Genomic DNA, 72,089 nt, shown 5'->3' with positions numbered 1-72,089 from the left:
TTGGTAGTAGTTGGAGCCAAATAATAAAAAAAAGAAATGTGTGTAAAAAAAAGCAAAAAAAGGCTAAGAACATGTGGCACCAAATAGCTTAAGAATGTTTGGTATTAGCTAAGTTAAAAAAGAAAAGAAACGTGTGTGAAAATTAAGCAAAAAACAAGCTAAAAACACATGGCACCAAATAGCTTAAGAGTGTTTGGCAGTAGTTAAATTAAAAAAGAAAAGAAACATGTGTGAAAAATAAGCAAAAAACAAACTAAAAACATATGGCACCAAATAGCCTAAGGACGTCTGGCTTTTGTTTGAAGGTGTAGCTATCTTGGGGAATCAGCCAACTGCTAATCATTAAGTTTTTATGGACACACAGTACTGTCAAATTTAACAAACTTGATTAGCAGATTCATTTTCATATTCTAATGTGGCAAAGCCGACAAAAATAAATGAATGAATTTTATTTCCTGTTTTAAATAACACTAAAACGGAGTAATGATATGTAAAGAAGAAAAGTAAAAACAAATATAATAAAGAACAAAGCAAAATTCTACACAGAAAATATAAATTACACTTTATAACACGTCAAAACCATGGTTCGGATCAAGCGAATTTTAAACTTAATTTGTCTTACAATAGCGGCGGTAAGAGGATCTGTAGGTCTATAATTTGTGATTACTTTGGAATTTTACTCCAAGCTTGAGGATTAGACAATGCTTTTAATGGTGAGAACGGAGAGCTACGAAAGGGTTGGCCATGGGTGATAATGAGATAATATACGAGATGACAAAAACACTACGAAGACGTGGAAGTAAAAACACGGAGTTCCGTGTACGCACTGGGGGCCTTTTCAGCAAAATGCTGAACCAGACGAGCCAGACGAGTTCATTTAAGGCTTGACGCAATCAGAACTATCTATGGTACTGCCTATAAATTTAAAAAAATTGAAAGAACTAGAGGAAAAACCTTCGAAATTGTGGTTTTCAGGCGTCAATTGACCTAAGAGGATTCTAGGATACTAAAATGTTCTTGATATGTAACGGTACTTTAAGCCAACTTTAGACCAAGCAAAATCTTTTCTAAATTATATTCAATTTTTGTACATTTCGTCTTTCTTCTTTGACCTAAGACATTAAAACCAGTTTCTCTAGAATAATTTAGGCGTAAGCTAGGTAATTTCAAAAATGGAGATAAGGTATAAGAAATTTTAACGGAATTGCCAATTTTTAACAGAATGGCAGGTATTGCCAATGCGTGTTTTCACCTTATTACTGTTTATCTGACTTTTTCGTTGATTAAATATTTTTGTCTTGAGTTTCATTTTTTTTTTATTTAAACTTTATACTTATTTTATGTGTGAGTTACAAATGGATAAATAAGTTTTACGATTTTTGTCAATTAATGTACACTTTTTATGTATAATTATTATTATTATTAATTGTTATTAATGTATTATGATAAAGTTTTATCTTACAATTATTTACCACACCTCAAAAAACAAGGACGATGTACTATCAAAAATCGCGCTTTTCGAAAGGATTTAAAGAAAATGGGAACTTCATGGGGAGTAAAGAGCAAAACGAAATAGAGTAGGACAGAGGACGAGCGTGTACAGCTGATTTGTCCTTAGACAGCTCCATACTGCAATAACACGACAGCGAACGTGGCACAGTACTTTTACTTCCCAATTCCTATGTTTAGCTATTTCTATATTATATTTTCGATTTTATTATCATATTTGTTTTATATAATATGTTAATATTATATATTTTTCCTTTAAAAAAATGAAAAAAATGTATATAAAATCAATAAACATTTTTCATTATTATTTAAATTTCATATAATACACATTTTCTTATATTTTATATAATAAATGATTATTATATAATGCGTCTTTAAAAATATTATATGTTTTTCTTTAATTTAGTAAATTTTTTACTTTATATATCTGATTTAGCCATCGCCAATGCACATAGTCGCTTTTTGCAGTATAGGAAAACAACTTTACATCCTGATAAAGGCGTGAGACTGTAAATTAAATTCGATTTATATATTTTTTAAATAATTATATAAAAAAATCAATTAGAAGCTACTATTACTACAACTTCTCATAGCAGCACCAAACCGCCTGAGGCAAACACTATATATGCACACTCCTTCTCAGGAACAACAATCGTACGTCTTCTTTTTGGTTTCGCGGTGTCTGCATAATAATCATCACTTTCTGGCTCTGGTTCTTCGAAGTCCAAAATATCTTCATTTTCATCAAAAAACCAAGATTCCTGAAAACAAAGTAAACACAATTCAATGGAGAAAATGTACCCTTTTTTAAAATTGAAACCATATAATATTTCTAGATGATCGTCAGCAAAAATTTATAAAGAGGTAATCATAATCCATTCAAGGGCTTTGCTGTTTTCGGAGATGGACAGGGCAAAGATGCTCAAAGTCATCAAAATAGCAAGAAAAACTGACGTATTGTGTGAATTTGCTGGAGCTGTGAAAATATATTTGCAAAATTAAGAGATTTAGGGAGAATACGGCCTCCAGAAGAATCTGGGTGTATCCCAAAACGTTCATGTTTTTTAACGCATAGTCTAATTAGAAACTGGCCCCACCTATTTTTTATTTAGCTCATAAAGTACTTGCACATTTCCCAAACATCAACCAGATAAGATGAACACATTGAAAAAGCCCCCCCCCCCCCGTTGCATCACTACCATGAATTTTTACGTGATAGGGTATGGATTCCAACTTGGTTGCTTAATAGAGCTTATGAGAACGTGAAACAGTCTGCTAAATTTACGCAAAGCTTTCCAAAGCTCCTACGACTGTTATCAGAGGTCAACACCTTGAACTCCAGTATCCACTTCTAGAAGTCACGTGACTAGCTACAAAGTTACTCACATGACTAAAGTGAAACTACTTTGAAACTACTTTAAAGTGAAACTACTTATAAAGTGATAACTTCGTTATCCTGCAGTTTCCAACCCAGGCGTAAAGGGTCTACTGGGTTCCCGAGCCAGATTTGAACTTGGCAGTAGACACGTAGCGAGTGGTACTTCGCTGCTGCCTGAGTCGGTGGCAGTTCTTGTGGATGCACGAAAGTGGTGGCAGTGCTCACTTTTCTGTGAAAGATTAGCTTTCTGGCAGTGTCCAGGTTCGAAACATCAGGGCAACCGTACAGTATCAACAATGCTCGCTCTCCTGCTGCCACAATATCGTCAAGCGATGCGAGATTGTCGCCAAATATAGCAGCGCTGTCCCTGAAACTTGTTGGAAAGTAGCAGCTGAACGGCTTTGCCCTTTCCTATTCCGTAAAGGTGAGAGGTTGTGTCACAACCCAGCACGGCATGACAGAACGGTATCAGATTGCTGACATCTGTTCCTAGCTTCTGCTTCGTCTCACTAATATCCCAAGCTGAACTTACCGCTAAACTTAGCTTCAGGTGAGAAATATAAACGCCCGGAACGTGAATCTGATCGACTGATCAGAAGAAGCAAGATGTCAGCATCATCAACAACCACGATTGTGTCTGTAAGACTAGCAGGTTCTACGGCTTTTTCTACAATCAGAACGTCGGCGTCTCCTTCCGAGTGGAAAATTCGGAAACCAACGGCTTCAATATGGTTGCCGAGCAGCTTCAGGAAACGTCCTTTGTGTGTCTTACATGAAAGAAACTCTTCTTTCTTCATGCAGAGGGTCATCTCTTCGGTGAAAAAGACTTGGCGGCTAACCATCCTTGCTCGACGTAAATGGGTAGCATCTTTGATTGCTGGACCACCTTCATATCCGTCAAACACAACGATCGCACTAGGGTACCTTGCTTGTACGTAATGGACGTATGAAGCAAAGATGACCTTGAAGGTTGACCCTACCTTACATGGAACTCGATGTAGAGGAGAACCACCATCCAAGACGATGTTACACGGAGAAGCAGGTCTTGAGGGTGACTGAGTCTCAATCCTGCAAGCCAGAAAGATCGCTTTTGCAAGCTCTGGCTTATTTGCTTTTCTCATAAGGCCATCGCTTTCGAAAGGATAAGGAGGAATCGTACAAAGTTCGTACTTGAAGTATTCTTCTCGGAGGTCAGTTCGTTGGGCTACTATTATAAACCGCTGGAAAAGGAGCGCCGGATCTATATGCGCTACTACAGAGGACCCCGCCTTTTTGGCATTCATTAGGTTCACTTGGTCTTTTTTATTGAAGACTTGCTCCTTCAAGGTTTTTCCCGTCATCTTACTTAGAATCAACTTTCCAGCCACATCGGCCTCGTCTCCATTAACATCTTGGGAAGAAGTTATGCCGTTGGCAATGTTTCTAAGCTGATTGTCACCTCTGAACGGAGAAGATTCTGCGAAGTATCCAACGAGCTTCTGGGTATCGTCGAAGTCACGCTCCTTTCTACTGGAACTCATGTCGCGGTGCTGCTCACTTGTCGAGTAACCAATTTTTGTCAAATTTTGCATCAAGAGGTTGATCTCCAGGCATGCTGGTCTTGACAGAACCCAAATGGCTCTCTGCTGTTCTGTCATCCCACCTCCAGTTGTAAGACCGCCCGATGTTTTCAGACTTCTCATATACTCCTGCTCGATGACAAGATCTGCCGAGAGCCCAGCCCAGCGTCGCTCTGATCTTCTAATGGTGTGACCTCCCTGTTCAAATGCTTCGAAGATTGGTGGGTGACTAGTTTGAAGCTTAGCCATCTCTTGCTGGTACATCCAGACCGACTTGACATAGAGGTTATGTCCAGATGCTGCTAGAAACGGAAGCATCTCTACTGCAGATTGTAGGTGCAAATCCCACAGGCCTAGTCTCTCGGCATGTATGAACTTAAGCAGTATCCCAACCATGTCAAGATACTGAAACCAGAGCTTCGCAGTTCTCTGAGTCAGCAGGTCTTGGCGTCTCTGCTTGAGAAAGTTTTCAAGTTGCTTGAGCTGGGGATCATGACTGAGATCTTTGGGTGGGAGGTATCCATCCAGTACGTCAGCGAAGACAGTAGACACGTCTAGAGACGTCAACGTCGCTTGCTCTTCTTCGAGGAGATGAGCATATATGGCCGAGCTCACGAGAATGTGAGCTCGAACAGCTCTAGAAATCCCTTTTCCAGAAAGAATGTGCGGCACTGCACCAGTCGCGTATACCAATTCCAGAACCCCTTTCAGACCAGAACCTTCCATGAGGTGTCCTATGCATCCGACGAAACTCATCATCAAATGAAAACCGCCTAACTTGAGAACAATACTACTCAGCACATTCGTTGTGTCAGACTTGAGGATCTTCATAAACTTCCACCAGAGCGGCTGGTCAAATGTGAGAACAGGTGTGAATCCGTAGGTTCTGCCTTGCGAAGCTACAAAGCGCAAGGTTGAGTAAAGGCAGGATTCGTTGCTAGACGGGATTCGCTTGCCTTGCTGCGAAGGTTTCCCGTTTCATGATGTATTTGGTTAGAGAAAACTGACTGCATGAATCCATTCCAGCTCGGCCTTGGGACATTCAGGAACCCGGTAGCTAACCAGAGCTGATCGAGTGAAGCATACGGGTCGTTGACATTCTTGCCAGGGATCTTCTCATATTGCACCTTTGAAAGCACTGTCTCACTTAAGTGGTAAGGGTAGATGGGAATTTTTCCTTTTTGGGCTACTTCATCTAATGGAACATCAACTCTCGGAATGGGCGATCGGCTCTTAATGAGAGGAGGTGTGACTGTTGCTAGCAGAGCCATCCCATGGAAAGTGTTTCTTCCGTCCATCGTGCAAACATTGTGATCTGCATTATCAGCTACATGCTGCACAGCAAGTGCGGAGGTAACTCCTCCAAGGCTAGATTCATCATGGACTGATGCAAAGCGTTTAAATTTCTGGACTTCAGCATAGGAGGAGCAGAATCCATGGTTGTGTAAAGTGTCAATAAGAAATCTGGACTTGAAATGGTGATCCAGTTGCACTGCTAAGCCTAGTTGCAGTGGACAAATGAGGGCACGCGGGCGAGCTGCTTGAACGATGGAATTGCCAATGGCAAGCAGTTTGAAGGAAATATCGGTTCCAACGAATATTTCATCTAAGAACACCATTAGGCAATCAGGTAGAGAGCCTTCCAGCTGTTCTCCAGAAGAAATCTGCTTTGCGGTCATATATGATTCCTTCTGTGCTGGCAGTCCTTTGATATCACTTTTGATAATCTTTGCTGCTGCTCTAATAAGCTTGATTTTCTCACTCTCTTCGTTATCGGTTTTGTCCAAGTAATAAAAATTCTGGAGTATCGCTGATGCTTTTTCTTTGAATGTCACCACGTCAGCCTTACCGTCAATAGTTGCAAATACTAGCTGGTCACTGAAATATTCCAGAAGCTTGCTCTTCAAGTACTTGTTACAGTACAGTTCAAGGTCTGTCCCATTCAAAAGCTCTCCCATTTTAACAACAAGTTCACTGACTGTATACTGTTCTTCGTCATTTTCTTCGAAAAAAGTAGCCAGCTTCAAAAACGCCTGATATCTTTCATCGTGACCTGGCCTCCCCTTTTTTGGACGTTTTTATCTGGCTCAGTATCTTCGAGTAATCCAAAAAGTTCTTGAGTCGCAAATCTGGCTGGAAGGCTCTTATTTAATCGAAACATAGAAGAACAGGCTGCGTGATAAATGGCGTCAACTGCGTGCAGGTCTGACACTGCACATATTCGGCGGAAAACGTTATTTGACCAATCATCATCACGCCTTTTGCACACTGCCTTTATACTCTCTTCAAAGTCTTTAGTCCGAACCTTGTACCACTCATGTCCTTTTCTGTGGGTAGTGTGGAGATTTATTCTTGTAGTGCAGAAAAAGCAACACTCTTGGAAGTTGAAACTTGGAGTCCGTGATCGGAGTACCACTTTTTCTGCTTCCGTCATTTCTTGCAAGGTTCGTCGTCTCTCATTCTCAATTTTCGACAGGTATATTTTGTTTGTGAAACTGTTTCTGCAAGCAACATGGACTTGGTTCCCTGCCTCGACAGAGATGCTGGTACCTCTCGTTTTGCTAGCTTCATTGATCGCCGTAGCTCCTTTTTCTGCCAGTACCGACGATTCTGAGGTGTCTATAGAACGTTCAAAAAGGGGACATAAAACTGCGGTCTCAGCCATCTAAAAAAGAGAACTGGGAATAAGTGAGCTGTCGGTGAATGTTACAACGAAAACCCTCATTCTGAACCGAAAAATTTGTGCTCCTCTTCGAAAAATACCCCGTGATCGTGTGTCGCTTGATTTTTTTTTTTTTTTTTTTTTTACTTCATACAAAAACAAAAACAAAACATAAAAAAGAATTAAATGATTAAACGTGATGTTTCTGTCTAATAAAAAAGCACAAAAATAATCGTTTCTTAAAAGGGAAACCATCAATAAACTACTTTTCTTTTCACGGTTCCTCTTTCTCGGATTCTGGAAATATCTAAAAAATAGGCGCAAAAAACGTGAAAAAATAAAGGAATTTCGCAACGGGATGGAGATTTAGATTTTTGATATGTTGTAGAGCTCTCTTTTCTGAACACAGTGGTGTAAAAATAATTTCTGTACCAATTTTTTCCTGGTGCGACCATTTTTTTCCGTATCTTTCCCCTACTATATCTTTTCTTTATAATAGTGATGAGTTTTGTAAAAATTAAAGAATAGTACTAAATCATAATAGTAGTCTCTGTACCTTTTTTTGTGAAGATAAATTAGAAATAAGGACGGTAGTTTGTGCCGCAAGAAAATGTCGAAGACTCACTTTCAACTGTTTCTATGATTTTGAAACTGTGGAGATTTAAGTGATACATTGTTTTTGTGATTTTTGTTGACACATTTGTCTTCTTCATTGTCCTTAATCTATAAATTTGGGGTTAAGTTCGTGTGAAGTACCCTTCTATAGCCTTGCTCAAGGATTTGGCTTTATATCTTTTTGGAAACCAACCTGAACTACTCTTAAGTATTCTCTTAATTGCTAAGTTGTTCCCTATAACCTATCTATCAGCCTGGTTTTAAAGATTTAGTTGGAAATCCTGCAGTAACTAACTCAGGTTAATACACTGATGGAAAGATTTTTAATGGTCGGAATAATTAGCGACAATACCAGTAGTCTAGTGGCTATTTTGAACAGAGACCTATCTATGTCTAGCTAATCTGATAGAATAATGGATCAAAAATAAGTTTAAGAGGCGACAATCTCCATGAAATTATTGTTTTTGTATTTGTCTTTTTTTTTTTTACTTCGCTTTATAACATCAAACTCCATAAAGAAACTAACAATGTTTCACAAAGAAACTAATAAATCAATTCTAATTAATGATTTTGTGTAGACTTTTCACGCTATCACGTTGATTCCGATTATCCAATAACAGCTAATGATATGGTCATGGGAGCTCTCGGAGAGGAAGGCCTAGTATCATGTTTAAGAGTTAGAAGCGATAATTATCCCTTCTAACCCTCTGTCTAATTATGATTAGTCAAGATTTGTCTTCAAAAGTTGAATACTTTATTTCCGAATGTGCTAAAACCTATCTGTTGTTTTTTGCACCCCCTCCCCTCTCCAAAAATACAAAATTTAAGATTAAAAATAAAAGTTCAGGGTAATCATGACACTAAAACACATTTGCAACTAGGTAATAATAATTTTTATTTTGTTAGTGTTTACGAATTGTAATTTTTCTGGGCTACAAAAAAAGGAAAACAAAAAAAAACGTTAAGGTGCAAGGTTTAAAAATTAAACGGCATATTTATATATATATATATATATATATATATATATATATATATATATATATATATATATATATATATATATATATATGTATATATATATATATATATATATATATATATATATATATATATATATATATATATTTAAACAGAATTATCACTTATGTTAATATCTAGAAAATAAGGTGAAACTTTATTTTAAAAACCTGCTTGTTGTTTCAATGAGCAAAATTTTTATCTTTAAAATTTTTTCTCTCCTTTGTATAATCTTTTTCGATTTTGATTCTAGGGTGATACTGTTGTGCTACAAATTAAATATATGTGCAAAGAGTATAGATAACTTATAAAAGTGGAAATTGGCATTAGTGTCGCAAAAAACACTAACGCTATCCAGTGTTTGGCGCCTCTTGGCATTTTTAAAGCATCGTAACCTTGTTTCTCTCAGAAACTGAGATTAGACACTTATTGCCAAACTAGTTCTAGAGATTACATTAATTGAATTAATTTTTCTTATTATTTTGCGAAAAAAAAATTCAAAGAAATGCGAAATGCTAGATAGCGTTGATGTTTTTGTCGAAACTAGCGCCAGTTTCCAATCTGATACAAGTTACCTATACTCTTTGTACATGTCTTACAACAAAAAATCAACATAATGAAAAAAAAGGATGTAACAGGTGCGAATCCCGAAGTTCGTCTATTTAGGGCTTTAGGGTTTGTGCACATTTGGATCTTCCCTTGACTCTGAAATAAGCTATTTGCGCATGTTTGTGTATGTTTATATGTGCTGTCATTTTCCGCACGTCGGGCTTGTTAATGTGGTATAGAGGTCCTTATATTGTTAATTTTTTTATTTCATTTTAGGCGTGCTTTTGAATCTTTATGTCAATCTACTCATTTATACGGTCGAAGGTTGGTTCTTGAATGGGCAGAAGGTGAATCTACTGTCGAAGAATTAAGACAAAAAACAGCTGCAAAGTTTCTACCTGAAGGTATATTATTGAAGTTACTGTTTTATTTCCAAGCTTAGTATATTTTCTACTGCTAACAATACGTCGCAGGACAAAACCTCCTAAGGCTGAAATAGTATCAAATTTTTGACTATGTGGTACAGGTTTGACAAACAGAATTTGAACAAACTAGATCTTCAATAGACTTAGTGCTTCTCAACCTCATTAATATGATTCTTTTGTATTTTCTTAATCTTCTACAAAAAAAAACAAAGTAACCAAAAAACCAAATATATTATATATATATATATATATATATATATATATATATATATATATATATATATATATATATATATATATATATGTGTGTGTTTTTAACTACGTAAAACTTGCGAATATACACCATTCTTTGCTGTCCCATTGTCCCATCCTGTCTACAAAAACGTGGATTTTTTTTTTTTTTTGCCACAAGACAAATCACGGATGCGTGATCATTTGTTTGTTTGTTTTTTTTTCAACAGGGGTGATTGTATCGACCCAGTGGTCCCGGAATGTCGCGAGAGGGCTCATTCTGACGGAAATTGAAAGTTCTAGTGCCCTTTTTAAGTGACCAAAAAAATTGGAGGGCACCTAGGCCCTCTCAAGCTAATTTTTTCCCAAAGTTAACGGATCAAAATTCTGAGATGGTAATTTTACTCAACATAGTCGAAAAACCTAATCACTATGTCTTTGGGGACGACTTACTCCCCCACAGTCCCCGTGGGAGTGGCTGCAAGTTACAAACTTTGACCACTGTTTACGTATATTAATGGTTATCGGGAAGTGAACAGACGTTTTCGGGGAGATTTTTTTGGTTGGGGGGAGGGCTTGAGGGGAGGGGGCTATATGGGGGAACTTTTCATGGTGAAATCTGTCATGGGGGAAGAAAATTTACATGAAGGGGCCGCAGGATTTTCAAGCATTTAAGAAAAAATAAATATGGAAAAGTTTTTCAACTGAAAGTAAGGAGCAGCATTAAAACTTAAAACGAATGGAAATTATTTTGCATATGAGGGGTTCACTTCCTCCAAATACCCCCCTCTTTACATCAAAATACTTTTAGTAATTTCAACTATTTATTTTACGGCCTTTGTGATTCAAGGGTCGTTTTTAAGGAACTGGGACAAAATTTAAGCTTTAGTGTAAAGAGCGAGGTTGTGTGGGACAAGGGGTCGAACCCCCTCATATACACAGTAAAAACATACGAATATAGAAGTTCGTTACGTAAGTTAATTTGCAAGTTACGTATGTTTTTATTATTAAAAACGTCCGTTAAAAATAAAAGTTCTAGTTGCCTTTTTCAGTAACCAAAGAATTGTAGGGTTACTAGGCCTCTTCCCTGCTCCTTTTTTTCTCAAAATTGTCCGATCAAAATTATGAGAAAGCCAATTAGCAAAAAAAATTAATATGCAAATTTTGCTTTAATTAATCATGTGTGGAGAGCCAAAATCAAAAAATGCGATAATTCAAAACCGTTCAGAAATTGAATAAATTTTTTTTATTTGAAAGTAAAAGTACCTATATATATATATATATATATATATATATATATATATATATATATATATATATATATATATATATATATATATATATATATATATATATATATATATATATATATATATATATATGTATATATATATATATATATATATATATATATATATATATATATATATATATATATATGTATATATATATATATATATATATATATATATATATATTGTCTAATAATATCTACTGATAGATATCTACGGATATAAAAAGAGATATCTACTGATATATACTGATGAATGTCAGAGAGATATCTACTGACATAAAAAAAGCTATCTGCTGATAGATATAAAAGTATATATCTACTTATAGATATCTAGTGATATAAAAAGAGATATCTACTGATTTCACGGGTTTCATCTGTAAGTACACAATAAGGATTATATTGGTTCCATAGAATGTGTTTTGATTGTGGACGGCATGCTATTGGTGTGGGTTGGCATTCTAATCTTTATTGATTGAAGAATACATGGGCGTATACTCTCAAGGGGCATGGTAGGCGTGTAAACAGAAACCTTCAGCCACTTTTATCAACTAATAAAACCAAAAAAGACAATATTCCGAGGCCTTGAATAAATTGTAACGCCTGAATAAAAAAAACTCTTTGACGCTAAGATGATATAATAGCAAACTTGCTATATCTGTAAGAAAAATAAATAAAATACTGGAAAATAATTATGCTTTCCTTTTTGTAAGCACTAGGTGACTGAGCTTCGGTCGGTAAAAAGAAAGAAAGTTATTTTTCTGTAATATCTTTCACAAAAATCAACTTTAATTTCATTTTTTTTCTCATAGAAAATGAAAGCATTAGGGCATTGGATGTCTGGGTATTTGTAAGGTCATTCGTGTAAGACTGCACGAAAACTGTTTCAATCCCACTTGCTAGGGCTATAACGTGTGAAAGGTTGAGATGGCTATTGCACGTTCTGCGGATGAAGGATGACAGATTCTCAAATGTTATTCTTTTTAGTCAACCGAAAAGTGAATGGGAAAATAAGGGAATGGGAACTTCCTGGGAAGGTGTAAAGAGGAAGGCCTTGAATAGATTGGGATGAATTAGGAGCGGACATAGCTGTGTTCGCCTCAGGTGGTGTGCTGCTCCAGTGAGCTATTAGTAGTAGTTGTAGCATTAGTATAAAAAGTGTTTTTCCAAAATTAATTCACGCCCTTAACAAATTTTTCCTAGGTTGTAACCTATTTAGATGGTTTTTCCCCGCTGGATGACAAACAATTGTATTATTACATTGAACGTTATCAAACAAAAATAACATCCAATTGAAGCTTGGTTCCCTCGCATACAGATTCATTATTGTAATTTTCTGCCATAATGCGTAGTATTTAATGCGAAACAATAAAGTGTCCGACACTCACTTTACAGCTATCAAACAGCAATGTCTATCTTTAAAATCTCAGAGCCAACTGATTTTTTAAGAAATTAATTGTGTTTTGGAACTCTTCCTGCTTATGCTCAAGGCTTTCTACCTTCAGGGGTCTCTAATCTCAGTCAGCAGGCGATTAGTGAAAATATTAAGGTCAATGGGAAGGGAAAACGAATTTTCCCAAAGTTTGGTAATTCCGAATACTACCCAACGGTATTATGACGCGTTTCAGGGAAAAATATAGAACCATTTTGCAAGAAAAATGAGAGGTAAATAAACAATATTACAATTATTTCTCTTTTAATATGAATACCAAAATATCCAGAAAAGTAAGAGATGAAATTAGATTTTAAGCAATACTAACATCCTTATCATAAGTGTGCAAGCAAATTTTCAAAGATGAAGACGGGAGAAGACCAGATCGACGTTTCAGTTTCTGGATATATTTGCAGGGACAGAATGCAGGCTTATCGCTCAACTTTGCAGTAGCAGAAACTAAGCCCCAAAGTCCGTATTCCTAAGAAAAGCAACAATCCGCTATGCCGCTATAGGAGAAAATTATGCTTTAATAAGAATTTGAACCGGGATCTCTACCCTCTCGTAGGGTCCTAGAACTAGACTATAAGTCTCTTTTTACGAGCTGGAGATCAAACTGAGCTTAGCTTTCATGTGTTTGTTTAGGTTATTCAAGACCAGCGGAAAGCTGTTAGACTGTATTATCCGCGAGAAAATGAGAATTGGCTAGATATGAAAACGATTCTTGAATGCTAATACAATGTTTCTGGCTAGTAGATTTCGACGCTAAATTGAAATTATAATGAACATACAAAAACTTTTAATATTGACTCTTTTTTCTTGATCTTAGTCGCATTATTGGTTACCTCAAAATAAAAAAAAAAAATTTGAAAATGTTTAAGGATAATGACTAAGATCAATTATTAACGATGTTTTATACCTAACCATGGACTGTAACAATGAAAATGTGGTCAGTTTTTAAATAACTTAGTTTTTCTCTCGTTATTCACAACTGGCCGGTGTGATTTGCACCCCCTTTTAACGCGCTGAATTCAGTTTTTACAAAAATTTGATTTTTGAAAACAACTGAATTTAAGCTTGGGAAAGAATTATAGTTATTTGGAGTCTCGGTTGATTTTGTTGTTTGTCCTATACAGTTGAATGAATTGCTAAGTGAACAGCTTGTAAGAGGTAAATAAATATTTCTATGGCCTAAGTGCAATTTCAATTTTTTTTTTTCTTGAATATCGTACGTTTATTTGACAGTTTTTATTGCTTAACTTGCAGAATAAATAATTATCGTTTCAGGTCCTAAGAAGAAGAAAACGAAATGGAAAAACGAATTTGATGGTGTTTTGGGAGATGAATGATTTATGTTATTTCGATTTTGACAAATAAAAATTTCTATTGACAAGTTACAGAAGTTTAGTTGACGACCCCTGGCCAATTTTGTTGGACATTTCGGCTACAGTCATACAGATGACTCTATGTGACTCTTTTGCACAATAATTACAATAGATCTTTTTACCGAATCCAACTTCCAGCTGAGATTAGCAGTGGCCTTTAAAGTACGCCTACCACGGCCAAGCGACTGGATCAAGTGATTCTGTCAATCGATTGACGTTTGTTCCAATCATAATTCAATCAACCCTTCCATCGGATGAAAACGTATTTTCCATTTAGTTTTCGATTCGGGTTGTGAAGTCCCTGATGCGAAATTCTAACACAGGCCTGGCCTTTCTTGCCTTGACTTTGGCTGTCCCTAAGCCGATAAGAAAGTTGATAGCGTTATATTATAAATTATATTGTGTTATATATATATATATGTATATATATATAAGAGAGAGATACTTTTATTTTTAAAACGGAATCTTTCAGAACCTAAGGAGAGTCTTCTATCCACTGTAATGTGGCCAATTGTAATATGAATAAGCCATTGAGTTTATGGTATCTATGTGTAAAAATTAACCCGTACAACAGTAGAGAAGTTACTAATGGTTGCAGTGACACCTACAACTTAGAAAAAGCCAAATACGTCCCGTAGTAACAAAACAGTAGCCCAAAGCTTGGAAAAATCGTATTAGATCGAGACACAAAGTACACCATCAGAACTGTCTGGTCAGAAACTCTATAAAGGACACACAGTTACTTACGAAAAAAAAAAAAAAAAAAAAAAAAAAAAAACGATGATTCAGTATAATTGTCATATACTGATATTTATTCCTTAAAATTGTCAAAGTTTTTATTTATGAAAGTAAAAAAAAAGTTAAAACATTTGAAACATATTTTGTTTTCAGTAAAGCAAAAATTATGTTCTGGTCTTCAGAAGGCATGAGGTTATCAGCCCTACTTGTTCTCCTTGTTTTGATTTCGACTTGGCTATTTATTCTAGTTTCTGTTAGTTTTGAGTTACATTTACTCTTTGATAGTGATTTGTGGTAGTTTTACAGTTGGAAGATTATTTGACTTTATTTCTGCACATTTTTGGCTTAATGGAGCTTTTTTTTGAAAAACTTGTTTTGTGGGAATAGTTTTTCAAAATTAATTTTTGTTTGTTTTTATAGACATAGATTTTCCTTAATATCATTCCCTAGAGATTATATCTAGGCTCTTTGACAATCTGGGTACATTTACACTCTTTTTATTTATCCAGATTGTAAGAGCAGAAGTAGTAATAATAATAATAATCCCCAAAGTTTCAACTCGAGATACCCCCATTCGTTTTCGATATATCGCTGAGATGTCTTATTCGCAACCATACACACAATGCCTTTATATCCCTAAGAATATAGTTGCTGGACCATTCCAGAGGCGCATTTGGGGGGAGGGGGGTCAAGGGTGGGCAAATGCCCACCCCAGATTTTCCAGGGGGGCAAACTTCCACCACAAAGGGCCCTTCGCCGGCCATAATAATCCATTATGTCCAACATAATCCATTCTCTCCAATTGATATGAAATTACTGCACGCCTATTAACCAAAGAGTGTAATTACTTGACAATCCTTGGGGTAATTACGCTATTTGCTATCAATTATTGTAAACTTTGAAAGTAGGTAAGATACATGATAAAATCCTCGAGTTCTTTCAAATGCCCATTTCCTAGATGATAAGGCGAACCGAAGTGAGTCGGGGGGGGGGCAACATGAAGTTTATGCCCACCCTAAGATTTGGTCCAAATGGCGCCTCTGGACTGTTCTACAAGACTGAATAAAATGACCGTCAAAATTCTGACTGGATGCGTTTGAAAAATGAGTGGACTTGAGAGACCTATACTGATGGGAATAATGTACAACTTAATTTGAGTCTGGAATTTGATAGACTTGTAGCTTGGTTTACGGCGAATAGGCTAGCATTTAATACTTACTAACAGTATATTCACGTACATCACCAAGCAAGAAGGTGAAACCGCCAGACCTTCAAGACCTGCACCTTATAACAGTGAAGCTGCTAGACTTTCTAAGCTCCCAATGCAAGGCCACGATGTGCCCCCGTAGGCCCTCATCATGCAAGTTTAATCTTAATGTAAGTGTAAATTTATTGAGAAGCTTATATTCTCTTTGAATGATTCGATAAGCTTAATGTTTCAGTGGTAGCAACGTAATATTTTCAGCCTAATGTATATTCTAGTTTAGATTAACAAAGAGAAAAACAACTGGAAAGTTTGGGTAGCCATATTTGGTGCAGGTGGAAGGGGGGATTTCATTCCGCATCCTGATCAGTGCAAAAGTAGCACATTCAATTCTCCTTAATAAGGGGAAAATAACCAGGATCTTGGTGGTTCTAGATATTCTTTGAAGAGTTTTTCACTAAAAACACCAAATTCCTGGAAACTATTAAGAATATTGATGCTAACCCCCCTCCTATCTTTCAAGAGTAATGCATTCCTTTTAGTTTACTATAGGGCCCCTCGGTTCTTAAGGTAATGGAGTTTTCACAATGCTTTTAGTTATTAACTAAAAGCAAGGGAGTTTTCACAATGGAGTTTGAGGAGGAAAAGGAGTTTTCCCGATGTATTGAAAATGAGGTGTTTTTTAAAATCATGCATTCTACTGTAAAAAAGCTCTAAAATGGTGATTTGAGTGGTGTTGCCCAATAGGTTTCTTTTTTTAGATTAATAATGAGGAAGAATATCAAGGTCACTCAGCATAGTTTTGAGTGGGGCCCCAGGGATATACACTAAAACTGTGTCATTCCTTTCAGGAAGTAACTAAGATGCTCATGCTACAAAAAATAATGCATTCTTGTGTTGAAAATTCTGAAAAGGAGATTTGGGGAAATTACCCATTAGATTTTTCATAACAATGAAAATACAACATTCTTTTCGGGGTTAAAAATGCCCCCGGCTCGTTAGTTTTGAGGGGGATGAGGAGCCTTAGATTAAAATTTTCTTCACTGCTTAATATCGTAAATATTTCAAGAGGGTAATTTTTTCATTCTTTTTTCAGACTACACCCACATTTAACCATAATAGATGATTTGTTCATGACTTCCCTGGGACCAGAGTGGGGCAAACCCCAAAACCCCTCGGTAGGTTTTTAAGACTCTTTAAAACATTATAAAACCTATAACGTAAAGGGAGACGTCTTATGAGGTAATTTCTGTCATTAGATCTATAGTTCGTAGTACAATGGGCTATGGACCCGAAGGGTCCATGTATTGTATTATTCTGTTCATTAAATTCTTAACTGGCATTGTGGTCTCAATACATCCGAAGGATCCCTTTAGTGGTCCTTGTATGCTCTTTAAATTCTTAACTGGCATTAAATTCCTAATATGGTATTATGGCCTCAATATATCCGAAGGGTCACTCTTAATTATTCTATTCGCTTTCAGCCTAATATAGATTTCTTCAAAAGATGGAATCAAAAGCGTTTCAATGAGCTAATAAGCTCTTATTATTTTCTAGGTTCACACCTACAAAATTTTGCGACAATCTTTGTGCACCCCCTGAGAATGGTAAACATGAAGATTATAGTGCAGGATGAGCCATTTTAGTGTGCTTTCCCCCAACTTTGATTTAGGCACCTTCGCGAGGGATCTTGGCCTCAACGCTGTTTTTTTTTGGACAACTTGTTTTTGCGAGTGGCGCAAAGCGAGGTCGGAAGGGTACTGGAAGAACAAAGGCCCATCTCTCACACTGATATGGGAGAACAGAACAAACTGCATGCAGCTCTTCCCACGTATTGCCTGATTTTAATTCAGCCAATACCGCTTTGTGCAATATTTATGTTTTTACAGCTGAGTGTGGAGATCCCTTCAACACTCTTACAAGTGGTAGTATCCAAACAGACCCATTGGACGTAGTACACTTCTGTGTCAGCGAGAATTGGGCCTTCTTGAAAAACACATTTGGGATACGGGAGGTAGAGACAGTGTGAAAACTTCCATCGCTTAATTTTTTTTCGGTGAAAAGACAGATGATTTGTTCTTGGATTACTAACAAACTAAAATGTGGACACTTCACCCGGACTTCCATAATTTTGAGGGTGTTTTTTCATAGTCAGTAGAAAGTATTTTAAGAGGGTAGAATATCATAATGAAAATTGGAGCGGGTCCATAGTTTTATTTATAGAAAATTAAGACTAAAATATGACAAAATTTAAAAAAGTATCTGGTTTCAAAAGACTGGAGGGGAAAGGCCAATTTTAGAAAACATGACGCATATTTAAAGGGCTCTAAAGATGTAAAGCGTTTCAGTTTCGATACAAAGAGGCGGATCCAGGGGGCCTTAGGCGCCCCAAGATTTTTTTGGTGCCTTAATTCGCATTCTGTTCTTTTTTCTTTTTTTATTTCTTTTTTAAAGTAAACTTGTAAGTTTGATCAATTATACGTAGCTGTTTTACCCAATTGACAACAAACAGCAAAACTTTCCTATGAATGTAAAGAGCAAAGTTGAAATTTAAAACGAACAAAAATTATTTATCTTCAGCCGGTTCAGTATATATCTGCAAAATTGGCTTGAAAATCCTTGAGTGGCGCTATCCTTCCCCTATTTTACGAACACGGGAACTCATGTTGTAGATGAATCAGTCTTTCTTTGTTTTAAAGGTTCGGTAACGCCGGAAGTTATAGCTATTTGTCTATTCACAATGATAGATTTAAAAATAGGTTTGTAGCTAAAAGCTCAAAATGTATCCAAATAAAAATCTGGACACGAGCATAGAATGGATAAGAGACGAAGACTGATGGCTGAATGTGCCAGGGGACCGAAGGATATTTCCGGATATTTTGGTAAAATATCCGGAAATACCCGGGAATCGAAAGGTAAGTTTTTACTAATAATTAACCCCCTACACCCTCAAAAAATCCTTAATTTTAGTTTTGTGATTAGTTAACTAGCGAATGGCCCAATAGGGCTTTCATGTGAAAAAAAACTATCTATTTATTTTAGCGATATAGCTAATTTGGTTGAAATTGATGAATAAAAGAATTAAAAGCAATTTAGGTCAGGAAGAGAACCATGGGGTCAGACGGATGACCCTCCCCCCAAGACCCTTCTGGCAGCCGTGTTCCGTTCTTTTATCTTTTTTAGAAATAAACTTGTCAATTTAGCGCCTATCTCGAGTCACATTGGCGCCCTTGGTCTAGTGACTTCCACGCCCGAGATTTTACTCTTGATCTGTTAGAAATTTAGACATGAAACTGCTCGTACGATCAGTTTACGAATCATTTTGCCATAAAATTACAAGATAAAATTCGTTTTCAGGAAAAATTGATCATATAATTAAACTTGCTTGCTAGATCTTCATCTTCAGAGACATTTTTTTCAAGGAGACACATTTTGAAGGGGGGTTAGGGAAATACTTTGTATATTTGATTTTGCCGTCTGAGATTTGGGAGATCTAATTCACATTTCTTCATTGACTATCCCATATTTTTTATTATTACCCCGAAATTACGGGGGATGAATATATAATGAACATATCAGTGTCTATCTCATCGTATATTATTTTGTTTACCATAGCTACAGTTTCTTTGATAGAAACACATTTCTTGATACCCATTTGAAAAACAGGAGTGATCGCCTGCTACAAAGGATGTGGGAAATTTTAGGTCTGCGAAACGCCCGAATTTCCCGGTCGGGAACACTTTTGGTAGGGAGAAGGGGGAGGGAATGAGACAGATTATAGGAGTGACATGAAGTAAAAATAAACATTAGTGAAAGATTACACCCACATACACACATGAACACTCACAGAAGCACACTCACAAACCCACACACACAAAAAAAATTATACATACATAAAAATATACTCATACCTACACTCTTTTCTACTCTACTACTGCTACTACTACTTCAGAAAAAAAATTGTTTTCCTAATTTAGTAAATAAGACAGCTAAGCACTTGAATGAGACCTTAAACTTACTCATCCGTCCAAATACTTAGGACAAACAGTTTTTTGAAATTTATATCTCTGAATATCACAGCTTCATGTTACCATAGATAATAGCTAGGTGTTCGGGGGTTTGTTGTGTTGTTAGGAGTGTGGGATGGCGGAGGTCACTCTGGAGAACCATCACGTTGATGCCCTTGTTACTAATAATCTAACTTCATCATTCAAATTCTTAGGTTACAAATTTAACAATCTAATGCTATTAAGGGCTATTACCCTTTACTCTCAATCCCCCAACCCCATGACACACTGATTTTTTTTGTAGTTTACAATTGAAACAAGGAGTAGAAAATACTTTCAGGGATGGGCAAATTGATCTTTATTCTAGTTTAAATTTCAGATTAAAGAAGGGGGATGTACAAGTTCAAGATATTACATTAACGCTATTTCATCAGAATTCTCCTGCTAAAAAGAAAACTGCAAATGGCTACTACATTGCCAGCTGTAAGATGGATAGAACATGAAATCAAATGAATTGACGATCATTCTACTGGTGCATGATTGTAAGAGAAAGGTATGTCTAGAATGGCAATAGTAGAAAATAGAACTATTTTACAGTATAGTATTACTACTTTTTGATGTTATATGACATTATTTACACTAATATACTATATGTTTCTCTATCATTATTAGACTTGTTTGGTTTTCGAAGAAATTAGGAACTTTCAACATATTCGGGTATTAAACTCTGCTGTGGTAGGGGTCGGGTTTATAATAAAAATCATAATATAAAACATATCCTTTTTGAAAAAAAATCAGCTTGTGGGACATCACTCATTCCATGCTTTGGTTCTGGTTCCGATTAAAGAATCATCGAAAAAGAAGCTCTTGACAAAAGTAAAAACCAAATATTCCTTTGGTTGTCTTGGAACGTCTTCAAAACATTTTCTATTTGCCAAAGCAGCAAGACAGGACCCCCACATTTCAAGTGCTCCTCAGATATTCCACAGCAATCAGGCGTGTGTATGGTTTTCAGTCTCTTTATAGAAAATACAGGAAACTTGTAGCGGATCAAGGGGCTGCTTTACACTTCTCTACCTCTTATAAAAACAGTTGTATTTCCACTCTTAGAAATTAGAGGCTTCCCGATCAATTAATTTTGTATCAAGCTCTAAAGAAAAATACAATAAAAATTAGTCTGGCCTGCTCATTCAAAAAGTCTCAATAGAGCCTTAGTAATTTATTCATAAAAAAATCTGCTGGCGTCTGTTGGTAATACACATTTTATTACTGTAGGAAAATTGTATTCGCTTTCAAACAGGTTTCTTTGTCATTTTACATCAGCAAAAACCAGATTCACACAAACGAACTGGTCTAAAGAAAGCAATTTTTAGACACCCACCTATCATTACGCTTGAATCATGTTGGCATCTTTGGTCCAGTGGCCCACCCAAAATTTTTTTCTAGATCCGCCCCTGTAGATACAGGCTTTTATTTCTTCAAGTATTCAGCCCTCGTTGTAAGGCATAAAATCCGGAAGGCATAGAGTATTAGTAAGGCATATTTGGAAATTCGGCTGTTAATGGTGGTGTTTAAAGAGGCAATATGCTGTAAGGGGAGATACATTTTTGAGAGGGCTAATGAGTATTTAAAGAGTGGGATTTTAGTGTTACAGTACGATACAAAGCATGAAGAGGGTGAACTGAAAGATAAAAAAAGGGCAAAACATTCAGTGAGGGTTCCATCCTGTGAATCAGTAAAACGCTCGGGATGGGTTCCTTACGAGTCTGCAAGAGACCCCGATTCAATTGGACATATCTTTCCAATTACAAATATTAGCCAGGTTTTAAGCAAAGGTTTAAAAAATAATAACGGGAGACTTGCTACTTTTAGTACTGAGGGTGTTCTACAATAAAATTTAAAAAGAGGAGAAAATACTGAAAAACAGACAAATTCTGATTCAAACCCAACTGTGACCTATGCTGTCAATAAACAACTATCGGTGAAATATACAGTATTTTAGATTTTATCAAGTTATTTTGGAAAGGGAGTCAAAGTTTTGAAGATTATCAAATAGCACAGAATCAAACTCTTCAGGGTAAAGAATGTTAAGAGTGCGTTGAACTCGAATCCTTCAGAGCCGAAGGAGTCCTGTTCCACTGTACTGTGGCAACTTGTAGCATGAATATATCATTCGGTGTTCGGGGGTTTGTTGTGTCGTTAGGAGTGTGGGGTGGCGGAGGTCACTCTGGAGAACCATCACGTTGGTGCCCTTGTTACTAATAATCTAACTTCATCATTCAAATTCTTAGGTTACAAATTTAACAATCTAAAGCTATTAATGCTATCTAATGCTATTATTTTTTTTGTAGTTTACAATTGAAACAAGGAGTAGAAAATACTTTCAGGGATGGGCAAATTGATCTTTATTCTAGTTTAAATTTCAGATTAAAGAAGGGGGATGTACAAGTTCAAGATATTACATTAACGCTATTTCATCAGAATTCTCCTGCTAAAAAAAAACTGCAAATGGCTACTACAGTGCCAGCTGTAAGATGGATAGAACATGAAATCAAATGAATTGACGAGCATTCTACTGGTGCATGATTGTAAGAGAAAGGTATGTCTAGAATGCCAATAGTAGAAGATCAATAATTACACTAATATACTATATTTTTCTCTATCATTATTAGACTTGTGTGGTTTTCGAAGAAATTAGGAACTTTCAACATATTCAGGTATTAAACTCTGCTGCGGTAGGGGTAGGGTTTATAATAAACATCATAATATAAAACATTTCCTTTTTGAAAAAAAAATCAGCGTGTGGGACATTACGCATTCCATGTTTTGGTTCTGGCTCTGATTAAAGAATCATCGAAAAAGAAGCTCTTGACAAAAGTAAAAACCAAATATTTCTCTGGTTGTCGAGGAACGTCTTCAAAACATTTTCTAGCTGGCAAAGCAGCAAGACAGGACCCCCACATTTCAAGTGCTCCTCAGATATTCCACAGCAATCAGGCGTGTGTTTGGTTTTCAGTCTCTTTATAGAAAATACTGGAAACTTGTAGCGGATCAAGGGGCTGCTTTACACTTCTCTCCCTTTTATAAAAACAGTTCAATTCCCAATCTTAAAAATTAGAGGTTTCTCGATCAATCAATTTTGTATCAAGCTGTAAAGAAAAATACAATAAAAATTAGTCTGTCCTGCTCATTCAAAAACTCTCAATGGAGCCATAGTAATTTATTCACCAAAAAATCTGCTGGCGTCTGTTGTTAATACACATTTTATTACTGTAGGAAAATAGTATTCGTTTTCAAAGAGTTTTTTTTGTCATTTTACATCAGCAAAAACCAGATTCACACAAACGAACTGGTCTAAAGAAAGCAATTTTTAGACCCCCACCTGTCATTACGCTTGAATCATGTTGGCATCTTCTGTCCAGTGGCCCACCCAAACATTTTTTCTAGATCCGCCCCTGTAGATACAGGCTTTTATTTCTTCAAGTATTCAGCCCTTGTTGCAAGGCATAAACTCCGGAAGGAAAAGAGTATTAGTGAGGCATGTTTGGAAATTTGGCTGTTAATGGTGGTGGGTAGGGGGTAAAGTTTCCTAAAGTCAATTTTATTTATTTAAAGGGGCAATATCCTGTAAGGGGAGGTACATTTTTGAATGGGCAAAGACTGGGATTTTAGTGTTACAGTACGATACAAAGCATGAAGAGGGTGAACTGAAAGATACAAAGAGGGCAAAATATACAGTGAGGGTTCCATCCTGTGAATCAGTGAAACGCTCGGCATGGGTTCCTTACAAGTCTGCAAGAGACCCCAATTCAATTGGACATATCTTTCCAATTACTAATATTAGCCGGGTTTTAAGCAAAGATTTAAAAAATAATAACGGGAGACTTGCTACTTTTGTTCAATGTCCTTGTCTAGATTCAATACAGAATTGAAATTGGAAAATCGTTTGAGACACTATAAACATCATGTATGCCAGTCCGTGGAAACGGTTTCGGGTGAAAATACCATCGTGCGGTTTAAGAATTCCCAAATGTCACTCTTACAGAGCGATAAGGTGGGATTAGACATCAAGGCTAAACTCATGGACGTGTGCGAGCCATCAAACTCGAATTGTGTTAAAGAACATGAAACCATTGCGGTCTCTTTTTTCCACGGGTAAAGATACTCGAGGTAGAGATTTCAAAACACCGTTTGTAGAGCTTTAGAACGGCTTAAAGCCCTATGAATCCATTGGATTTCAAGTCATCTGGGAATAATCAATCATGAAATAATGGATTTAGGTGTTGTCTATGGCTATAAATCTAGACATTTTCAGTGAAATTATAGAAGAAAGTATAAGTGAACAATCTTGCAACTTAACTGCAGTAAAATCACAGGATTGATGATTTCAAGTCTACATGAGACTAGAAGATCAGTACTGAGGGTGCTCTACAATAAAATTTGCAAAGAAGAGAAAACACTGAAAAACAGACAAATCCTGATTCAAACCCATCTGTGACCTATGTTGTCAATAAAAAAACTATCGGTGAAATATACAGTATTTTAGATTTTATCAAATTATTTTGGAAAGGGAGCCACAATTTGATGATTATCAAATAGCACAGAATCAAACTCTTTAGGGTAAAGAATGTTAAGAGTGCGTTGAACTCGAATCCTTCAGAGCCGAAGGAGTCCTGTCCCACTGTACTGTGGCAACTTGTAGTATGAACATATCATTCTGTTTACGGTATCTATGGTGTGACAATATGCATAAAAATTAACCTGTATAACTGCGGAGCAATTAATCGTGGTTGCAGTGATAGTTATAACCTGATAAGAAGCAAAAACATCCCATGGTTGCAAAACACTAGCCCAAAACTCACAAAAATGTTGTTAGATCGAGACACGTAGTACATAATCAGAACCTCATGGTCCGAAAACTATATAAAAGAAAATTAAAGTCCAATTGCTTCAAAAAAAAAAAAAAAAAAAAACAATAAAACACAGGCTTGAAAACAAAGAAAGTGGCTGAAACCCAGATATTCAGAATCAAAAAGTATTTATTTTCCTTTTTTCTCCACAACCAGCGGGGGAGTGGAACATATTAGTAAGCTGAATAACCGGTCATTTTAAAAGGAAACTGCTACATCTACCAGCAATCTAGTAAAAGATGAACACGGCTAATGGTAACGCAACAAAATGGCCCAAAACTTGTAAAAACGGTATCAAACCGAAATACATAGTGCATCATATAAAATTCAGAAATATTATTAGTTTCAACAATAATTCTACCTTTTCCATTGAAATAAAAAAAAAAAATACGTGGAAATTTTAAAGGTTATTTTAATTTAGTTCGCAGTTTAATAGGAAAGGGCGTTAGTCTAAGGAGTGATTTGGAAACTTCAGTACCATATATCAAACTCCAGGATGTCATCTATCGAAGCTTTAGACTTCTTTTAATTCTCAATTACCTTGTGATCATGGTTGAAATTTGTTCGCAACACATGTATTTTCTTTTTTAATTAGGAAACGGTATATTCTGGCTTCAATACCTTTAAAGCCAGTACAATCCAGTCAAATTCTACATTATTTTTATTACAGTTTGAGTAGTATTTACTTTTCACCTTCCACCATACAGTGCGATCCCAGCATAGCTTTTTCAATAGACAGATAAACTCACATTCGGACTTTTGACTTTCCAAGTTTTGAGGAAAGGATGTATCCTCCATGGTTGCTGGTAAGTGACTGGCACAATCTTTAATCAAGATGGACAAAGACGGTCAAGTACACTCGTATACTGCATGAGTCATCCAGACTTTTTAGAAGAAACGGAAAGTCACGAAATAATTCCGAATTTAATATGAGGAGACACAAATACGGATGAAGAGAGTGATTGCATCTAATGCTTAAATAGAGAGTAATCGGCATAAAAAAGAATAACCCACAAAGTTTTTGCAGAATTTCTCGAGAATATGATTTTGTGTTCTACCGTTAATAACTACTTTTCAATAACGCAGGGAAAAACTGAATAGCTTATTCGATGAGAGCTTATTCGATATTCCCAAGCTACTGAAAGACTTAAATAAAAAGCTACAGTATTTATTGTGATTGGCTTGGCTTTCTTTATTAAATTTAGGCTGATACCTAAAAAGCAGTTGAATTGTTTACCCAAATGGTAAAAGAGAAAAATCGTGTAGAGTCAAAAAGAAACAGAGATATGAAAACTGATTAGAACAGTAAGATTATTAACAATAAACAGTCAGAAGGAAACAGAGATGTGAAAAAAACTGATTCGAACAGGAAAAAAAAATTATGTGAAACATATGATACCGCTGAAATTCTTTACGATAGCAGGAATCGAACCTGAACACCCATTTACATCGGACACGCTCACATCAAGTGTACTATCATAAAGTTATCCATGCGGTATATTTGTCTTAGACTCCTCATATTATTTTCATACGAGAGTTATAATACATACATTCTACCCTGAAATGTCAGAATAGATGAATAATGCAATCATTTTTGATCAAATGATACTTCAGACTCACGTCAGCTTCCACTAAGAATCAAAATTATGTTTATCCTGCTGGGTGTCACGTCAGTTAATGAAGAAATATTATGTTCATGTGATTAGATATTGAACAGAAGGCTTATTCAATATTCACCCCGTTCAGAAACCATATTCGCTACAATATCCAGGACAGGCAAAGAAGAAATGGGTTCAACCATGCCACGTAACCATAGATGAGAGTCGACTTGCCCAATTCTCTTTCAAAAACTAAGTTAATGTATGGTGATACACTGGTGTTTCTCTTAAGCGATATGTTCGTATTTGTTTTTGTATAATCTAACTCAATACATTAGCTAGCAGGCGCTAATAGTCCCTATGAGCACCGTGTTGATACGCTCAAGATCCGATTCCTCTTCAGTTTTCTAAACTCCTTGGAGAACATCTACGTTCTGGCTTTGATTTCAATGATAGTAAAACTTTACAATACTCTTATAATTAAACATTATAGATAAACTTTTATAAAAAAAACTTATTTTTTCAATGTAACCTTCTGTTTTAATCCCAAATATGTAAAATTCATTGGTTTAACGCTACGTATAAACATGTGATAATTTACATAATTTCAGAAAAAAAATAGAAAGCGAAAATAAAAAAAGTGGAGAGACTTTGATAAAAATTCCGCCAAAACTGAGAACTCAATTAAGGGTATTTCAAGTCTGTAACAACAGAAATGCGAAAGTCTCTTTTTTAGTTCTTCTTTTTCCTCCCACCAGCGATCTCATTAAGCCAGTGACCCAAAAATACAGGGAGAGGCTCGTCCGAACTGGTGTTAAAACCAGGGTCCACTCCATGTAAAAAGAGATCATACACCAGAAAATTGACGTTTTGCCATTTTGAGGCATAAAACAAGTTTGACCCGAAGAGGGCCAAAATACTGTCAAGTGAAGACCCTTAGATTGACAATCGAAACGAAATTTCCAAAAAAAAGTATTCACCTTCTCAACTTAAAAGACATTAGTTTTTCTGGATGGCGTATTTGTTCCTAACGTATTTCTAAAAGTGTTAGCCAAAGCAAGCTCACTTTTGTAAAATTAATTCATCAATATTGATTAATCCAAGTTGTATTCATTTTAGTGACGGATTATTTTATTTCTAAAACGGTTACCCGTGCTTTTGCAAAGCGCAGAATATTACCGTTCTAGAGCTATTATAAAAACTAATAGGTAAACAGCAACGTTAAATATTGTCAAATGAAAATTTATTAGGTTTTTAAGTTGGTAAAGATGTTTGCATTGACTATAAATTCCATTCTGATGAGAATATTTCTCCATACTATGATAAAAAACTCTGTAAGGAGAAGTACTTTACCGTTTTAACTTCTGTGAACTCAGGTGTAGAATCATACCTCTTATGATAAGACAAAGAAGTTGTTCGGAAGCTGATAAAAACAAGTTTAGATGGACGCATTTTAACGTGGAAATATGTCATGTCTTATTATTTACATAAAATTATCTGTATTGGAATGCTAATGCTGCGAAGCATGCTGCGTCCGATTCACACAAGAACCATTTCAAGAAGAATCATCTACGCAAGGTCTGCATGCATTTTGATTTTACTTTAAAGTCTTCCGATATTTTGCTTTTTCTGTGTCTAGGTAAGATGGAGACAGGCAGAAGCTGTTTACTTCTCGTACATTCACATCTCTTATTATGATAAGATGAAGTTGCTCAGGATCTGATAAAACAAGTTTATATGAACGTCATTTAATGATGAAATACAGCACGTCTCATTATTTAAATAAGGAAACAATCAATGATGGAATACTGATGCTGCATCAGATCCGTAGCGTCATCATTTTTAGGAAAAATTGCCATTTAAGCTGCTATTTAATAAATTTTCACTACCCAATTCAAAATCAATTTCCCCGTGTGTGTTCTTGTGGAGTTAATTTGTACTGACATCTTTGCACGTGTCGCATTTGCCAAAATCCAGAATTGGAGCAAGATCAAATGATCTTGCTCCGATTCTTAGTTGAATGTTGTTATCATTGATTATAACTTAACAGACTGTAACTGTGGTTTGATATTGGTCAATTATGTATATGTTACCATAAATATTCAAAATCTGGTTAATGTCGACATTCACCGGTAAATAACCGAAATTCTTTTTTTCTCTGCTCGTATTCAATTTGTTTTGTGAGTCAGTTTTTTCACGTCTTAAACAGACTATGGTGGCAAAAGTTATGTTAGTTTAAAGAGCATCGCATCAAATACGCTACTTTACATAAGTGGCAATGTGATTCCACTATTAAACTTGTAGACCTGCTTTTGGACATCAGTAGATACTAAAACAGTTCATAGTTTTATTTTTTTATTCTTACTAATATGGTTTATGTCTTGCATTTTTTAGCACATTTACATCCACTTTACCACTGCTTTGTCCAACTAGCTCTTCTTTCGTTCCCTCTTTCCAAACGTTGATAATGTCATCTTCACCTCCCGTTATAATACAGCGACTCTAAAGATAAAAGGAATAAGTGTTGTTATTAAGCAAGAGAAGGATCAAGAGATAAATTTAGCAAAATGTAGCCCTCCTGCCTATTCCCCACCATCAGTTTAAAACCTTGGCTGACTACACCCTCACAATGAGGATTAAGCTCGGAATATACACTCGGATTATCAGGGTCCTGGAGTTCAAGGACCCCATAAATTGTAGAAACCTGTTTAAGTTCAGCAAGCCTTAAATAAAAAGAGAAAATGGTTAGATAATCTTGACTGAATAGCCAACAACGCACATATTCTTGCCGACTGCTGTCTCTTCTTAAACACCCTGATTGCCACCAAAGCCACCTAACAAGGCACAAGAATGACAGCCGACAGCACTATTCAGTAATGGTCCAAAAAGGCTTAGCAAAATCAAAATTCAAAGTACAGAAAGCAAAACTTAATGCAATATTGGGCAGAATAAACATTAGCCAAAGAGCCTGAGTGAGGAGAGGAATTAATATACAAAGGAAAGGGCAGAAAATAGAATTATGTAATATTAGGCGGAATACACATCAGTTGTAGAACCTGAGAAAGGAGAAGGATTAATATACAAACTTAAGGGCAGAAAGTAAAATTAATTCAATATCAGGCAGAATAAACATCAGTTGAAGAGCCTGAGTAAGGAGAATGATTAATATACAAATTTAAGGGCAAAAAGTAAAATTAATTCAATATCAGGCAGAATAAACATCAGTTGAAGAGCCTGAGTAAGGAGAATGATTAATATACAAATTTAAGGGCAGAAAGTAAAATTAATTCAATATCAGGCAGAATAAACATCAGTTGAAGAGCCTGAGTGAGGAGAGGAATTAATATATAAATTTACGGGCAGAAAGTAAAATTAATTCAATATCAGGCAGAATAAACATCAGTTGAAGAGCCTGAGTAAGGAGAATGATTAATATACAAATTTAAGGGCAGAGAGTAAAATTAATTCAATATCAGGCAGAATAAACATCAGTTGAAGACCCTGAGTAAGGAGAATGATTAATATACAAATTTAAGGGCAAAAAGTAAAATTAATTCAATATCAGGCAGAATAAACATCAGTTGAAGAGCCTGAGTGAGAAAAGGAATTAATATACAAACTTATGGGCAGAAAGTAAAATTAATTCAATATCAGGCAGAATAAGCATCAGTTGAAGAGCTTGAGTAAGGAGAATAATTAATATACAAATTTAAGGGCAAAAAGTAAAATTATGGATCGGTATGGATTTTCCCGTGAGTAGGAAAGGTTGGCGAAAAGTAATCAATTCTGAAAAGTTAAATGATGATACTATGACTAGTAATTGCCTTCCACCTAAAGCTTGGTATACACATTATTCTTCTACTTTTTCGGTGATTAACTATTACCATAAATTCTGTATATACTCGCCATCTTAACCCCCTCTGCAGTAAAATCCTAGTGCAACGCCATATAGCGCTCACATCTTTTTCTCCCGTAATTGATGCTGTGAAAAGTTTAAAATCCGATTCAACAGATTGGGATGGTACTTCTAAGATCCATGTGCCAATTGATTGAACCCCCATTATATCTCAACTTCAGCTTCTTTTTCAAATGTGTCTATGTGCTTCCAGTGTACCAGGGAGTTTTCTTTGTGGCATTGTTTTGACAATTTCAAAAAGTGAAAGTCAACAATTGACGGTTTCACAGATCGACCTATTACTGTTTCTTGTACTATTAGCAAGGTTATTGAGTACATCCATCTGCCTTTTCTGACTAAGAATATTAATGAGGGTCAAAACCAATTTGGTTTTTGGCATGGGGTGGGTTGTCAGCATGCCCATAAAATTATGTTTTCTTTACTGGTTGATAATTCTTCCAAGGAAAATGGCCTTTATATGTGTGCTTTGGATCTTCCGAATGCGTTTGATAGTGTTGTCCATAGTCACATAATGATTCTTAGGTTTCGGTGTTCAAATTCTTTTCTTCAATTAAACTGCACCAGACACTATTATAAGGATACAATGAGGAGTTAGGCAGGGTGGTGTTCTGTCCCCTACACTTTTTAAGATTTGTATTTATAGTGTGCTGACTAAGATTTCAGGTACATACCTTTCTGGTCTTTCGGATGTTTCTTATCTTGCGTATGCTGACGACATGCTTCTGATTAGCCGTTCCAAAAATGGTCTTTCCCAAATGGTCTCTACAGTTTCTGATGATTGTTCTGATATTTGCCTTTCACTTAATATAGATAAGTGTGAGTTCATTTCCTGCAACTGAGCTAATGCTACTCCCTTTCACTGTAATAACTTCACTATTACTCTTGTTGATGGTATCCGTTGGCTTGGTATCTCTATTGCTAACAATCTTTCTCGCTTGCGTCAGCGTACTCCTTATGATGTAAGCAAAAAGATCCAGAATGGCTATTCAAAGATTGTTGCAAACAGTGGGAAGTATAATGAACGTGCGTTGGCCAAACTTTATTTTACTTTCTGTGATCGTTTCGTCCTTTTTGCTTTAGGTCTTTTCCCCCTTCTTAAGAAAAGTAATTCAAAAACAATCTGGTTAAATTATTTCAAATTTCGCAAGTTTCTTCTGTATTTTCCACCTTGGACAATAAAACAGATTTTTGTTAGCAAGATTTTCAGTTCCTGATATAACATTACAGTTGGAAATTCTACAAAGAAAACTCTCGAGTACAGCTTATGAGCGCCTAACCCCTCACCACCGTCTTATCCGTTTTTTTTCGTTGATTTTGTGTATTTTTGTTTTTCTCTTTGTGTTTTTTTATTTGTTCTTATTCCGCCATATTTACTTTATGTATAGTATGGGTGATATATAAATTACTACTAGTATTATTATTACAAATACTCTTGGCAGCCTTATTTCTAATAAATTTTTTTATCAATAATCCCCTTTCAACTCCATCAAAAACCCCTCTAAGGTCTAAAAACGCTACAAAAAGCTCATCTCCCTTTTTCCTAGTATATTTTCTAATTAAACTATGTAAAATAAATACTTGGTCTATTGTACTATAATTTTTTCTAAATTCTGCTTGAAACTCCACCAGTCTTTTCCCTCTTTCCAACCATTTGTCTATCCTTCTACACAAAATCTTAGAGAATAGCTTACTTGTTCCCTAATGTCATAAGCCAATAATTCTAATGTTCTTCTGTGTTTCCGTTTTTTAAGAGGGGTACCACTATTGACGTAACCCATTGTTTCGTCCATAGGGAAACCTCTATCAACTTTGGAAAGATAGTCGCTATCATCAGTGTTGCCCAAACCCGTGTCAACTTCCAAATTATTGCCGGTATTCCATCTGTTCCAGGTAATGATCAACCTCTCATAATTTATTAGAGATTTCCATACTTCATTTTGGGTTACAGGCTGAAAAAGCTCTTGATTTAAACAAATTCTGTAAAACGTCTACCTGATCGTTGGTTTTCTCTGCTATGTTCCTAAGATTTACATTTTCATCTAATCCACTGTTCCCTCGCATCTCCGTTTCCTCTAAATAATCTGGTCAACTTTTAGCTAGTCGAATCCTCCTTTCTTTATTCCTACACCCTAACGAACTTTTCACTAACTTCGAAAATTATCTACTATAAAAACATAGAAGATATGGCATTAGACTTTACAGTCACTACCGACGGTTCTGATCTCCGTTTCTTGGCCCTTCAGTCAGGAAGTGCAATGGGGGGTTGGGAGCCGACCACCCTGTGCTTTCGCACACCCTTCCTGTTTACCTTCCCCAGATTTCTCCAGGTACCCATTTAGAGCTGGGCTCACTCTGGCTAAGCTTAAAGAGTCACGCCACTGACCCCCGTCCCAAAATAAACAATTGGGTACACTGGTATTCGAACCCACGTCCTCTCAGACAAAGGATCCTGAATCCAGCGCACCAATCCACTCAGCCAGAACTTCCAAAATTCTCTACTATCGTTACCTCTAAATGCTTCTCTAATTTCTTTTACCTCCCTGATATTCAAATGACCTCTTTTTCCCCTTTATAAACCTTATCTACTCTCTCCTCTCCATCTCATATTCCTCATTATACTTCCCAATCTCTCCCTACCCTCTATGCTGCTTTAATAACATAATTAAACTATTCAATATATTTCTCCTAGTTCGACACTCGCTGTGAAAAAACTCTTCTCAGACCTCCCTCCCCCATTTGCAACCCTCTCCCATACTGAATACACTAATTGGCTCCACATGTCTAAAGAACCTTCAACTTCCCAATCTTTTGTCAATCCCGGGCTTCTCTTCAAACTTTCTTGTTCATTTTCTTCCATTATTTTCCTTGAAATGACTTTTCCACCTTAGGAGACACATACAGCGGATTCTTCATATCTAGGGACTCTTTTTCTTTCCTATTTTCTACTCCATTATTCTTATCCTATTTCCCTTTTCTTTTGGTCTCCACCTTTTTTCTCTAAATTTAATTCTATATTGGCTCTGAGTGGCACATGATCAGACCCCACCAGCGCCAGAACTTCAAAATGAACACATGAAGGCCACAGAGACAAATCCACCATAATAGAATCAATCACATTAGGAGACCTCCCACTATAACAAGTAAATTCTCCATTACTCTAATCCATTCCTATTCTCCCATTCAAAATTATCAACTTATCATTGTTACAAAATTCCATAAACGTCCCTCCCCAATTATTATTTTTGCGAAGGTGATCTCTATTCACCCTCTGCGGAAGAACCACATAATACCATCCCAATTTCTTCCCACTGGTACATCCGTGCTGTCATGAACAGAACAGAGCATCTCTTGTGTCGATCCAACACAAGCGTTGAAATCACCTTGAAAGCAAAAACAATCGGCAGGATACAGTTTTGAAAAGACACATTTTTCCCTTTCAAGAATTGTACAAATATCCTCTTCCGAAAATGAACTGGACTCAGGGGGAATAAATACAGCAGAGAATATAATATTTACTTTTCAAGAACAAACTCTAATCCACACAAGATTACATGACGCACTTCTCAGGTTTAAAACTTTATTCTCCGCCAAAAAAAATTCTTTGACAATATAAGAATTTCACCTCCACGTGTTCTTCCATTTCTTGATTTTTTTTTTCCTGTGGACACCAAAAATATTCTTCTATAAATATAGGACTTTTCAACCAAGTCTCAACTACTGATATCAAGTCCCCCTTGCAACTATTTAACCTCAATAAACCATGGATTTCGTTTACCGCAAACCCTTGAATGTTCAAATGCACAATATTCATAACTTTTTTTTCACCATGGCCCGCAAAGTCCTAATTCCAGTTTCCTTTTCCACTATTTTCTCTCCGATTAAACCCCAGATTTCTTGGCGCAAAATCTTGCCTTTCATTACTAAGTAAGTTTATACAGTCAGGGAAAAAGGGTCTAGTGTTCCTTCCACTATATGTCGGGTCATTAGGGCAAATAAATTCCCCAGTCGACCTAATAAGAGGACTGACTGAGAGCAGCCGGCCCTTTTTGTCGGCTGCTCCGGAGTTCTTAAGCCCTGCGGCGGATGGGGTCGACTCATTTCTACAGTCAAAAATGCTATGCGCACTACTAAACAACATCTTCGAATTAGCGCTCTCCAGAGACACTTGGGAAGCACATCTCTCTCTAGCTACATTATTTGTCATTTCACTTTCTAAATTACCTCCTTGCTGTTTCCCATTACTTTATTCCCCCCACATTCTCAGGGCTCTTTAATTCTTCAGTTATGCCTATTTCAAAGCTATAACGATAACATTTATTTCTAGTAATCAATTTCAAACCACGTTGCTTTACGTCTAGTTGACCATTGTTTTTCATTTTATCCATCTCGATTTTTAGTTGGCTTCGAGCCAAAATTTCTCGTTCTTTGTACTGCGGACTAACTGATAATTTGTACTGACGTGGATAAACATTTGATTTCAATACGAAGTCTATGGCAGATACAGTACCAAATTTTATTAAGACAGGGGGAATACCGCGGGTTATTTTAAGCGAAACTTATCTCTAAAATCACTAGAGCGCATTTGTGTATTTGAATAATGGTGTTGAAAGCAGAAATCAAATCATCAAAAAGTGAATGACCTCTTCTAATTGGATCAAAGTTATATAAAATAAAGTTACAGCACTTACTATCAGCTTCAAGCCGCTATAGCTTTGATTTTGTTAGCTCGAGTTCTCTATTTAGGCCAGCTACTTCAGACTGAATTATAGTGCTTTGCTACTTGAATCCATTCACTGATATGCCCATTCGCTGATATGATATTCCCAGATCCGCACTGATCGATAATACCTGTTGAGCATTGGGTCAATTTTTTATATTTAAGCTCATTTTTTTAATCTTTGCTTGTATATTTGACAAGGTCTGGACTTGATTCTCTGTCATTATTCCTTTCCTACTAAAAAATTATTTTAACATAGAAAGATACATAACTTTCTATGGGCATCCCCACCTACTTTCTTCCACCGTAATTCGACGTCATACCCATCTGCTATCTTATCCAATTTTTAGCTAGCAAAGTCCGTATTATACAAGCTGTTAAATATCAGTATCAACTCATTCACTACTATCTGCCAAACATACCTTATTCCACATATGATTGAATCAGATAATGCACAAAGTCAATATAACCAAAAACTGGTTTTTCAACATGTAATTCTCTCAGGATTCAAGATTTGTTCGCTAAATGAATGCCTAGTTTGAACTGATAACTATATTCAGATTAGAAGGTTATTTGAAACTTGATAGAGTTAAATTAGAGTTACAGTTCAAAAACAAGGTTGCTCAATAAGCTAAAGACTTTGCACAGGGCAGCACATATGACATTTTTATGGAGCTTTCGTGCAGGTTATTTGAAACTTATTACAGTTAAATTAAGGTAACAGTTCAGAAACAAGGTTGCTCAATCAGTTCAGAAACTACTGACTTTGAACAGTGCAGCCAATAGGACATTTTTTATGGAGCTTTCACGCAATCAAGCTCAAACTGACATATGGGTCGTCCAAAAAAGTAACTGACTGATTTTATGGTATAATTCAAATCCATTTTACAAAAAAGTTATTAAGGTGAACAATTTAATCAAAATTCAAAAAAAGAACAAAAAAAAAGACACATATTTATAAGAATGAAGTTAAAATACCAATATTAGTACCTTCATGTTAATAAATTGAAAGGGAGTAGCCGATCCGGACTAGTCCCAGTTAAAGATAGAAATGGGGTCACAATTAGTGATAAGGAAAAAGTTAAAGAAAGATGGGTGGAACATTTTGAGAATGTGCTAAACCGAGATACAGTTGCAGGAAAAGATATAGATGAAAATGAAAAAGTTTGTGATACCTTGGATGTGAAGGAAGATTTGTTTAGTGAGGAAGAATTAGCGACAGTACTAGAAGGATTAAAAAATAATAAGGCCCCAGGTGCTGATAGTATGATTAATGAGTTCCTTAAATATGGTGGCTCTGAGGTTAGGAATAAGCTACTGAAGATTATGAACATGATTTTTGAAAAAGGGGAAGTACCCAATGATTTTAGGAAAACCTTAATTAAACCACTGTATAAGAAAGGTGACAAGAGTGAATGTCGGAATTATCGAGGCATTAGTCTGGTCTCTGTAGGTAGCAAATTACTGAGTAATATGATACTTTTTAGACTGAGACATGCTGTAGACAAAGTTTTAAGGGAAGAACAATGCGGTTTTAGAAAAGGTAGAGGATGTGTCGACCAAGTTTTCACTCTTAGGTTAATAATTGAGAAGTCCCTTCGTTGTCAAACACCTTTGGTCCTTAGTTTTATCGATTATGAGCAAGCTTTCGATTCTGTTGATAGAACAGCGTTAACAAAGGTCTTATCGTTATATGGTATACCAGAAAAATACATTAAAGTGATTTGCGCTATGTACGAGAATAATACTGCTGCGGTTAAGGTAGGAAATGAGGTTAGCAACTGGTTTTGTATTAAATCAGGAGTTAAGCAGGGTTGTGTTCTATCCCCCTTTATATGGATCATTTTGATGGACTTCGTCTTAAGGAGCACAGGAAAGGCAATTGGAGACCATGGAATCAAATGGGGAGGAAGAACGCTCCTGGACTTAGATTATGCTGATGATTTAAGCATATTAGATGAAAGTGTGAGCAAAATGAATGAATTTTTAGAGGTTTTACGAGTTCAGGGTGCTAAAATAGGCTTGAAAATTAATGTTAAGAAGACTAAGTCACTAAGGTTAGGAATAAGTGAAGATGAACAGGTGACCTTAGGTAACGAAAAGATTGATCAGGTTGGGAGCTTCAGTTACCTTGGTAGTATTATTAGTAAAGATGGTGGGAGCAGTGAAGATGTTAAAAGTAGAATAGCTAAAGCTCAGGGTGTTTTTTCACAGTTAAAAAAAGTTTGGAAGAATAGAAAGATAAGCCTACAAACCAAGATTAGAATATTGGAAGCTACAGTGATGACAGTGGTCAAATATGGCTCTGAAGCATGGACACTCCGAAAAGCAGATGAAAATTTACTAGATGTTTTCCAGAGAAATTGCCTACGGATTGTTCTGGGTACCCGGCTGACTGACCGTATTTCAAACAGTAGGTTGTACGAAAAGTGTGGTTCAATCCCGCTTTCTGGGGCTATGATGAAAGAAAGGTTGAGATGGCTAGGCCACGTTCTACGGATGAAGGATGACAGATTACCGAAGATTGTCCTTTTTGGCCAACCGTCTGGGGCTACACGGAAAGCAGGTCGTCCTTGTCTGGGTTGGGAGGATGTCATAAATAAGGATTTAAAGGAAATGGGAACTTCCTGGGAGGGTGTAAAGAGGGAGGCTTTAAATAGATTAGGTTGGAGGAGGAGCGTGCGTAGCTGTGTTGGCCTCAGGCGGCTTGGTGCTGCAGTGAGTTATTAGTAGTAGTAGTAGTAGTAGTAGATTGATTGTTTAATCTATTAAATAATATTAATTAATTAAAATCACTACCAAGATTCAAAAATCAAGATAATTACCTTAGGGTTAGCACAAACGGCTCTAACAATTTGATTTTTAAGCATATCCTGGTCTATAAGCGAAGAATAGCCTTTCAATTTCTTCTTATGTAATTGCAGCACTCGAAGACAGCCACTAGAAGAGACAAATTTTTTAAAAGCAAAAATAAAGTTTAAGTTACGCCAGGGAAAAATTAGACGCTCTGGAACATGAAATTCTAAAATTTCGGATGATAAAAGGAAAAAGTATTTTTCTACGCAATATAAAATGTTAGTAAATAGAATGAAACCACTACCACCCACACTTGGTCGTTTTTGGTTTCTTTATTCTCAATATTTATCCAAAAGTGCCATTTCTAAGTAGGTTGCTCACTAAATAGTCTAGATGATAATTAGGACGGTTTCTAGTCTTTTTATATTATCTGCAGTATATCATAAAGCGCTTTCCATGGATAATGCATTCCTAAATAAATAGACTAATTGGGCAAAAACTTCGTGCTTGTGATCCTTTCTGACAGAATTTAAAGCGTAGATAGAATGTCTTTTTGATGGGATATGCATTTGAGCATTCTTACATTTGAATCATAATTTTTATAAGATCATCTTACTGTGTATTGGGTAACACGTCTTCTTGACGCGCAGTAAGGCAGCCAATAACAATAAAGATCCACCAGAACCACTAGTGGCAGAAAGGACGTCCAATTGACGTTTCAGTTGCTGCTTTTTTTGAAGGACAGGTAGCGAGCCTATTGCCCAGCCTTGCGGTAGGCAGAATCACACCTCAGGCCCTATGTTTCCGAGCAAAGCATCAACCTGGTGTGCTAACACACGGTGGAGGCAGAGAAAGTCTGGGGTAAATCCTGAACATAACCTCCTACTTTTCACCGACCACTGCCAAGTGGCAGGAGAAGGTAAAAAAAGAACGATCATTTTCCCATATATTCTCGGTTCAGTTTTAATCGGGGAAGGAATAACTGGGCTCAAGTGTTTGATTCCTATTCTATTAGGTTTGGTGAAAATGAGTTATCTCTTCTTGGTTCTAAATTAGCGAAAAATTCGTGGAGCTTATTTGATAATAACAAGGATTTTTCTTGTTTATTTGAGTCGTTTTATGGAACCATAAAAGAGGCTATTCTTAACATTTGTAAAGTACCACCTTCTAATCGCAGGTCTAAAAGGATTATTCCTCTAAACCCATGGATGACATCCAGACTTCTCAAAAGCTGGAGAAGGAAAAATAATCTCTAGAGGTATTATAAATGCGCTACACTTTCAACGAGTGCTATTCGTCTTTGTCAATTCAAGATTTACCGGAATATATATAATTCCTTGTGTAGGAAAGCCAAATCTCTCTATTATCTAAATAATTTTGCTGCGTGTAATAAGGATATTCGTAAAACTTGGAAGGTAATAAATTCTGTGCTTAAACCTGGTTCTCAATATAGCTCTTTACCTATGAGTCTGGTCATTGGTGATGAGACTGTAGAGGGTGAGCTTAATGTCCAAGAAGCATTTACTTCATTTTTCGCTAGTATTGGTAATAATATCGCTTCCACAGCTACTTTTTCTCGGTCTAAGTCGGACTTTAGATCTTACCTCGGGCCGTCTTGTGTTAAGTCAATGTTTCTAGAGCCAGTAACAGAAATTGAAATTACTAAAATTGTTAATGGCTTGAAAGACTTATCTTCATCTGGGCCAGATTCTATTCCTACTAAGGTAGTTAAATCTATTCTTCCTTCAATAGTTGTGCCTCTTACAAAACTTGTTAATCTTTCATTTAAATATGGGATTTTTCCAGATCCTCTCAAGCGTGCTCGGATTATTGTTCTGTATAAAGGTGGACCAAGAAATGATCCAGCAAATTATCGACCAATTTCAATTTTATCAGTATTTAGTAAAATCTTCGAAAAGGCTATGCTTTCTCGTCTGCTTAAATTTCTAAAATCTAAAGAGTTTCTTCATGATTTTCAATTTGGTTTCCGAATGAAGCACTCCACTGAGCATGCCTGTATGACCCTTTTGAATTTTATACATTCTGAATTGGATTCGGGATTAATTCCGGCAGCTATATTCCTGGATATTCGCAAGGCATTCGATTCCTTAACCCATGAAATTCTTTTATCGAAGATGTCTCATTTTGGCATTAGAGGTAATGTATTTTCTTGGTTTCAATCTTATTTGAATGATAGGTTAATTTCTGTCAATCCACAATTTAATTTCTGTCAATCACAAGTGAATTTTGGCGTCCCTCAGGGATCAGTTTTAGGGCCAGTGCTATTTTTGATTTATATAAATGATCTTTTTTACGCAGTAAAAAAGCAGAAACCTATTCATTGCTGTAGACTCTGTCATCCTAAACCTTCCCTTGCCCATAGTGCCAGCTATAGTTCTTGTTTGTCCTTGTTTGTTTTGCTGATGATAGCACACTCGGCACTTCGGGGAACTGTGAATCCGAGCTTCGATTAAACTTGGAATACTTGTTTGAGAGAGTAATTTCATGGCTTGATGCTAATTTTCTTACCCTAAATTATTCAAAATCCAATTTTTTGATATTTTCGCATGTTTCTCAGATTTATCCCAAGTTATCAGAAATTCATCAGCCAAATGGGATAATTCACAGATCTAAAGATCGGTATGTTCGTTTTTTGGGCATTCTTGTTGATGAAAACTTGTCTTTCAAGCGTCACATTGATTTGATTAAAATGAAGATATGCAGGAGTCTCGGTATTTTAAGGAAACTCAAACATATTTTCCCTGGATCAATTTTGGAAATCCTTTTTCACTCCTTGATCCGATCTTACGTTTCCCACTGTCCAATAGTATGGATGTCAACCTTTCCTTCACTGTTAAAACCACTTTCTAAGGTTTATAATAAAGCTAGAAACCTCATTAAGGAAACTAACCGTTCAAGAGTTATCCCATTACTTGATCTCGAGTCACTGTATATTCTTTCGTGTGCATGTTTTACTTTTTCTCAGCTTCATGGTGACCTCCCCCGTCCCCTAAGTGTTCAGCCATCTTTCACCTCTGATCAGAATAATTATAATCTTCGCAATACCGAAAATCATATTCAAGTTCCTTCTACTCCTTGTGTAAGGTCAGACTTTAGTCCTTTAATTGCGAGTTATATTGTATGGAATAAGTTGCCCGAATCAGCTCGAAGGTGTCACTCATTCGGTTTGTTCAAAAAAAATTATTAAAAATTCATTGGCTTCTTAGAAATTATTTTATCTCTTTTTATATGTGTATATGCGTGTATGTATGCATATATATTTCCTGATTATTTCATTGGAGTCTATTTTATCTACAGATCTACTTAATTAATTTAGTCTGTTCAATCTATTAGTCTATTTAGTTTTGTTTTCTATAGTTTTTCATTTTATTTATACTTTCCTCTCTTCTCCTTTTTGCTCTTCTCTCTGTGAGTAAGTGATTATTTTTTTCTTCTCTGAGTAAGTGGCTCGTTCATTTTCCCCTTTTTTACAGGCCAAAGAGCCTTTGGGGAAATAGTAAAATGTAATATTGTATGTGTGTTTCGTGATGAATAAATCTTATCTTATCTTATAAGTTTACGTAATTTTTCAAGTAAAAGTTACGTAATTTTCGCTAGTCTTGAATAACAAGAGCTAGGGGCACATATGGCACTTGTGACGAGGTCGGCAGAGCCAAGAGCTCATATGGAAGGATTTCTAGCGAAATTCTAAGAATCAATAGATTTGATTTAAAAGGAAAATCGGAGGCTTAATGTCGGTCGGGATTTAATAAGAGCTCTGAGTCACGAGGTCCTTCTAAATATCAAATTTCATTAAGATCCGATCACCCACTCGGAAGTTAAAAATACCTCAATTTTTATAATTTTTCCTCTCCCTTTAGCCCCCCCCCCCTAGATGGTCGAATCGGGGAAAACGACTTTATCAAGTCAATTTGTGCAGCTCCCTGACGCGCCTACCAAGTTTCGTCGTCCTAGCACGTCCAGAAGCACCAAACTCGCCAAAGCACTGAACCCCACCACCTAACTCCACCAAAGAGAGCGGATCCAGTCCGGTTACGTCAATCACGTATATACGACATTTATAAGCGTTTTCCAAGATTTCCGGTTTCCCCCTCCAACTCCCCCCCCCCAATGTAACCAGATCTGGTCGGAATTTGAAATATGAGCTCTGAGACATGAGTTCCATCTAAATATCATATTTTATTAAGATTCGGTCACCGTTCTTAAGTTAAAAATACCTCAATTTTCTGATTTTTCCAAATTAACAATCCCCAGCTCCCTCAAAGAGAACGGATACGTACCAATTAAATCAATCTCGTATCTATAACTTGTGCTTATTCTTCCCATAAAGTTTCATCCCGATCTCTCCACTCCAAGGGTTTTCCAAGATTTCTGTTTTTCCCCTCGAACCCCCTATGTCCCCGGATCCGATTCGAATTGACAATGGAGCATCTGCGACATAAGATTCTTCTATATCTCAAGTTTCATAAAGATCCGATAACCCATTCGTAAGATACCTCGATTTTTACTTTTCCAAGAATTCCGGCTTCCCCCTCCCACTCCCTTCAATGTCGATTTAAACTGCGAGTTCTAAGCACAAGATCCTTTCGATATCAAATTTCATTAAGATCTGATAGCCGGTTCTTAAGTTATAAATACCTAATTTCTTCTAATTTTTCCGAATTACTCCCTCCCCCAACTCCACCAAAGAGAGCGAATCTGGTCCGATTATGTCAGTCACCTATCTTGGACTTGTGCTTATTCTTTCCACCAAGTTTCATCCTGATCTCTCCGCTTTAAGCGTTTTCCAAGATTTCCAGTCCCCCCCCCAAATAACACTGGATCCGGTCGGGATTTAAAACAAGAGATCTGAGTTTCGAGGTCCTTCTAAATATGAAATTTCATTAAGATACAATCACTCTTTTGTAAGTCAAAAATACCTCATTTTTTTATTTTTTAGAATCTACACTCCCTCCCAACTCCCCCAAAGAGAGCAGATCCGTTCCGGTTATGTCAATCCCGTATCTGGGACTTGTGCTTATTTCCACCACCAAGTTTCATCCCGATCACTCCACTCTAAGCGTTTTCCAAGATTTTTGGTTCCACGCTCCCCCAGCTTCCCCTTCACCGGATCTGGTCGGGATTTAAAATAAGAGCTCTAAGACACGATATCCTTCCAAATATCAAATTTCATTAAGATCCGATGACTCCTTCATAAGTTAAAAATACCTCATTTTTCTAATTTTTAAGAATTAACACTCCTTCCCCAACTCCCCCAAAGAGAGCAGATCCGTCCCGGTTATTTCAATCCCGTATCTAAGACTTATGATTAGTTTCACCACCAGGTTTCATCCCGATCCCTCCACCCTAAGCTTTTTCCAAGATTTTATGCCCCCCGAACTCCCTCCAATGTCACCGGATCCGGTCGGAATTTAAAGTAAAAGCTCTGAGGCACGATCCCGGATCCATTCGGGATTCAAAATACGAGCTCTCAGACAAGATATTCTTCCAAACCTCAAATCTCATTAAGATCCGATCACTCCTTCGCAAATTACAAATACCTCATTTTTTCTAATTTTCATAATTAACCCCCCCCCCCAACTCCCCCAAACAGAGCAGATCTGTTCCGGTTATGTCAATCACGTATCTAGGACTTCCGCTTATTTTTCCCACCAAGTTTCATCCCGATCCCCGATTCTAAGCGTTTTCCAAGATATTAGCCCCCCTTCAACTCCCCCCAATGTCGCCGGATCTGGTTGGGATTTAAAATAAGAGCTCTGAGACACGATATCCTTCCAAACATCAAATTTCATTAAGATCCCATAACCCGTTCGTAAGTTAAAAATACTTCATTTTTTCTATTTTGTCCGAATTAACCGACCCCCCCCCCCCCAGATGGTCAAATCGCGAAAACAAAAAGCGAAAACGCGAGAACTATTTTCAATTTAATCTGGTCCGGTCCCTGATACGCCTGCTAAATTTCATTGTCCTAGCTTACCTGGAAGTGCCTAAAGTAGCAAAACCAGGACAGACAGACCGACAGAATTTGCGATCGCTATATGTCACTTGGTTAATACCAAGTGCCATAAAAATGAAACGACTTGAAATGTCAGGATCTGGATCGTAGTTGGATTCGGAAATGTCAGATAAAGAATTCTTAAAGGGTATTATAAAAAAGGGGGAAAATATATAAATGAACGATAAAGAGGCTAATGCTGGCGCATTAGAAACAGGAGCAGTAGATAAAACAAACAGTAAAAAAATTCATGGCTGCTTTTCATTTTGATGCACAGTCGATTATCCTTTGGAAACAAATTCCACATTTAAGTGGTGTTTGGTATTGTACTGGATCATGGGAATTTTTTTCAGGGCGCATTTTCCAATGGTCTTTGTCAAACTAGTATTTTGAAAAATCGCTCAGAATTTATAAAGAAAAGTCTTGTTTGTCATTTTGTATTAGTCATTACAATTAAAAAATAATCTTGCGAATAAACAAAATCTATAAGTCAATCAAACGCTTTCACACCCAAATCTAAAAAAAGTTAAGAAGTCGACTAGATCATGTTAACTTCTGAAAAAAAAACAATAGTCTGATTCAAAATTCGATTTCTTAATAATTAATTATTTATTATCAATATTAACGATATTATTTTATATTTTATCTCTTTAAAGAAGCAGTAATTGCATATTTGTTAATGGATTTACACATTCTTTCTTGAAAACGGCTCCATATTTTTTTTTTTGCCAAAATTGGCATTCTTGGATTTTCTAGCCTGAAAAACGATGTAGATAGGTCAGAAGTTTGACAAATTCATTAAGAGCCTAAATTTTGGGAAATTAATTTTTCTTGTGGTTCATCTTTTACTATTAGAGCTAAGAAAACGCCATGAGGTTTCTTCCTGTGTTTATATATCTAAAAGCAAGGTCTTAAGAGTAAATTTGCGTTCAAAATTAAGTGTAAAAGAGGAAAAATGAAAATTTTCATTCATGTAAAAGTTTACTGTAAATGGCTTATAGAGCAGAAACCGGAAACAGCAAAAGTATTCCTATTTTTTTTAACAAGAGATTACAACTATTCAAAAATCCAAATAAAACAAAAGTTTGAAGCTTAGTAGACAATCGGTCTTTTCAGAATTCAAATTTGTTTCAACTATTTTATCTCTTTAAACGGGTCAGATATGTTTTTGAAAAATATACCTATGAAAAACATAAGTATGAAAAATAAACCAAGGGGAAGGCCCCCAAAAAACACAACATTGTTATAAATGATAGTTCCTTGGATAAAAAGAAGTTTTTGTACAACCACCTGAACAATCAACAATCTGGACCATCATGTGAGACTAGACCAATACGGGTAGCAAAAGCAAAGGGCGTTGACATATTGTTTGAAATACTGAAAATAAAAAATGAAGAAGAAAGAAAAATGCGACTAAAAGACTTGCAAAAACGAGGATCAAAACGAATTAAAAACGAAACTGAAGAAGAAAGAATTATGCAGCTATAAGAAATGCAACAATGAGAATCAGAACGTGTCCAAACGAAAGTGAAGAACAAAGACGCTTGCGGTTTTAAGACATGTGACACCGAGAATCAGGACACGCCAACAACAGAAGTGAAGAACAAAGACCCTTGCGGTTAGAAGACATGCGACACCGAGAATCAGAAACAGTAAAAAATGAGAGTTAAGAAGGAAAAAAAATTAGGTTAGAAGAGCAGCGACGTCACAATCATCGACGGCAACAAGGTATGGCACAAAATCCAGCACAAACTACAAAGATGTCGTAAACTATGTAAATGTTATATATAAGCTATTGACACCCTTCAATAATGCTTGTACTCACTGTAGAGCTCTCCATTTTCCTGATGAAAGAGTAGCAAACAATCATTTTGAGATTCTTGTTTGCAAGGTCGAGTTGCATTGCCACCACCACTATTTCCGAATGAATTGGTTTGCCTTTATTAGGACGTTACTTACTCACTAAACAGCGACAGCGAGAACTAAAAGTGACAGTAAGAATGAGAACGTGTCAATTTTTTTTGACATGCAAACACGAAATACATATATCACGAGTTTGAGAAAATTCATTTGGAGCTTTAATTATGGAAAAAAAATTTCATGTGCGACGTCATATTTTTGAGAACATTTTGAAAGAGTAGATTATATTATTTCCCTTTTAGGAGTGATCATATCGTTTTTATGTCCATGACGCATGCAACATTACAGAAAGAACATAGCTAAGTATAAAATACCAAGAGTAACGAATCTATTTACAGAAGACGTTTTACTCACTTTCATAATGCCTAGAGGACAAATAAATAACCTATAATATCAAATGTGACAAGACCAATCCGAACAACTAAGGTAAAGGATATTGAAAAAACGTCTGAAGTAATGATAAAACATTATAAAAAAAACAATGAAATACACAGTTAATACTTGCATCAACGACAATTACAAAGAGTCAAAAACAAAAGTGACGAAAAAAGAAATATACGGTTAGAAGATAAGCAACAGGAAAAATTAAAACGAGTCAAAATTAAAGTGAAGAGCAAAGAAATATGCGGTTACAGGACGTGCAACAAAGAGAAGAAGAGCAAATTAAAATGAAAATGAAGAGCAAAGAAATATGCTGTTGGGTATTATTTGGTGGCAAAAACGAACGGTAATTAACTTCACCATTGGTTAGTATTTTAGAAGCACAACGAAACCTCTAGTGACTGTTGGTACAGTGATCATATATGGTTCTAAAAAGTGGGCACTTCGGAAGAAAGAGGATTTGTTAGATCTTTTCCAGAGAAATTTTCAACGGATAGTTTTGGGTAGCCATTTGACAGAATATGTTTCAAGCAGTACGAAAAATGTGGTTCTATCCCTCTTTCTATGGCTATAATGAAGGAAAGGTTTAAAAATGAAGGATATGTTTTGAAGTTGATGGATTACGGATTGTCAAAGATCGTCCTTTTTGGCTACCCATCTAGAGCCAAACAAAAAGCAGATCATCCCCGGAGGGGGTAGAAAGAGGACATAAGAAAGGCTTCAAAGGAAATTGAAACGTCTTGGAAGGAAATAAAGAGAGAATAGTTTGAGATGGAAGAACAGATGGCTTTATGTGGCAGTGAGTTGTTAGTTGCAGCAGTAGTAGTAGAATAAACAAAATTAAGGTTATATGAATAAATGATACTTTGCAAACTAAACTAGCTTAGACTAGCGCAGGTACGCTACATAAAAAAAAAAAAAAATCAATATTACAAGAATAAAAACATAACACAAACTAGGTCAAGCATCAACTACTGAGTCTAAGCGTTATTGTTAAAATGTCTGGTAAAATAAAACAAATTGCTGAACATATTTCTCAATAGTGGAAACTGGGTGTACCATTACATGCGGACAATTCTGTTTCAATTAGCGTTTTTAATGTTTTTACACCTAGATTTATTTCCGTCCTTAGAAAGAATGGATTTTGAACATTAACTTCAAAAGAAAAGGATATACCAACCCGTGTTTTCTTTTCGATCCTCCAAGAATGAAAACATCATCACTGTCATCAAACTGAAAACTGTCGACAAGATAGCATGCTTCTGGGGATGTTCTCTGAAATAAAAAGACTTTTTATAAGGAAAATGCTTTTTAAAGTTCCAGGAGCATCAAAATGAAAAGTATTTTCGGCCCTCATGGCACGTATTAGGTCTATCCATAACTGAGAATCATGGTTTTCAAACATTTTTCTTTTGGTTGTTTCAAAATTATGATGCTTCAGGGCAGTATCACATTATTATCAGTGTTGCCACGTAGAGCCGACAAAATATGAATGCATAATAATTTGTGAAATTTGACGACGCCTTTCTTCTGTAAGAATTCAACTCCTGAAGACAACTACACTTTAAAAACAAATCTAAACCTTCTTGAGCTATTTGATGCCGTACGATTTAGCCTATTTTTTGCAGATTTTCCGCCCAGATTTATTTGTTTAAAACTGAAGGCATGAAACGCCCTCTTGATTTAGCCTTTTTTTGCTGATTTTTGACCTACGTTTATTTATTTTAAATTAGGATAAATTTACTACAGAAAGCCACACAACTGGATATGGAGGTCCTTTGTCATTGAAATTTTAGTTTCCGATTTTCCATAATTTTTTTTTACATATGTAGGGTCACGAAAATTTCAACTTGACCAACCAAATAAATCATATTTAATCTTAGATATCCTTTACACCTTAATAATCTTTAAATTTTACGATAAAAGAAGCGTCTTTAACAAAATTTTGGTACATATTTGTTATTTTAAATTATATCATGGTTGTAGCAGTAGCTGCAACCTAATAAGGACCTAACCACAGCCCATAGTAACCAAAAATTAAAAACCACCTTTAGAAACAAACCGCCTAGTGAGAAAAAATTGCCGTTTGACAGTAATCCAGAAATAGATATAATTACTGTTTGGTTCATCTTAAAGATAAAAGTTTTTTTTACAAAAAGAAATGTATGGTAAATTAAAAATAGCCTGAAACTCCGCAAAAATAGCCCCAGATCGAAATACAAAATGCACCATTGTGTAGTATGGCTGAAAACCTTCAATTGGGAAATTGGATTCCCCTACCTGGAAAAGCACTGTAGGAGGTAGGAGGGAAGGAGGTAGGAGGAGGTAGCACTGATGTGTCTCATTTTTTTTCTCTTTATACAAGGCTAGCAAGTTTGCCAGAACATCATAGAGATGTTTCATGACTCATTTAAAAAAAAAATCCCCATATCTACAAGCTTTTTATAAATTCCATCATTGGCGAGTACCAAATGGCACTAAAATGGCCCTTTTAGTGCCATGCCTCATGTCGAAAAGTAGGGGCTATGGGGTTACCAGAACTTCTAAGAGAGATGTTCAATGGCTCACTTGAAAGCTATTGCTCATATATACGTGTTTTTTTTTTTTTTTTTTTATCAATTCTACCATCCGTAAGTGCCATATATATCACAAAATACAAAATACAAAAATATATCACAAAAGTGGCACTTTTGGTGCTACTTCTTAAATGGAAAAGCTTGGAAATATAAAACGGTACCATTGTAATCATTATGGTCCAAAATACTTTACAGGAGGTCTACAAGAAACCCTGCTGCATACTCCCTCTCCCTGCCCCCTTATTAATTTTAGCAAATCCTCTACTCACTAGCAGGCTACTGCAACATTAGCAGGATTAGCAGTTAACCAGAACATCAAAGAGAGACGTTCAATGGCTCATTCGAACTAATTTCAACAACTATACCTAACAATAACTACAACAACTAGGAATAGTTGTTGGTATACCTCTATACCAACAACTATACCTGATTTCAGCAACTATACCTATGGGGACAAAATGGGTCCCCACAACCCCTGGGAAAAGATATGACTAGAAGAAGAAAGAAGTCATTTCGTTATGACTAAAAAAAGGAAACTAAACGTCTCAGATACAAGATACAATCCCAACATCTATCATTCTCATCACTGTAACCAGTATTTTCACAACATTAACAATACGCTAACGACATTTATTTAAGAGCAAACTTACAACTGATTTTCCTATGAGCTGGAAATGATGTATGCGTTCTTTTAGATCTATATCGATATAGGCCCAAAAAATTTAGTTCTATATCGTTTCTGTCACGTCTAAATGTCACGTTTGAACTTTTTTGGTCTGAAAAACTTTTCCGGTTTCTATCATGTTATTTTATTAAATAATTTATTTGTTATTTTAGGTATAAGCCTATTCTCTAGCTTCAAAAAATTGTGCCCTAACTCTTGATTATGATTGGTCAGTCGAATCTTGTTTGTAAAACTGAACAATGTTGAGCTCGAGAAACTAAGAACAGCGCACATAATTGGGGTAAATTTTAATTCAAGAGCCGCTTAAGGTATTAAGTTGAAACTTTCAAGACATGCTGAGAGGGATGTTGAATTGAACAAAAGGCAATATATCAAAAAGCGATGTTAAGGTGAAATATTTAGAGAATGGTTAAGAGATATTAAACAAAATCAAAATACACTATGTGCATGCAGGTTGTCACAACGGATGCCAGCAATATCTCAAAAACCTAGAGCATTAATTTGAAATTATCAGGGTATGTTGAACTAACACATGAGGAATTTTGATTTTAGTGACTAACGCGACTATAATATGGCCCGAGCATCAATGTTACTAAAATCCACTCCAGTCCAAGGACTGTGGGGGACTAATAACCAAGAAAATGTAAAAATATACAAATGTAAATATGATTATGGTTACAAAAAAATATTTGGTTCCTTTTGAGGAGGCAACTTTAATATCTATTATAAATGACCAAACTCAATCTTTTGAAGAGGCGATTAAGATCAAGAATATATAAACATAAATTTGGCTATAAATAGAGACGCAGAAGATATTTCCTTAAGCTCAATTTATAACAACTGAAAATCAAAAGACCTGATCAAGATTTTCGTCTAGTTTAATTTAAGACAACGTGTCCACATATCTAATGAAAATCGAAGTTGCAGAAAGGCGAAGTCTATTGCGAGGCAAGAAGGCTTGTCCAATCCAACTGGTGAATTCTCTTTCATTTATTTTTGGCTATTTTTTTTTCTATTCAGTATCTTTCCTCCTCTTTTTAGGTTCACTTCAAAAAGTTGAATTTTTTTTTATGAGCACTGATAACGACTAGGAGGAGGTCCTTGTAGAAATATTTGCTTGTTTTTCGCCTTCATATTTTGCCGCTAGCTGACACGATTCTCGTTTTCTCACCTATTTGATTTATTTTTCATTTATTATATCCTGTCCTTTCTTGGTTTCATACATCAATGGCTCTGGAGTGTCTTCATCTTTGAGGTATACAGAAAAAAAAGTGAACAAGAGAATGGTTCAGAAGAACAGTTGAACAAGCTCTGTTGAGAATGAAAAAAAATGATAATAGGCAGATTTGATAAGCTTCAAGGCAAAAGAAAATTACATGGAAAAGGAAGCAAGGAGAAAGGATTCAAGAAAGTAAGGATATAAAAATATGAATAGCAATAGGGATAGAGAGAGTTAGAGGTTAGAGATATGATGATGTTACCATAAGCGCTTTTGACAATGTTTCCCTTTCAAATTTGCATGAAGGCATACTCTCTTCAATGTCCCATAGCTGATATTCTTCAGACTGACAGACTACACCCAAATGGTTATAGATGGCATTGCTTCTTTTCAGCCATTTCAAAGTGTCCTGCAAAACAATGAAATAAAAATAATTTAAAAGCAACTATTAAATTCACTTCAAGTTACTACCTAGCAAATTGTCAATAGCTGTCACCCATTGATAGGGAAGCAGGATATTAACTGGCGTTCAGCCTTTATCTTTATATTAGGTAAACTTCGAAAAAAAATATACAGACCTACTATAGGAGTGAAAACAGTTACTTTTAAATCTTAAAAAAAAAGTTGAAACCGATGCGAGTTGTAATTATCACATTTTTTATCACACAAGCCAATAATTATCACATAGCCAAGTTTATAGACTAATAACCCTTATTTTTATCAATCACCTTTAACGCTGGATCTTTCCACCTCCAGTTTTATTTGAAACTTGAAAGCCGTACTGATATTTTGGGCTAGTTTCTTTAAGGTAGCCTAGCAAAAAATGAATTTAGTTGAAGAAACTAAGAAAAAAGGTACAAACCAAATAAAATTTAGCTAATTTTAAATAGTTTGTTAAATTTCTCCTTTTCAGAAATTGACGAGCTTCGTAAATGATTTTCGCCATATCTGTGAGCAGGCCTCAATTAGAGGGAGGGCATTAGCCCCCTTTCCTAGATTTTGCATATAAAATACTCCAGCTAGGCAGCCTCACTAAGACAGAAGGGCGGCAACAGCCATGTCAACCTAACCTTGGCGGACACCTAACACGAAGAAAGGGTACCCTCAGACTGGGAACCCGTCGGTTTAATATATTCCTGCGGATCAAAGCAAAGCAAAAAAAAAAACTGATAAAAAAAAAAAAAAAAAAACACTTCTGGTTTCTACATTCCCAGCAAGCGATAAATGGGATATTTCAGCGACTCCAACAAATTCAACAAGTCGACCACTTCAAACGTCGACACTTCAACGTAAAACGTCAAAAATACCACACTGTGGGGGCTAAAATGCCTGTCCAAGCCAAGACCTGATAAAAAAAAAAAAAATAGAATGGGGAACAAATACAAACTTGGCTTAACGCCGTTAATTCTGAAATCAAGCCAATCAGTAATTTACAAGGACAAGGTCACAGAGAGGACCCTTCATGGCTTGAAATCGCCACCCCATTAACCCAAGACCCCAACCTGCGGAACACAAAAAGCTGCTCTATCACAGGGGTGAATGGTATGTAATAAGAAGTTTTTAAACAGCTACAAAACTGGTTTATTGGCTATGTCCTCCTGAAACCCACGCTCTTTACACTAAAGCTCTATACTTTAAGAATGTCTTTGAGCTCGTTCTGATAGAATTGAGACAAAAAGTCAAACAGATGACAAAAAGTCCACATAGCCTCCACTATGAGCGTGAATTATGTATATTAGACACTACTCGCAAATTGGCTTAGTAGAAAAGCTTTTAAGCATCGTTTGCTATGCTTAGATTGCCAGAATATCCCAAGTGTATGATTTGGAAATGACAAGGATACCTAAGTAAAACAAAAGACACTATGTACATCCAAAACAAAGAAACAAATCTGAAAACGAAAAGCGGGCCAGTATGAAGGAAAAGAAAAGAAGAACAATCAAACGAACATTTCACCCGTATACAACGAGGCGTCTTTAGCATAGAGAGACAAAAAAACAAGAAAAAAGAAAAAATAGAACCTAAAACTGAAATAATATGGATAAAACACATATAAAACCAAAAGAGCCTAACTATAAAATCAATACTGACACATAAAATTAGCCAGCTACTTCTATGAATGCACAAAAGCGACTGGCAAAAACAAAACAATAAATTTAAAATTTAAAATGGACTTGATCATTCTCCTGAGAAATAATCTTTGCGTTAGCATGTAATGCTGCTAATCTTGAAAAGAAGTTATGACTAAGAATACAAGAAAAAAAGAAAAGAAAGGAGTCCAAAGGACATTAGAATAAAAGTATTTTGCCAAATCATTCCGATTTTAGTTCTATTCATACTGAAAACCTGGATAATCTAAGAGTTTTTCTTCGTATTTTCATCAGCATCACCATGCTAACGTAAGAAAATAAATCAGCCAAAAAATGCAAATGGATAAATTTGAGGACACTTTTCGTCTATAACAATTTATTATTTCCCAAAGACAACTAGACAGGTGCTCCCAAAGACAGCTGTTTGGAATGTATACTTCTAGCTAATTTTTTGCTGATTTTTTCACCCAGCTTTTTTTGTATTTGGCATCACTGCAACCAAAAACTGCACAATTGATAACTTTCTTGCAGTAACTTGTTTTCAATAACTCGGTGTCTTGTTTGTACGCACGTATGTATTTTTTTTTTCACTTCAATTTTTGACCAGTCATTGAACTCTTCTGAATATTCAATTACTTCTAAATTTTATTTGTAGCCTATATATCTTACCGTGAATGTCCAGAATTGGTGAATGTCGACATTCACCTTTGAATGTCCGAAATACCCCTTTTTCTCCTTGGAATTAGTCAGCGTTGCCCGACAACATTTTCAGTTTTCTACAAGGTTTGATGGTGACATATTAGATTAAGTTTTTAACCCATTTCTGAGATTTATGACCTAATTTAAAATACCCAAACTAACCTAACTTTACTGTTTATCATCAAAGCTTGCATAAAACTGAAAAGGCTGATACGCACCATAGTCTGCTTAAGACTGAAAAAACTGACTTACTATGCTAATTGAATCAAAGCAGAGAAAATGGAATTTCGGACATTAACCAGATTTCGGACATTCACAGTAACATATTCAGTTTCGATGACAGCACAATAATACATTAAAAATATCCCGTCTTGGATGCTCAATTGGTTATTTGTCACTGAAATTTGTGAGCAATTGTGGACTACTTCCGAACGTTCAATTGCTTCAAAATGCTATTAGTATATACACTTTCGACGACAGCGCAGCAATAAAGGAAAATCTCCCCTCTAATAGACTCCCTCCTCATCCCATTTTTGACAAGACTACATCTTAATAAACAAGATGACAGAACAAAGAAATCACATCACTCAATATTTTGCCACTTAGATTTATGAGAGATTGTTAACCATTTCCAAATTGTATCATTACTGACACTTTCCATGACAGCGCAATAATATATCACAAATCCCTTTCCTTATATACCCTCCCTAAATTTTCGACAATAACTACATCTTAATGCACAAGATGATAGAACAAACAAAGACGTCATTTCATATTCTGTCACAAAATTTTCTGGACACTTGTTGACCTTCCAAATGTTCAATTACTTTCAAATGTTATCAGTATTACACACTTTCGATGACAGCAAAATAATACATCACAAATCTCCAGTCTTATATTCTCAATTTTTGACAAAAACTACATCTTCCTGAACAAGGTGACAGAATACGCAAATGATATCAGTTCAATGCGAGTTTAGTTACTCCGAAATACTATCAGTGTATACACTTTCAATGACAGCGCAATATTACAACAAATGACGTCATATATGGTAGGTTATGGCCACTTCATGGATAACAAAGAAAAAGCTAATCATAAGCAGCACAACTGAGCTGCCTATACTTGACCAGGAAACTTCGCATAGAAGAAGTTGTAGGAGAAACTTCGAAAGGGGTTCATTCGATTGGAAATTGAGAGTTCTATTGTCCTAACTCATTGTCAAAAGGGATTAGAGGGGAGCCTGCCCCCCTGCCCTCATCGTTTTCCGAAAACATCAAATCAAAATTTGGAGATAGCCATTTTGTTCAGTATATTTGAAAGGTCCCGTAATTGTGGTCTTGAAGATTAAAACCTCCCCCATCAGTGCTCTCAGGGCAATGATTGCAAGTTATGCCCCGGGGTCATACAAGAATTTTACGGAAAAGGTGATCGGATAAACGTTGGAGGTCCCTCATCGGATTTGAAATTGAAAGTTCTAGTGCCCTTTTCAAAAGTTGATTGTGATTGTACGGCAATCAGCCCCCATCTCGCCCATTCTATCCCCGAGCATATCCAGTCAAACGTTTGAGATAGCCATTTTGTTAAGCATATTTGATTGGTCCAGTAATTATGTAAATAAGAATGCCCCCCCCCCCAAGACCCTCAGGGCAATAACTATAAGTTATATTAGTTGCCCATATTAAGATTTAATGTTTTTAGTGTATGAGTGATCGTAAAAACCTTGGATAGAACTCATTTGATTGTAAATTGGAATTTATAGTGTTTTTTTTAGATTCAAAAGTGAATTGAGTGCAACAACAGCCTTTCCCAAGACCGTCAGTTTCTAAAAAAAAACATCCAATTGAATTTTGAGACGTCTGCTTTCATTAGCATAATTAAAAGATCCTGTAATTATGCCTTTGGGGACATCAACCCCTCACCGCCCACAGAACAAGGGCTGTAATAACTTACAGCCCTTGTAATAACTTCCGGCAATTCATTTGCTGTTTACATATCTATCTATCTATCTATATATATATATATATATATATATATATATATATATATATATATATATATATATATATGTATATAAATAAGTTGTAAGTTTGTGTGTTTGTCCATGTTTTGTGTTTGTCCGCATATTTGTGTTTGTTTGTCCGCATATGACGTCATTACAAGTATATAATGCTTTGCATGTGACGTCAAGGGCTTTTTATATGACGTCAAAGGCTTTGTATATGACGTCATTATAAGTATATAAGAAGGCGATTCAAAGAAAAATTTTAGTATAAATCTTACAATGACAGAAGAAACAGCCGAGGAAGCTGCTCAAAGAGTTAATTCGAAGAGAAATTTTAGTATTAATCCTACAATGGCAGAAGAAACAGCCGATGAAGCTGCTCAAAGAGTTAATACCAAAATATAAAAATTTAACAGGTAATTTACCTGATAATAATGTGTCATTGAGGGAGAAGAATTGAGCATGTTCGCATTGATGTGATCAGATTGGTTGCATATGAAATTTTATGCATGATCAATTATCAATTAAGACAGTTTAACAACAAAGCCAATGAAATATTACGAAGTCAAAAAGTTATTGTTATTTGCGACCTAACCCACTGCCACCTGCAAAAGGACAGCAATTCTTTCTTTAACCTGCTCAATTTGTGCTAGCGACACATTTGAGGCGATTGTTTATTCAATGGAGTTGATTGAAAACGAGCGGCAACAGGATGACACGACATTTGCTGGTTTTTCAACGGTTTGCACATTGGAGAAACGCATTGGGGCCTCATCAGATTTCAAAATTGAGAGTTCTAGAGCCTTTTTAATAGTCGAATGTTACTGTAGGGCAATCAATCCCCCCCACTTGCCAAATCCTTTCCCCGAACACATCCAGTCAATTCTCCCATTTGTGGCGATTGTTTTTTTGACGGAGTTGATCGAAAACAAGGGGCAAGAGGGTGACACGATATTTGCTAGTTTTTACACGACTGCGCATTGGAGAAATGCATTTAAGGGAATTTTGAAAAAAAGCCCGAAACCCATGAAAAATAGCGTCAGATACAAAAATTGGAAAAAACTGGAATCAGAATGGCTCAAAACCCTATTCAGGGAACTTACAGTTTCCTGGCTTGAAAAGAAAAGGCTTTTTCCTCCATTGTTAATGGGGCATTGGAACATCACAAAGGGCTGTTTAGCGGCTAACTTTAAAGGAAATTCATCCTATGAGAAACTAAACAGAAGCCCACAATAATTATATTCTGAAGATGTTTGTTTCTAATGACTCTGTTGCTTAAAATATTTTAGAATGAAAAAGTTGTTCCAAGGTCAAATATTAATACTAAACAAGGTCTATTTAACAGTAAATAACGGGAATAATTTGGGCAAATTTGCGTAGAAGACAAACATATGATGGTGAGTCACAGAGTGTTCACATAGAGCTTGGAAAGAATAAAATTCATCTAACAGAACCAGCATCTGTTCTATTTCCTTTAGAAAGAAACTAAGGAACTGTTGAGAGAAGACAACTCCATCTAATTCACTGTTAGGCATGTTCACGTCATAAAATATAAAGATGTGTAGCAGATTAAGCGACTGTCTATCTGCGTAAAGGACTTTTACAAAAGGAAAAGTATCTGTCCCATAGAGCAAATTGGAATCTTTCGAAGGATTGCGAATTGAAGAACTGGACTGTGAAAAGCTTACAGGAAAGATACCTTGCAACGAGGATGCAACAAAACCGAGTTGAATGTTATACCAAAAAATGAAGCGAGTTACCCAGACAGAAAGTTCTCGTTGAACAGCGATAACCTTGTATTATATTAACGAGCAAAGTGAGTTAACGACTTGTCTTTGCCCCTACCCCCAGGAAATTTACTGGAGGTCTACGCATTCATTTATAACATTAGACGAACTTTGTGTTATCAGTAGATATCGTATTAAAATGAAAAATACCAAAATAATCTTATTTTAACTCGATATATCTGTTCCAAACCAATCGAATAAATAAAACAGCACAATTAAACAACTATTTTTTATTTTTTTTTTACGAGCAATTGTCATTTTCATGTGAAAGCTTAATCTTAATTATGATAAACCCTTCATGTTAAATCTTAGATTTTATTATGTGGTTCAGAAATATTCGTAGAAAAGTAAAAAATAAATTATTTTCTCTCACAAAGGTTGAAAAGTTAGTTCGGGAGATTACCTGCAACGACAATTCAGAGCCCTCAAAGGACCTAATCAAAAGTTTAATACAACTCTCAAATGAAGATACTACTACTATTTGCCTTTTTTCTGCTGTTCAGAAGCGCTTAACGGACAGAAAGCGTTTCAGACATGTAAAGAAATCTCTAGATCTAGTGAAAATCCTATTTGTATATGGCAACCAAAAACTTGCTGACTACTTCCGAGAAAAGATAACGGTGCTGCAACTACTTCAAAAATTTAATTACCCAAAGGATAAAGGCGTGGAAAAGTCTATCCGTAGTACATCAAGATATTTAATATTTTTGCTAAAGGATCCTTACCAAATTTATAAATTAAGAAGGTTTCTGTTAACAGCTGACAAACAGCAGGAAGAAAGTCTATATGGTGCTATCGAAGAAACCGATATGCAGCTGACTGAAGTGCTACCTAGCCATGCTTGCACCTCTGCTGTCAGTGCTGAAGTTTCTTCATCATCTATTACAGCTGACTGCACACGCAGTCAAAAAAGAATGAGATCTAAACAATTATCAAAACTTATTGTCTGAGAAATACCAAAAAGCTGCCCTAACCCTTGATCCATTTAGACTAACTGTCCTGTTCTTACACCATTGGGTTGCTTTGGGCAGCGTTTCCTTCCTCACTAGGTCATGACAACCGCTGATATCTATTCCCTCATCTATTGTTACAGATAGTTTTCCTTTTACACGACGTGACCGTCAGGTACTTCGGTCGTAAAACTTTGAAAGAGAGCAACTGAGTTGAGTTCATGCCAACTTATAGCCTCGTTTGTACTTTTAGTTGCGTTTGAACACTCTCTTTTGCCGTCACTAGATGTGTTGCAAAAAACAAGAAATTTCAGCTAGGTTTCCAGAAAATGGGTTATGCTGGAAACATAAACTGGAACGATGACCTCATGATAACAAGTGTAGTACGGCCGAAAAACTAAGATCCAAAGGAATTATAATCGTATCCGCAGCTACTTTTTTAAGTAATTATTACATCCTCAATTGTTCCTGATATTTTTTTGGTGTGTGACTGACCGTCAGGTGCTTTGACCTTAAAACGCGGAAAGGAAGAGACTGAGCGGAGTTCATGAGAAAAATCAGCTAGTTTTCCACAAAAGGGAGAGTTATGCTCATATTGACTTATCGTTGGGTAAAATTATAAAATATTTCTGCCGTCAATAAAATCAAGCATTATACTGAGCAAAATTATGAGATCCAGGCTACAAAAAACTGTAAACATGACGTCATGATAAAAACCGTGGTAAGGCCGAAGACCTAATATCTAAAGGTACTATTATGCTATCCGCAGCTACTTTTTGTATGCATAATCATTACATCCTCAGTTGGAGGAGGCAACTGATTGGAGGTCATGAGAAAAATAAGCTAACTTTCCAGAACAGGGATAGTTATGCTTATATTAACTTATCTTCTGAAAAATTCTGAAATATTTGTGCAATTAAGAAACAACAAATATTATATCTAGTATAATTATGAAATCTGGGTTATAAAAAAACTGGAAACAAGACGTCATGATAACAAACATGGTATAGCCGATGAACGATTATCGAAAGGAGCTATCAAGCTATCTGCAGCTACTTTTTCGAATAATTCTTACATCCTCTGTTGCTTCTGATAGTTTTTTTGGTGTATGACCGATCATCAGGTACTTTGATCTTAAAAAATGGAGAGGATGCGACTGAGCGGAGTTCGTAAGAAAAATCAGCCAGGTTCCATGAAAAGCGAAAAGTATGCTCATATTGACTTATCTTCGGGTAAAATTATGATTTCTTTGTGCCATCAATAAAATCAAATATTATACTGAGAATAATTATCAAATCCAGGCTATAAGAAAAAAACTGGAAATATGATGTCATGATAATAAGCGTGGTACGGCCAAAGACCTAAGATCCAAAGGAGTTATCATACTATCCCCAGCAACTTTTCCCAATAGTGAGAGAGAAAGATGGGTTTATTAATATAAATAACAAAACAAAACAAGCAAATGGCCCGAAGCAAAGCTTGTTTGGGCTTACAACCCCAATACACATACAAACAAAAACAATACGAAAAGGAAAGAAAAAAAAGAAAAGAAAAGGAAAAGAGAAAAGAAAAGAAAAGAAGAAGAAAAAAAAATTAATTACCCTGCATTTCAATCGAGACATGTATAATTATTACATCCTCAGTTGTTCCTGATAATTTTTATGGTGTGTGACTGACCGCTAGGTATTTTGATCTTAAAACATGAAGAGGAGACGACTGAGCGGAGTTTATGAGAAAAATCAGCTAGGTTTTCAGAAAAGGAAGAGTCTCATATTGAATCATCTTCGGGTAAAATTATGGAATCTTTCTGCCACCAATAAAATCAAGTATTATACTGAGCATAATTATCCGATTCAGGCAAAAAAAAAAAAAGAAAAAAAAAGAAAAACTGGAAACAGGACCGTTATCATGACGGTCGAAAACCTAAAATCCAAAGTAGTTATCATGCTATCCGCAGGTACTTTAAAAAAAATTATTACATCCTCAGTAGTTCCTGATAGTTTTTTTTTTACTGTGTGACTGACCGTCAGGGAGTTAGATCTCAAAATGTTGAGAGAATGGAATTGAGCGGAGTTAATAAGAAAAATCAGCTAACTTCCCAGAATAGGAGGAATTATGCTCATATTGACAGATCTTCAGCTAAAATTCTAAACTATTGTGCCATAAATGCAACCAAACATTATATCTAGTATAATTATGAAGTCCGGGATGTAAAAAAACTGAAAATATTACGTCATGGTCACAAGCATGGTAGGTTTAGCCGAAAAAGGAGCTATCACATTATATGCAGCTACTTTTTCGAATAATTATTACATACTCTGATGTTCCAGATAGTTTTTGCTTGGTGTGTGACTGACGGTCAGGTACTTCGCTCTTAAAAAAGGACAGGAGACGATTGAACGAAGCTCGAAAGAAAAATTAGCTAACTTTCCAGAAGAGGGTGAATTACGGTTACATTGGCTGACCTTCGGCTAAAATTCCGAAATATTTATACCCTCGATAAAACCAAATATTATATTTAGTATAATTATGAAGTCCGGGTTAAAAAAAACGGAAACACGACGTCATGATAACAAGCGTGGTATGGCCAGAGACCGAGTGTACAAAGGAGCTATCATGCTATCTGCAGCTACTTTTTCAAATATTCATACATCCTCTGTTATTCCCCATCCTCTGTTTTCGTTGTGTGACTGACTGTCCTGTATATTGATATTAAAACTAGGAAAGGAGGCAAATGAGTTGAGCTCACAACAGGTTATGATCGTCAATTCCGCCTTTAGTAGTGTTTGAAACATACTCTTCCCTCCAATAATTGGAGTTACTAAAGATAAAGCTAGGTTTCCACAATAGGAAACCTAGACGTCTATTGTTCCCGGTAGTTTTCTTATTGTGTGACTGATCGCCAGGCACTTTGATCTCAAAATGTGGAAAGTAGGCGAATGAGTGAAGTTTATGCCAGCCTGTAATTGTCCACTCATTGTCTACACTTATACTTTTATACGCTAAGTTTTGAAAGGTTTGACAAACTGAATAAAAAGAATAAAAAAATAAAAAAGACAAAAACTAAAGAAAAAGAAAGAAAAAAGAAAAAATTAAAAAATAAAGAAAAAATTAAAAAAGAAAAAACTAAAAAAGAAAAAAAATGAAAAAACTAAAAAAAGAAAAACTAAAAAAAGAAAAACTAAAAAAAGAAAGAACTGAAAAAGGAAAAAATAAAAAGGAAAAAAAAGAAAAAACTGAGCACAATGGCAATCATTAAAAAAACTAAAAAAAGAGGTTTCAGTTCTTTTTCACTTTCTCTACCACTCTATCTTAATCAAGAAGTCGATCATACTTTTTTTGAATAATAAGTATTCAAAAAAATTGAGGCTCTTCCAATTTTATTAAATTGTTTAAAATGTAAAAACTGGTAATTGCACAGATATTTCAATATATTTTGACAATGGATTAAAGTAATTCGAAAACCTTAAAACAGAAACTCAAAAGTTTGAGGTGTATTATAAATTCTTGAGCTTTAAAATGAATTTACGTCAATGAAGGCGTGTCGAGGAACCACGAGAGCAACGCGAAAGTATGCCGAGGAATCACAAGAACAACGTAAAAACAGGCTTGAGGCTCAAATAGAAATTACCGAAAAAAATCATGCCGAGGAATCACAAGAACAACGTGAAACCAGGCTTACGGCTCAAGGAGATAATACCAAAAGAAAGCAGGCCGAGGAATCACAAGAACAACGTGAAAACAGGCTTACGGCTCAAAGAGATAATGCCAAAAGAAAGCGTGCCGAGGAATCACAAGAGGAACGTCAAAATTATCGCCTAGCATTCAGGTACAGCCCAGTCGATGATTATAGCTTGAGTAGATGTGTTCAAATCGGGACTATGTCTAAAATTTGTCCCTATTGCAAGGCCTTGAAATTTTATGGAGAAACAATGGGAATGTGTTGCGCCTCAGGAAAAGTTAAACTTCCTAAAATGGCTGCACCACCAGAGCCATTGAAGACTTTATGACGTTACAGACTGGGACACAACTACAACGGGGACGCCGGAAGGGCAAAGGGGGGATATATAAATGACGACGGGGACACAGGGAATATTCGATTAGCAATCACCATCAACAAAGCTCAAGGGCAATTTTAGAAAAGTGCGGTATAGATCTGAATACGGATTGCTTTCCCATGGACAGTTATATGTTGCATGTTGAAGAGTCGGTAAACCTGACAATATATTTATACGCACAGACAATGGGACAGCAAAGAATGTTGTATATTCGCAAGTTTTACGTAGTTAAAAACATGTATATATCTATCTATATTCACAGGTGGGACACAGTGACACAACTGCAATGGGGCGTGACTAATATGGCGCGTAACGACTTACGCGCGGGGGGGGGAGAGCTTGGGGGGCGGTTTGAAGCGCACCAGCCAACTAGGTGTTCGTGTGGCGCGAAGCACCACACCAACAGCTAGTAACAAATAAGAAAAAGCCATAGGCTTTTCTTTACATTAATTTATAGTAAAGAGCGAACTCCAGCCAAAAGGAACTGAACATTGTGGTTCATTCATATTATCTTCTTTATTTTAGCTAGAACTTCATTAAGAAACGAACTATAGCCCATAGTAACTGAAGTGATAAAAGGAATAATTACAGAAATGATTATTTTAATTATATTACTTAAGAAAACATCAGAAGTAGAAATATCTCATACCCTAAACTCAAGACTTCTGGGTCAGCGCCAAATATCTTACCACTGGACCATGCAGGATATATTAAAATATCTGGTTAATAAAGTTTATGTTAAAGAACATATTATGGACTTAGTTAGCTGCCCGATTGTTTGCGGATCGTCTCTTACTATTGGAAACAACAAAAAGCCATAGGAGTTTTCCTTTTTGTAATCAAGTTTCTTTATAAGTGATGTACATCCAGGTGTCAGCGGTAACTAGCAGCCTAGCAAGAGACGATCACGGCCCATAGTAATAACTAAAATAATCCATATCTACTAAAAATAAATATACAAGAGCGCTGAAGCATTCGAATTTTGCCGGATATTTTCTTCAAAAACAACAACTGGGCGGTTGCTGTTTGAGATAAAGAATCAAGCCTTGCCTATACTAACTTGTATGGGCAACTTAAAAAAAAACAGAATTTGTTCCGTATACGAGGTGCCTGCAAAAACAAGAAACAAAAAACGAAGATAATTGGAGTGTTCCCTCTAGAATAAAGCCAAATTAAAAAGGGGTAGATTAATTCCTAAAATCGAGGTTTTTCTGAGGGAAGTTAACACTTAAATAAAAATAGTACAAATAAACCAACTAATTGTATTTCTGCGTGTTTTTAGGATTATAAAAACTAGCCTTTTGCTGAATACACAAAACAATATAGGAGTTTTGGAACAGTAAATGCAAACTGATTAAGGACACTGTTTTACAGTAAAAAAAGAAAACTAATTGTTATTTAATATAAATACATCCAGAGCCAATTGTTTCACCAGATTTCTTTTATGTGCGTAACATGAAGGATGGATTATAAGTGGGGAGTATGAAAGTTTCATTAAAACCAAGTAATAATATAACAAAAGTATCTTTTGAAAAGTTGCTTCTCTGTGGGGTAGTACCATTTCTTGATGATTTTGCTACCTGATTCCCTATGCTTCATTCATATAACCTTCATTATTTTAGCTAAGAAGTAGCTAAAATGAGCGTCTGTATTAAATTTTAAATTGAAGTCATATCGCTTTAAATTTAATATATAAAAGTTCTCTCTGACGGGGAATCAAACCCTGGTCTCCCACAAGACTGGTAGAAATTAACATAAAGGATCGATACTAGAAATGGCAATTATGCAAGTATCATTGGTACTATGGTTTTATTGATACCTTAAACCTAGTAGAGAACAAACCACAGCCTATACTAAATTAAATTCAACATAATGCAAGTATCTTTTAAAAATTGTTTTTTTGATGTTTGGTGCCATACTTAACTTATCTTTGCTGCCTGAGCTTCTGATGCTCGTCTCTTACTATTCCAAGTAGGAAAATCTTTCGGAATTTTTCGTTTAAAATAGTGCAAATTCGATTAAAAAGGGGGTAAACTTAATTGATTTGATGAGCGGTCCAGAACACAAATCTACTATACTATTCACGGGTTATTCTTATTTGAAATAGTAACTGACCTTAGAGAGTCAGGCAGCCAACTATATCCAATATATGCGATTGTTTGTTCTTTACCAGGTTTCAGTAATCTCTACAGCCATGATACCAACGGAAATAATACAATACCTATTTATTTTTCAGCTAACATGGGTTAGATGTCGTTCTTCATTATAATTAAATATAATTTTTTTCATAATTATATTCAAGTGCCATTTTATAATAATGAAGAACATAACGCCGAACCTTTGTTTTTTTAACAGACTGATTAATAAAAGGCATGTTAAGCATTGATGACCTTATCCATGTCGAAATTCAAAAAACCAATTATCATACAATCATTTTCAATTTCGGTACTATTTACTCCCTTGTCGCTTATCTTTTACCACCATTTCTCTGTCTTTTTTATTTTGGATTTTCATTAGTTTAGAAAATTTGTCAATGCCCTTTACTTTAACTACCCCTTTTGGTCTAGTTTTACATAATTGTCTAAGTTGAAGATTTGTTAATTGTTTGTTGGTGGGACAGAAACTTCTTTTTCTTCCAACGAATTATCAATTTAGTAAATTCTTGTTTTTAGAATCTTCTCTAATTTGATAGTCCAGGTTGTCGATAATTGCACGTTGTAAATTTAATCCATTCGGAGTTTTCTCTTGGTCTTACCACGTTTGATAGTTAGGTGGTCCAAAGAATAATCATTTTAATTCTCAAAGCTATTTGATTATTCAAGCAAGTACGATTTCTAGCGACGATTTTTACTAGCCTCAAACTTTTGGTTTCGGTACTTTTTACTCCCTTCTCGCTTATCTTTTACCCCCATTTCTCTGTCTTTTTTATTTTGGATTTTCATTAGTTTAGAAAATTTGTCAATGCCCTTTACTTTAACTACCCCTATTGGTCTAGTTTTACATAATTGTCTAATTTGTAGATTTGTTAATTGTTAGTTGGTGGGACAGAAACTTCTTTTTCTTCCAACGAATTATCATTTGAGTAAATTCTTGTTTATAGAATCTTCTCTAATTTGATAGTCCAGGTTGTCGATAATTGCACGTTGTAAATTTAATCTATTCGGAGTTTTCTCTTGGTCTTACCACGTTTGATAGTTAGGTGGTCCAAAGAATAATCATTTTAATTCTCGAAGCTATTTGATTATTCAAGCATGTACGATTTCTAGCGACGATTTTTACTAGCCTCAAACTTTTGGTTTTCTTTGTTATTTTATTCAGACTGACAATTAATATTTATTCATCCATGTTCACTTTTATGATATTTTTTAAAGTTCAATTTAATGTTGTTCTTCCTATGCATGGATGCTTATGGCTAGCATATATTAGATTTACATATCATAGCTAATAGATTCTGAAATTTTGTTTCTCTTTTTAACAAATGATATGCATAAATTAGCAGAGAGCTGCGAAAATGATGTATTGCTCCCACTCTTCTCTAATTTAAAAGTTACAAAATATTTAACCTTATTAAGGATGGTAAGGTAAATCTAATAAGGATGGCAAGAGCTGGGCCTAAACCTTAATTTCTGATATCTAGAACCTCAAGTAAAACCCTCCACACCATTAGGGGATAATTACTAAAGAGTAATATGGCTTCACTGAATTATTATTGATTTTTTCCCTCCCTAGTCATTTTGTACAGAAGATTGGCTGTTGGACCCCCCCTAGTTACAAATCAGAATAAAAAGTATTCCCATGGAAAAGTAAAGTGAAATTCCCACGTCCACAAACCTTCACTGGAAGTTTAAAGCAGAAGAAAACCTATAATGTTAAAAACAGAAGAAAACCACACCTTCACCTGTGCATCACTGATATCTCCTGTATTTGGCATTATTAATGAGGCACTGAAACATCGAGGAGAGCTGTTTAAAGGCTCATAAGAATGATAACGTATGCATGCGGACTTTTATAAATTCATCTTGACAGCACCAAAGTTAAATGCAATATTTCACAAAAAAAATTTTTTTTTATCTCACCTTAGATTATATTTATCTCACCAGTCTATAACAAGGTCTAATAGAGCCAAATTGATTTTATATAGCAGGTAAAGAAAAAAAAAGATCTGGAAGACAAAGAATAACAAACAAACCGGAAAAATTTATCAAAACAGAAAAATGTCATACGTACCAGTATAAAAAGTTAAGGGATTTAGTAATAGAGACTTCGAAGGACATGATTGGGATATGACTAGGATAAAAATATTTAAGGACGTTCAAGACCATAAATATCATTTGCAAGTGTCAGCGTCGGCTGACAATTTAGAGACAAGAATCAGCGCAAAGTTTCCCAACAAATTGATAGGGGATCTTAAATATGTTAACAGTTTAAAAAACTAACGAGAGGCTACTATAAAACAAAGAAAACCCATAAACTCTTATTAAGTGATTAACAAAGAACCGCATATTCAATTTACAAACAGCATAAATAATATGCATCCTATGCCAGTAAAGATTTCTATTAAGGCGGTTAGCACAAGAGGAAACTTCCGAAGCTGTCAAATTATTTAATGAGATTTCTTTTGAGCTGAACTTAAACGTTTTCCAAGCAAATATAATAGAATATTTTAGTGACTACCCTTTCCTGAGCTTTAAAAAGAAAATTCTTCTGCTTTGTTCAAAAAAGAGGAAAAATCATGCTTTCTTATTATGTAAGGGTCATTAAATCTCAATATCTCTGTCTCCGGCACAAAACATTTATTCTGATCGTTTATCAAAGATGTACGAGTTATCGCCAGACCAATCAAATCTGAATAGTTTGGTCATATAAACTAAAAAGGTTTATAATGTAAGATATAGGGTGATCGTTTATGGTTTTGAATGGCATCTTTTGCTCTAACTTTACCTATCAGATATTTTTAGACAAAACACCAAGATAACGCCATCTAATAAAGCTAAATAATTTAATTTACATAATTTATTCATTTAAGTTCTTGAACAAACAATAATTATCTTTGGAGGAAACGTGGATTCAAACCTAAGAACTTCTGCATTAACAACATAATAAATGTTGTATTTTCATCACTTAATAAAGATCTTTGATCCAAACTTGAACTATCAACTTGGACGGGATTTAAAGAATAATAATGGGATCAAATTTAAGATTACAAAGGGGGATTACAAAAATACACAGACTACTACTACTACTACTACTACTACTAATAACTCACTGCAGCACCAAGCCGCCTGAGGCCAACACAGCTACGCACGCTCCTCCTCCAACCTAATCTATTTAAAGCCTCCCTCTTTACACCCTCCCAGGAAGTTCCCATTTCCTTTAAATCCTTATTTATGACATCCTCCCAACCCAGACAAGGACGACCTGCTTTCCGTGTAGCCCCAGACGGTTGGCCAAAAAGGACAATCTTCGGTAATCTGTCATCCTTCATCCGTAGAACGTGGCCTAGCCATCTCAACCTTTCTTTCATTATAGCCCCAGAAAGCGGGATTGAACCACACTTTTCGTACAACCTACTGTTTGAAATACGGTCAGTCAGCCGGGTACCCAGAACAATCCGTAGGCAATTTCTCTGGAAAACATCTAGTAAATTTTCATCTGCTTTTCGGAGTGTCCATGCTTCAGAGCCATATTTGACCACTGTCATCACTGTAGCTTCCAATATTCTAATCTTGGTTTGTAGGCTTATCTTTCTATTCTTCCAAACTTTTTTTAACTGTGAAAAAACACCCTGAGCTTTAGCTATTCTACTTTTAACATCTTCACTGCTCCCACCATCTTTACTAATAATACTACCAAGGTAACTGAAGCTCCCAACCTGATCAATCTTTTCGTTACCTAAGGTCACCTGTTCATCTTCACTTATTCCTAACCTTAGTGACTTAGTCTTCTTAACATTAATTTTCAAGCCTATTTTAGCACCCTGAACTCGTAAAACCTCTAAAAATTCATTCATTTTGCTCACACTTTCATCTAATATGCTTTAATCATCAGCATAATCTAAGTCCAGGAGAAATGTTCCTCCCCATTTTGTTCCATGCTCTCCTACTGCCTTTTCTGTGTTCTTTAAGACAAAGTCCATCAAAATGATCCATATAAAGGGGGATAGAACACAACCCTGCTTAACTCCTGATTTAATACAAAACCAGTTGCTAACCTCATTTCCTACCTTAACCGCAGCAGTATTATTCTCGTACATAGCGCAAATCACTTTAATGTATTTTTCTGGTATACCATATAACGATAAGACCTTTGTTAACGCTGTTCTATCAACAGAATCGAAAGCTTGCTCATAATCGATAAAACTAAGGACCAAAGGTGTTTGACAACGAAGGGACTTCTCAATTATTAACCTAAGAGTGAAAACATGGTCGACACATCCTCTACCTTTTCTAAAACCGCATTGTTCTTCCCTTAAAACTTTGTCTACAGCATGTCTCAGTCTAAAAAGTATCATATTACTCAGTAATTTGCTACCTACAGAGACCAGACTAATGCCTCGATAATTCCGACATTCACTCTTGTCACCTTTCTTATACAGTGGTTTAATTAAGGTTTTCCTAAAATCATTGGGTACTTCCCCTTTTTCAAAAATCATGTTCATAATCTTCAGTAGCTTATTCCTAACCTCAGAGCCACCATATTTAAGGAACTCATTAATCATACTATCAGCACCTGGGGCCTTATTATTTTTTAATCCTTCTAGTACTGTCGCTAATTCTTCCTCACTAAACAAATCTTCCTTCACATCCAAGGTATCACAAACTTTTTCATTTTCATCTATATCTTTTCCTGCAACTGTATCTCGGTTTAGCACATTCTCAAAATGTTCCACCCATCTTTCTTTAACTTTTTCCTTATCACTAATTGTGACCCCATTTCTATCTTTAACTGGGACTAGTCCGGATCGGCTACTCCCTTTCAATTTATTAACATGCCAGTATAATATTTTACTATTATGCCGTCTAGCCGCATCTTCCAGATCCTCAGCAATTTTATCCATCGCCTCCATTTCACATCTCCTTAGTTCATATTTTAATGCTTTCTCCTACATACAATCCTACATACAATATTTTAATGCTTTCAAATACACAGAGCTTCTATAAATGAGGTAATGGCAACCGTCTTCAGGGAATCTGAAGTTTTATTGTTGACTTCTTCAAATTTTTAAAGACTGTAACATAAAATTGGTGTTTCTTTTTACACAAAAACTACCCAAAAAAAGTTTTGTCTTTTTTCTGTTTTGCGGACATGACTGTTTTTTTGTGTCAAATATACAATACTTTAGGGGGCAAAATTAGCTAAAATTATTAAGGAAAACTCCATAGTGGAGTTTTCTTTCATGACAGTATATTGTCATGATTCTTCATGCATTAAAAAAGAAGGTTTAAAATGATTTCCGTGAGAAATGCTGTAACCATTTTATAGCACAGATCTAGCCCATTTGATCATTTTTTATTCCCCAAAGTTCAGTTGAAAGGTGTCCATTTCAATGGCATTGATAAAGCAAAAACATGGCTGATAAAGGGGTGTCCAGATTTTTTCAGAATCGGTCTAAAAGAATGGAAGCACCACCTGTGGAAGCACTAGCCTTGATCATGGTTAAGTTGAAAATTTATTATGGATAAATTAATTGTAATAGAGAAACCATAAAAAAAATTCCATGTGTTTCTTGAATACCCCTTGTACTGTGTTAAAGCGGAATGAACCGCAAATGCCCAGAAAGGCCCCAAACTTAGCTTTAGCTAGTAAGAATACCAAAAATTCATTATTTAAGTCTTTTGGAAATAGAAGATCTGAAATTGTCCTCTAAAATTTTTGGTAGAAGCCGTATGGAACCTGAAAAACAGTTTTAGATTAAAGTAAACTGTTTTTACAAATAAAAGTACTGATCAAACTGTCTTTTAAAAATTATGGCAAAATCCCTGTGGCGGCTCTAAGCGGCTTCAGACCACAGTCAAGGTTTTGATGAAGAAAAACGGTTTTGGACAACTGTCCTATAAGAATTTTGGCAGAAGCTGCATGGCACTAGAAAAACAGCTTTAGACCAAAGTGAACTGTTTAAATAAAAGAAGTGCAAATCAAACTGTCTTTTATAAATTACAGCAAAATCCCTGTGGCACCTCTAAGCGGTTTTAGACCAAAGTCAAAAGTTTTGATAAAGAAAAACGGTTTTGATCAGCTGTCGTATAATAATTTTAGTAGAAGCCGCATGACACTAGAAAAAAAAGCTGTAGACCAAAGTCAAATCTTCAAAAAAAAAAAACAAAAAAAAAACTTATCAATCCGTCTTTTAAAAATTGTGGCAAAATCCCTGTGGCACCTCTAAGTGGTTTTAGACCAAAGTCAAAAGTTTTGATAAAGAAAAACGGTTTTGATCAGCTGTCGTATAATAATTTTAGTAGAAGCCGCATGACACTAGAAAAAAAAGCTGTAGACCAAAGTCAAATCTTCAAAAAACAAAAACAAAAAAAGAACTGATCAATCCGTCTTTTAAAAATTGTGGCAAAATCCCTGTGGCACCTCTAAGCGGCTTTAAATCAAAGTCAAAAGTTTTGATAAAGAAAAACGGTTTTGATCAGCTGTCGTATAATAATTTTAGTAAAAGCCGCATGACACTAGAAAAAAAAAGCTGTAGACCAAAGTCAAATCTTCAAAAAACAAAAACAAAAAAAGAACTGATCAATCCGTCTTTTAAAAATTGTGGCAAAATCCCTGTGGCACCTCTAAGCGGCTTTAAACCAAAGTCAAAAGTTTTGATAAAGAAAAACGGTTTTGATCAGCTGTCGTATAATAATTTTAGTAGAAGCCGCATGACACTTGAAAAAAAAGCTGTAGACCAAAGTCAAATCTTCAAAAAACAAAAACAAAAAAAGAACTGATCAATCCGTCTTTTAAAAATTGTGGCAAAATCCCTGTGGCACCTCTAAGCGGCTTTAAACCAAAGTCAAAAGTTTTGATAAAGAAAAACGGTTTTGATCAGCTGTCGTATAATAATTTTAGTAAAAGCCGCATGACACTAGAAAAAAAAGCTGTAGACCAAAGTCAAATCTTCAAAAAACAAAAACAAAAAAAGAACTGATCAATCCGTCTTTTAAAAATTGTGGCAAAATCCCTGTGGCACCTCTAAGCGGCTTTAAACCAAAGTCAAAAGTTTTGATAAAGAAAAACGGTTTTGATCAGCTGTCGTATAATAATTTTAGTAAAAGCCGCATGACATTAGAAAAAAAAGCTGTAGACCAAAGTCAAATCTTCAAAAAAAACAAACAAAAAAAAAACTGATCAATCCGTCTTTTAAAAATTGTGGCAAAATCCCTCTGGCACCTCTAAACGGCTTTAAACCAAAGTCAAAAGTTTTGATAAAGAAAAACGGTTTTGATCAGCTGCCGTATAATAATTTTAGTAGAAGCCGCATGAAACTAGAAAAAAAAGCTGTAGACCAAAGTCAAATCTTCAAAAAACAAAAACAAAAAAAGAACTGATCAATCCGTCTTTTAAAAATTGTGGCAAAATCCCTGTGGCACCTCTAAGCGGCTTTAAACCAAAGTCAAAAGTTTTGATAAAGAAAAACGGTTTTGATCAGCTGTCGTATAATAATTTTAGTAGAAGCCACATGACACTAGAAAAAATCTGTAGACCAAAATCTTCAAAAAAAAAAGAAAAATACTGATCAATCTGTCTTATAAAAATTGTGGCAAAGTCCCTGTGGCACC

The 72,089-nt window shown here is 35.6% G+C and overlaps 1 protein-coding gene and 1 long non-coding RNA gene across 2 annotated transcripts; one reads left to right on the top strand and one right to left on the bottom strand.

The window, feature by feature from the left end:
• Positions 1-9,333: 9,333 nt before the first annotated feature.
• On the top strand, positions 9,334-14,061 carry LOC136027853 (uncharacterized). Its single transcript, XR_010617675.1, has 2 exons — positions 9,334-9,693; positions 13,956-14,061. It is a non-coding gene; the product is annotated as an uncharacterized LOC136027853 (long non-coding RNA).
• A 14,776-nt stretch (positions 14,062-28,837) lies between these two features.
• LOC136028272 (uncharacterized) lies at positions 28,838-52,889 on the bottom strand. The gene is made up of 5 exons (XM_065706011.1): positions 52,828-52,889; positions 50,999-51,145; positions 47,437-47,531; positions 37,969-38,083; positions 28,838-29,012 (listed from the first exon to the last, which is right to left on the bottom strand). Exons 2-5 carry the CDS (start codon positions 51,044-51,046, stop codon positions 28,875-28,877), a joined length of 396 nt encoding a protein of 131 aa, XP_065562083.1. The 5' UTR covers positions 51,047-51,145; positions 52,828-52,889; the 3' UTR covers positions 28,838-28,874.
• Between the last annotated feature and the right edge of the window lie 19,200 nt (positions 52,890-72,089).

This window comes from Artemia franciscana, chromosome 6 (assembly GCF_032884065.1).
Source record: "Artemia franciscana chromosome 6, ASM3288406v1, whole genome shotgun sequence".
Lineage (NCBI taxonomy): Eukaryota > Metazoa > Arthropoda > Branchiopoda > Anostraca > Artemiidae > Artemia > Artemia franciscana.
This window is presented reverse-complemented; position numbering and strand designations above follow the sequence as displayed.

Bases quoted from the DNA above. Each gene is read 5' to 3' on its own strand.
- LOC136028272 (XM_065706011.1), bottom strand. From the start codon at position 51,046: ATGCCTTCATGCAAATTTGAAAGGGAAACATTGTCAAAAGCGCTTATG. The intron at 47,532-50,998 runs GTAACATCATCA...TTTTTATTTCAG, and splicing joins CATTGTCAAAAGCGCTTATG to AGAACATCCCCAGAAGCATG. The intron at 29,013-37,968 runs GTAATTATCTTG...TTTTATCTTTAG, and splicing joins CCGTTTGTGCTAACCCTAAG to AGTCGCTGTATTATAACGGG.